Source organism: Phalacrocorax carbo, chromosome 1 (genome assembly GCF_963921805.1).
Source record: "Phalacrocorax carbo chromosome 1, bPhaCar2.1, whole genome shotgun sequence".
NCBI classification, from domain to species: domain Eukaryota; kingdom Metazoa; phylum Chordata; class Aves; order Suliformes; family Phalacrocoracidae; genus Phalacrocorax; species Phalacrocorax carbo.
In genome coordinates, this window is record NC_087513.1 from 17,918,277 (window position 1) to 17,985,948 (window position 67,672).

At 39.7% G+C, this 67,672-nt stretch overlaps 1 protein-coding gene and 1 long non-coding RNA gene across 4 annotated transcripts; one reads left to right on the plus strand and one right to left on the minus strand.

The window, feature by feature from the left end:
- Positions 1-12,029: 12,029 nt before the first annotated feature.
- CERK (ceramide kinase) lies at positions 12,030-55,066 on the minus strand. 3 transcript variants are annotated; one of them, XM_064445520.1, is made up of 13 exons: positions 54,810-55,066; positions 45,386-45,499; positions 44,018-44,140; positions 41,916-42,041; positions 41,300-41,363; positions 37,380-37,525; positions 28,240-28,314; positions 26,335-26,487; positions 25,424-25,529; positions 22,673-22,743; positions 18,107-18,312; positions 15,649-15,857; positions 12,030-14,721 (listed from the first exon to the last, which is right to left on the minus strand). In XM_064445520.1, the coding sequence occupies exons 1-13, from the start codon at positions 54,946-54,948 to the stop codon at positions 14,622-14,624; spliced, it is 1,632 nt and encodes a 543-aa protein (XP_064301590.1). In that variant the 5' UTR covers positions 54,949-55,066; the 3' UTR covers positions 12,030-14,621. The 3 variants fall into 3 exon arrangements, with proteins under 3 accessions (XP_064301590.1, XP_064301599.1, XP_064301606.1); XM_064445529.1 differs by lacking the exon at positions 54,810-55,066 and adding an exon at positions 53,418-53,543 and having other exon boundaries at positions 45,386-45,495; XM_064445536.1 differs by lacking the exon at positions 54,810-55,066 and adding an exon at positions 50,453-50,598.
- Positions 55,067-55,131: 65 nt separating this feature from the next.
- On the plus strand, positions 55,132-59,281 carry LOC135312418 (uncharacterized). The gene is made up of 3 exons (XR_010371924.1): positions 55,132-55,476; positions 57,235-57,346; positions 57,486-59,281. It is a non-coding gene; the product is annotated as an uncharacterized LOC135312418 (long non-coding RNA).
- The last annotated feature ends 8,391 nt before the right edge of the window (positions 59,282-67,672 follow it).

A 67,672-nucleotide genomic window follows, 5' to 3' on the forward strand; every position in this document is an offset into this window, starting at 1 on the left:
AGGGGCAGGTAGGGAGATGATCAGACAGCCCTGTGCATTAATCTTAAATGTAAAAAAAAAAAAGAAAAACAAACCTCATCTCCTTTGTTGTTTCCGTATTTCTAAAGGCAAAATTAAGATGAGGGAAGCAGAAAAATGAAGTAGGCTGATCACTTAGTGCCATGCATTAAATGATATCATTCAAGAGTATTGTACACAGAAGACAGCAAATATTGTAGATCTGTCAGGGATGATTCAATGTAACTGAAATAACTCGAGAACATAAGCTCTCCTTCACCACTGACAGAATAGCTAGACGTGTTTGATTTAGTTCATGCTGCTGTGCTGTGTCGCTCTGCTATGTAAGTCTGCACTTTTTCTGTTAACTCCTCAATTTAACCTTACAATTGGGAATTCAGAAAACACAGCCCTTTGCTTCTGATCTTAGTTGAATACCAATGCCATAATTTTATGCTTCCTTGCTTTCTCTACTCCCTGACCTTTCATGTTTCTTGAGGGACATCTCATTTCCTCTAGCTTTCAAACACCTTAACACTTATTTCTTCATATTGGTGATACAATTAAGTACACATCCTTAATTGAGTTACAAGCAAATACATAGAATAATAACAGGGTGTTTATCTTTGTCAACCCTAGACAGGTAATTAAGAAGTCTCCTTCACACTCTTCTAGGCAAACAGAACCCTTTAAACTGATATGCCACCTTTACATAATGTCAATAGACAGTCTTCTCTCCTTTGTTTAGATGGGCTTGTGTATTCAGCAGAAAATGCAAATTTGCCTTACTTGACACCCATCTGGAAATGAACCTAGGGCTCCTATTACACTAGTTTCTTGGGTTCATAGTGTATTGAAGTAGAATAAAAAGTTACTTTGCTAGAGTTGATGGAACACAATTCCAGAGGTCACACCATCGATGCAAAGCCTGTTCATAATTTTGGTGTAATACTTCCTGATATGTGCTTGGATTAAGCACGTATATCAGCTAAGCAGAGCAGCAGATCCTCACTTATGGTAAACTGATGTGGCTCTATTAGAAATCAAAGGAAGTGATTTCCATCAGCTGAGGATGTAGCTGACTTGCCACCCATGTCTTGTCCCTTTGCCTTTCAGAAGAGGAGGAAACCTTCTGGTGTTTAGCATAGTACTTACTTCCAAAGGCTCTGTTGAGGAACAGCTGAATTTCAGAACCTTTATGTAAGGCTGATGAAGAGGAATGGCAACATGCCAAAGGCTCCACAGTGCAGTCAGTTTGGATTTTGCAATCAACATGCTACTGGCTGAGCCTTCAGTACGACCTGGGATACACAAACACACAGAGGTCTGGCTTCGATGTGTGCTTTTCTCTGCTCTGTATCATTCCCTTACTGCTTCTGCCCCAGGCAGAGGGATTGGTACTTCTCCCACTACCTTTTTGATAGTGTTGTGTTCTCTCTCAGCATTTTCCACTATAGGCCCCAGGGATCTTAATACTCCTGCATTTAAGATGTCCACAAGCAACACAGGCTACACAGCCCTTTTGGCCATAGGAACAGTCGTTTTCCTTTTTACAGCTTATGGTTTCTGATGAAATCCAGTTACAAACATTAGGATGCACTTCAATCAAGTGTTGTGTGGATTAGGAATCCCATTGTAAACAAGGCAGTTCATAGCAATATATGCTGGGAACATTTGCACTGAAATCACTCTATCCCATTTTCTGCAAAATTGCTTTTACACATATATCATTGCTCTGCTATACAGAAAAATACATAGAGCATAAATACTGACATCTATATTGTCCATACTTGTACATGCTAAAGAAATCATTATTTTTTTAAAGGCTTTCAATAAAGATGGCTATTGGAAGGTTAAGAGAGGGAACAAACATCTTAGCAGCGCCACTCAGTACTTCTGTTTCCTTGGAGATTCTTTTTAATGTAGAAATAAGTAAGAAAAGCTCACTGTTTAGAGCAACGTGCTTTTTTTTAGCCCTGTCTTTTAGACAGAAAAGAAGTATGAATATGGCAGTGCCTTACCCTGATGGGGAAGTTACGTAGCCTCATGTCAGTGATACTCAGCACTTAAATGCTCCCTTGGAGAATATGCACTTATTTGTAATTGAATTCCACAAAATGAAAAATATTTTCCTATTATTATTGTCATTCATTTATTATACATCAATATTTCCCCTCGATAAAAGGAGCTTTGGAGAATTTTCAAATACTCAGGTAGAAAAACACTCACAAAGCCAAAAACCCAAAGATGATCAGTATGGCTTGGATATATCATAACGTAAAACACTTGGGTGCCCAAGGATGTGTCCAGATGCCAAACATCTCTTCTCAGAGATGTATAAGTAAATCCCTTGTTTCAGATGTAAGTCTGCATCCTAAAATCAAGCAGAAAAGTTCCAGAAAAGAAATAACATAGAGGAGACCTTGATAGCCCACATGCTGGAGCCATAGGCAGCCAGACCAAGGGAGTGTCAAAGGTGGAGCAAAGGAGATCAAAGGAACAGAGAGAAGTGTCATCAGGCCAGTACTACAGGTACCGTACTTGAACTCCAGAAGGAGTCAGTAAAAGAAAGCAATGGGAATAGTAAGAAGTCAGGATAGCAATGAGGAAGGGAGGGAGAGAATAACTGGCAGTGCTGAGGGCGTGTGCCTGGGTATGCTGGCTAAGCAAGGGGAAATGCTGGCGGAGAAGAGGAGCAATCAGAAAGGTGCTATGGCATAAGAGGAGCAAATGGGGCTGAGTCCAAGAGCCAGGAGCTGGCAGGGAGAGGAAAAGCAACACCAGATTGAGTCAGGTTTGCCCCAGCCTCCCATACTCCACATGGCACTGACTGAAAATGATACGTGACATGGTCTGTCCTTGCCAGCTATCAGCTTAACAGATGTGGAAGCTTATTTTCTTCACTTATGACATTCTTCCACTCTTGTGCAGGGCAGAGCAGAGTGAACTCTTGCTCACTGAGAACTAGAGCTGCTTGAGATCTGGTGGAAACAAATATTTAAGCCACCTTTTCTAGTGTGCCCAACACGCTTGCAGCACAGGCAAGTTCTCCTGAGCTGAGGAAGTTTGTACCTGAACAGGAATCTAAGGGTCCCAGGTGCTAAAATGTACAATTATACTTTTCCCTTATTTGATCTATGTTTTCGTCCTTTTTTAATGAAGACTTTTTTCAAATCATTCAGTTGTTTGGGACAAAAAATAACTGTGCAGCATCTATCACTGTTTGATCACAGCCAATCCTGTAAAGAAAATTAAAATTAGAAATTACCAGCATGAAGTAACACGTAATGTAAACTGAAGCATGTTACTGCAGATCTCATCAGTAGGGAACCATAGGAAATGGATTTGCCAGACTACCTTAAAAATGAATGCCATATTCTGAAATGTAGAGTTATTTTCAAGAGAAATAACTTTCAGTAGAGGGAGCTGCAGGACCAAGTCAGCCTTAAAACACTGAATAGCAGTTACTGCAGAGAGGTAGATAAAAAAGTATTTACATTAACGTGCAGAATTATTAAACAGTGTACCAGAGAGTTTATTATCATAAAATGATTTAAACTTTAGAACCCTCCACTGCAGCTTAGGGTGTGGAGAAAACAAGTGACGTGTATATAATCCATGTAAAGGCATTGTTCGACATTTTACTGAAAAATAATCTTCTCTTCTTCTGGATTATAGGCATTGATTTGTGATACAAAGGCTCCAAAACCAAAACAAAGCTATATTTCTTTCCTTATTGAAAGTTAGTGGCAATATTTTCAATGTGGTAACTGTAGACCGCAGGTTGAGAGATTTAATCAACGTGCACCTCATTGAGCAGGCGGCAGAGTTCCGTGCTGTCTCCGTCCTGTTGCATTTGTATGCAAAATCTGCTTCTACCCAAAGGCAAATCTCATGCGTGTGCAATTCTCTCTAGACGAGTCATTTTCAAGTGTTATCCTTTAGACTCAACATGCACTTTTTTCTCTCTCAACACTGCTCTACCAATACAGGCCAGTTAGTGACATTTGAAACAGCGTCGTTTGGCGTCACTCACTGTTAGTGAGCCTTCTCTGTACTGACACCACTGGGTCAGCAGTGTCAGCCAAGATTGAAAAACAAGACCTTGACAGGTGCCTGAACAGAAAAAAATGAGGTTACAACAAAATATCCAATGTTATTTACAGGTCTCAGACTACATCCAAGAATGGGCCTGAAGTTTTTATTTCAAGTTGAGCATCTCCCCCCACCAGACCTTCATGAAAAGACCTTGAAAATCCACCTTTGTCACAATTATTTCATCATTTCAAATTGCTCCCAAATACTCAGTCACAAATGTGCTGTAACACTGGGGCAGCAGCAGGGCGGCTCTTTAGTCACTCCTGATGGCTGCTTCACAGCAGTGGGCACCTCCATGACACATCCATGCCACATGGCACGTGACACAAAACCGAAGGACAAGACTCTGCTCCTCCATCTGAACTCTTCTGCACCACATAGACCCTGATGCCCTGTATAAAAGGTCCCAATGCAGTAACCTCTCAGTGTCAATATTCTTCCGGCTCATTAGGAGGTTGTAACAGGCTGGTACTCATGTGAGGAGAGAAGGGCAGAAGAGCAAAGAGGAGGCGGGAGAGAGCTTTAGGTAGGAGAACCAGTACACCAAGTGTCCCAGTGCATCTCAGGAGTCATGCTGCCTTAGGCATTATTTAAACAAGGGAGGATGGCCAGGTTGCCAGAGGCCACTCATAAGATCAGCCTTGCTTTGTCTTAGAGATCCGGCACTTGCATCAGGACCTTTCAGCCTTCCTGGCAAAACGTAATCACCCACAAGTGGTTAATTTTTAGATCTTTGACCAAGACCTGCTGTAAGATCTGGCGTGCCAGTGCACTTATTTCCAGGCCCTCACCCTCAACTGAAAGGGCATTGCCTCTAGGGAGCTGGCTGTGCTCAGCCCCTGCAACGCTGTAACACAGCAGTTCACAGCCAGCAAGTTCATCATAGACACCATTAACACAATCTCTGTTATCTCCTCTATTTTGTATAACCTGTCCTGTCTGCTCCCTGCTGGTTGTTGCTCCCAGCGCATTCTGCATTCTGGAGGCAGAGCGTGACCTGCGTCAGCGCCATCAATGAGATGCACATCCTAACCTGAGGTCCTTTGCGAGGCATACTCCACATCAGCACTCCTGGTGACTGCAGGTCACTCCTGCTCATCAGTAGTGGCTACGCAGCCATGGAGGATACCACAACTTTTTCCTGGTACAGGACACCCTGGCAGTGTGGACAGCAATGGCCTTCAGTCCCAAAACCAGAGCAATTTACACAGGTGCAGTGCAATGTTTTGCCGACTGGGAGGGTGAGTTTGGACTGCTCAGTCTGCACAGACACAGATCTTTTGATATTCCTGCTCACCTCTTCCCTCTTCTGCACTAGTCCATCCAGAGGAAGTGTTACTGCCTGCTGTTCCCACCGTAACAGCCTCAGGATGGACTCCTCTGAGTGCAGATGGCAGCAGGCCTGTGCTTCCTCCCTGCCTCACTGTCCTCCATCAAGTCTGTAAACCCATTTATGCAGGGAAAAATACAAATTCTTCTGTTCACTCAAAGCTTTGCCTACGCACAGAGAAGAACAAACAACACAGTCTGCTGCTCTGGTGAGAGAATACGTCTATGTTTACTCTTTCCTGATCCTGCTACCAATGTGTTGAGGATTTTCTGAAAGCCTTTACTAGGAAATTGCAACCACAGCAATGCCCAGGCATCCAAGTTTTGCCTGGTTTCCGTAGAAAATTCCAGCATTATGAGACAAAATGGAAATGGGAGGTTCTGACCACCTGAGAGCTACTTATTCTATTGCGTTGATTCTTCTTGGGCTAAGGGCAGGGCAGCGTCTAGCAGCAGCATAACCCTCAGAGTATTTATTGATCTGATAGGTATTGCTGAGGGGAGATATCTATTGTAAATGCACCCATCAAAGCTTCAGACAGCATTCTGTGAAAACATGATATTTAGGAACTAACAGTATCTAATTTGATGGAAGACTTTATGTAGATACTCGTTCCTTTGTTGGAGCAACCCTGCCAATATCAGCTCTCTTTCTATAGAGTCCCTTCTTCGGTGGTAAACAGAAATCATCTTCAAGCATTTTTTCTTGATATCAATATGTGCTTGAATATTGTGGGTTTTTCCTCCTCTGTCTGAATATGAATACTGTTTAGGCAAATAATGAAGACTGAAAGGGAACTCAACGGCATAGGTAGGAATTCCCCCAAAGGCAATGAGCTGTTCTTTGTTTCCCACTGAGGACAGAGCCAGAACACTTAAATACAGCAAGGGAGATTCAGTTGAGTAACCAAAGTTTTCTAACTATAAACATCTTTCAGCAATCTGTTCTGATGGCTAAACTGCTTTGCAGAACATACATCACTGAAAGCTCAGAAGAAGAGGTTACACAAACACTTACCAGGAGCGGCATAGGTATTTCTGTATGCAATCATTTTCTGCGGGAACTTCCCCTGGTGTTACAAGGCCTATGGGGCAGACCCTTACCCGGTGTGAGTTGTTATCCCATTAAAGTACTAACTCAGCATTTCTTCTTGCTGCCCAAGCTCCCCTTTCCTAAAATACAGCTGCTAAATATTAACATGAAAAATAAATATTTTGCAGATTAAATTGAACAGTCATTTCAGAATGCTGCACATTGCTACAGGAAGTCGCCTTTACAATTCTCCTTTAACGCCTCTTCTAGTGATGCTGTTATTTTGGTAAACTTTGCAAGGAGATACAAAACATGACCCGACATTTTAAAAGAAATATATCTTCACAATGGTGATAAAGCTTTTATTCTGTGTACCAGTTGTAAATAGGCAGACGTCTAGCAATCTACGCAAACTTTTAGTGCTGGTTTTACTGTGCAGTTAAAGTACACGCAGCTGGGCAATGCTTTATAGGAAAAGAAATTTTTTAAAAAAAAACTGTATTTTGTTTTCCTATTTCTTCTTATTATTATTTGTAAAATTTGTTTTGCAGTTGTTTTCTTCCATCCTTTTCAGAACTTGGTCTCCATGGATTTTTTAAATTTGCATCACTTCTGTTATTCTTTCAGTATTTTTCCTTTATGAATAATTATTTTTCCTTTTTTTTTTTCCTGTTCTACACTATCGAAGTCTACTCTACATGCAAAAAAAAAGAGAAAAAAACCGATTCATTTTATTTATGGCTGGAGAACTCCTACGAAATAAGGCTCAAAACTGTACTTTAGGTGAAATAGCTACCAACAGGAGCAAGTCACCCTTTCAGCTATGCAAGAGTCCTTAAAGGAGCAAACGTCTTTTGAAGACAACCTCTTGTTGGCAATTTTGGTAGGTCCGTATTAGGAATAATTTCTGCACAGTAGGAAATAGAATTAAAAAAAAGTTAATCCCCTCATTGCAGAGGATTTGAAGGGCATGACGGATTGCACAACGAACGCTCCACCCCCTTCTAATTAATGGGACTAGTGACACATTAATTAAGAACATGCAAAAACCTTTGCAAGATATACATCATGTGCATGTCAGTGGGTAAGACAGAAGTCTGGGGAGACTGTCACTTCATTACGGACAGAATTCATTTACTGTAACTTAAACACCAGTTAGAATCTATTAAATGTATTTCACTATCCTACTGAAAATTTGAAATAAGAACTATGTGACTAATGAGAATAAAACCCATGAATTTCAATTACTCATTTACTTCATAGGGATTAAGGCAGGAGTTCTGGGGAAAAAAAGATACTTGAATTGCAAGACAGAGATATTCAGAGAAATTTCTGATTCTACATACTGCCTTCCCATTCATCCTGGAAGACATCCCAGCAATCGTTGCCTTGTTGCGTAACTGCATGTGGTGGGTCGCCCTTGGCTGCTAGTCAGATGCTCACCCAGGCCCAGCCGCTCTGCTCCTCTCCCTCCTCAGCAGGGCAGGGGGAGAAAATACGGCAAAAAGCTCATGGGTCAGGATAAGGACAGGGAGATCACTCAGCAATTACAGTCAGGGGCAAAACAGACTTTACTTGGGGAAGATTAATTTATTGCCATTTAATAACAGATAGTCAGGAATAAAACCAAAACTAAACCCACCTTCTCCCCTCCTTCCGCCCAGCCTTCTTCCCAGGCCCAACTTCACTCCTGACTCTTCTACCTCCTTCTCCCACCTTGAGCAGCGCAAGTGGGGTGGGAAATCGGGGTTGTGGTCAGTTCGTAACACTTCACCTCTCCAGCTCCTGCACATGCTTCTCTCCATGTCTGCAGCTCTCGCCAGGAAACTTGCCGCAGCTTCTTCACACAAATGTTAGAAGTGCCAACCAGGAATGAGGCGCTGCTGGACTTGCTATTCACAAACCGAGAAAGCCTGCTTTGTAGTATCTCGGTTAGCGATAGCCTTGGCTGCAGTGGTCACAACATTGTGGAGTTCGGGATCCTGCTGAGTGTGCTGAAGGTCAGTTCTAAGACAAGGGTTCTGGATTTTAGAAGAGCAAACTTCAGTTCGCTCAGGGCTCAGTTGGGAGGGATTCGATGGGAAGCTTCCATGGAAGACAAAGGAGCTAGTGAGTGCTGGGAGTTCTTCAAGAACTCTCTATTGGAAGTACAAAACCAGTTTATCCCCTATAAAGGAAAGGGAAATAAGCAGAACAAGAGGCCCCCATGGCTCAACCATGACCTCCTGGGTCTACTCAGATCCAAAAGGGAAGCACACCAGAGTTGGAGAAGTGGAGGATTATCCGTTGCGAGCTGCAAGGGCACTACCAGAGCGTGCAGAGATGCAGTTAGAAAAGCAAAAACCCACCTCGAATTAAAACTGGCTGTAGATGTCAAGAATAACAAGAAAGGTTTCTTCGGGTATGTCAACCACAAGCAGAAACAGAAGGAAAACATTGGCCCACTGTTAAACAGAATAGGAGAGTCTGTCACCAACGATGCTGGAAAGGCAGAGGTCCTCAACACTTTCTTCACCTCGGTCTTTACCAGCACTATAGGGTCCCAGGCTTTGGGAACGAAATTCCCGGTTGATCCAAACACCAACCCACCATCAGTGAAGGAAGAGTTAGTACGTGAATTATTACAGGAGCTTGACTCCTACAAATCAATGGGCCCTGACGCCATCCACCCAAGGGTGTTGGGAGAGCTGGCTGACGTCATTGCAAGGCTGCTCTCCATAATCTTCAAGTTGTGGAGAACGGGGGATGTCCCAGAGGACTGGAGGAAGGCAAATGTTACCCCTATCTACAAGGGCTCGAGGGAGGATCTGGGTAATTCTAGGCCCATCAGCCTTACTTCAATCCCTGGGGAAGTTATGGCCCCTCCTGAGGGCCATCACAAGTCAATTGAAGCATGTGATTGGGTGTCGTGGTTTAGCAGCAGCTCAGCCCCACACAGCCGCTCGCTCATTCCCCCACCATGGAGATGGGGGAGAGAATCAGAAGGGTAACGCTCGTGGGTTGGGATAAGAACAGTTCAATAATTAAAATTAAAAGAAACAAAAACAAAAATGCAATGGAAAGGAGAACAATGAGAGGCGCAAAGCCCCGGGGGAGGGGGGAAGGGAGGGGAGAGGGGGAATGAACCACTGAAACAAACCGCACGCGCCGCAGCCGCTCGCCGCCCGCCGACCCGACGCCGCGCCGCCTCCCCGCTGCCACCGCCCCCCCTCAATATATTGGTCATGGTGTCACATGGTATGGAATGAACCTGCCATTGGCCAGTCGGGGTCAGCCGCCCCCACCATGGCCCCGCCCCTCCCAGCCCCCCCCGCCACGCGGCAGAGCCGGGAAGCTGGAGAGGTAGCCGACCCCCACGGTGAGGAGAATTAACCCCTTCTCAGCCAAAACCAGCACATTGGGAAAAGCCAATCTGGCTTCAGCAAGGGCAGATCGTGCTTGACAAACCTGGTGGCCTTCTATGACAAAGTGACTTGCCTGGCTGACATGGGGCGGGCAGTGGACATTGTCTACCTGGACTTCTCCAAGGCCTTTGATACAGTCACCCACAGTCTCCTCCTGGAAAAATTAATGCGTTATGGCCCAGACAAGTGGTCTGTGCAGTGGGTGGGGAACTGGCTGACAGGCTGCACCCAAAGGGTGGTGGTAAATAGCTCCTTTTCCAAGTGGCAACCTGTCACTAGTGGAGTCCCACAGGGATCAATATTGGGCCCAATGTTATTCAATATCTTTATAAGTGTTCTGGATAACAGCATCAAGTGTAGCCTGATGAAGTTTGCTGATGACACCAAGTTGAGTGGGGAAGTAGACACTCCAGAAGGGAGAGCTGCTCTGCAGGAAGATCTGGATCAGCTGGAAGAGTGGGCCAGCAAGAACCTTATGAAGTTCAACAAGGGCAAGTGTAAGGTCTTGCAGCTGGGAAAACATAATGTAGGAGTGCAGCACAGACTGGGATCCACCTGGCTGGAGAGCAGCTCTGTGGAAAGGGACCTGGGGGTCCTGGTGGACAGGAAGCTCAACATGAGGAAACAGGGTGCTGCTAAGGCCAAGAAGGCCAATAGGGTGCTGGGTTGCATCAAAAAGGGCATTGCCAGCAGAGAGAAAGAAGTCATTATCCTGCTCTACTCAGAGCTTGTCAGGCCACACCTGGAGTACTGCGTGCAGTTCTGGTCCCCAATACACAAAAAAGATGTGGACAGGCTGGAAGGGGGCCAGAGAAGGGCCACCAAGTCGGTCAAAGGACTGGGAAGCCGCCATATGAGGATAGGCTGGGAGAAATGGGTTTGTTCAGCCTTGAGAAAAGGAGGCTCAGACAGGATCTCATCACCATGTACCAGTACTTAAGGGGCAGTTACAAAGAAGATGGAGGCTCCCTTTTTACACAGAGTCCCATGGAGAGGACAAGGGGGAATGGACACAAGTTGCTTTTGGGGAGATTCCAATTGGACACAAGGGGGAAATTTTTCACAGTGAGGACAGTCAACCATTGGAATAATCTCCCCAGGGAAGTGGTTGACTTGGCCACGTTGGACACCTTCAAGAGTCACCTGGACAGGGTGCTGGGCCATCTTGTCTAGACTGTGCTTTTCCCAAAAAGGTTGGACTAGGTGATACCTGGGATTCTGTGATTTCTTCAGGACACATGCACCTGGCTTTGGCATGAGGCCCTCCACACAATGCAGGTGGATATCTGCTCCACTTCAACCTCCACAGGCTGCAGGGGAGCTGCATGGGACAGCCTGCCTCACCATGGTCTTCACCAGGGGCTGCAGGGGAATCTCTGCTCTGGTGCCTGGAGCACCTCCTCCCTTTCCTTCTTCACTGACCTTGGTGTCTGCAAGGTTGTTTCTTCATTTCCCCCCTCATTCCTTTCACATTCCTTTCACATTTTACCAATGTCACCGATGAGTTCAGCTTTGGCCGGGGGCTGGCCCTTCCTGGAGCTGGCTGGAACTGACTCTGTCCAACGTGGGGGGAGCTTCTCACAGAAGCCACCCCTGCAGCCCTGCCACTACCAAAACCTTGCTACATAAACCCACCACACTTGAAAAGCAGAAGTCTAGTGCTGAAAAGCATGTTCTCCTGTGTCTCCTGTTCGTCTACAATGAACGTGTTTTACTTATTAAAATATGTACTGCATCTGTAATAATTGCAGTGAAATTCTAGAAGACCCCATCTATACACTATATATAATACGATACATATTTCATGTTTCTTAGAACAGTAGTTTTCTTTCACTTTTTGCAGTTTAGAATTTTCCATAATAAATAACTCCAAGTACTTGCATTATAACTAAATTTCTTCTCCCTGTTTCAATCTTTTTACCATGGTAGAGTTGCTTAGTTTTAGCTTAAGTCCAGTTTCACCAGTCGCTTTCCTTCACGCTCAGTGTTTGTCTATACTCACACTTGCTACAAAGCTGCGGTCAACCCAAATGGAAGCTTGTGAATTGCTTCTCCACCGGGTTTCACCTGCTCACATTGGTTACACTGAGCACACTACTGCCGGATTTCTGCCCAACAAAGGAAGACAGTTTTTCAAATCACATCATGAAAAGAAGAAAACCACTGTATTGCTGTATGCCATAATTTTATTTTTCCAATGAAATGTCCTAACATCATAAAACAGAACATATTTTCTAATCTTGAAGCCAGCAAGATTGGGGGGGAGGGGGAATTTGAACTTGGTTTTCCTATACACAATTTCCATACTGAGACTACATTCAGGGAAAAAATAATCAGAATTAAAATGTAGGCAGACACCACACCTATGCAGCTCTCTTCTTGAAAATAAACTGGACACGTCATACAACTCACATATGGTGCTTTGCTAGTATAATATGCTACAAATAGAATTATTCAAATGCAACTATACAGCTTTTTCTATTACCTAAGACCTTTTCATTTTCTCTTGCAACACCTTCATTATTTACTTCACACTTCATTACCATGCCTCAGAATGATCTTTTCTCCTTCTTTTCCGGTGGCTCATTTCTCAGAAAGAGGGCCTTCACTGTGGCTGTCTCTGGAAACACCAAGCACTCAGTTTTAGATATAAAAAATACTCAAAGCATTTCAACAGACATTCGTAACTAGATTAAGCCTCCATTTTTCAAGTCATCAGGCAAGGGTCTCATGACTTGCTAGTAAATTAATGGAAAGAGCTGGTTAGGATTTACTCCTGTTCTCATTTATGAGAACGGGATCTGGACTGCTGTCACGCCTGATACATGCCCTCATCTGTTGGTGAGCTGAGTGTGCACCATCACACCCTGCACAAGAATTACAGTAATTTGAAGTCTGTGTACTCATGGATAGACCAAAATAACTGTAGAACTCTTTAAACAAACAACACTTTCAAAACGTATTTGCATTTGTAGAACTGCGTAATCTCATTTTCAATGAGATCTTCATGGTCAAAATACTATTTCACTTATTAAACATGTTTTTAAAATGTACACAAGTATATATGTCTGGAAAACATTGGATCAATCAACATTTCAACTCATTGCATTAGTATGGAAGGTAAACAGCAGCACTTTTGGAAAAGTATTCAAGTATTTCCCTGAAATACTATATAATGAAAAAGAAAACCTGTACTTTAAGTGCTTTTTGTCATATAGAGCAATATGAATAATACTCTGTAGCAAAGTTATAGCACACCATTTCAATATTACACAAAACTGGAATGTAAATAATTCCAATAGCAAAAAAATATCAGCCATTTATAACAATTTTCAAGTGCTTCAGTAATAAACTGACTAATCACCATGGCTTACACAGAGCAAATACATGAAAGACAAAACTAATACAAGCTGAATGACAGCAGTGTCAATAAATATCCACGAACAGAGAATCATTAGCTGTTCAGACACAAAAAAACCCTCTGATGCAATGAGTTTTAAGGAGAACTACAAACTTAAGAAAATATAGAAGAGAGCAGGGGCTAACTTCTGACGCTCAAACAGTAATAAATATGTACGAGAAAAGCAAAACTTAGCCCCAAGCCTACACACAGCATGTGTGTCACGATACACAAATCCATACACAACTTAAATAATCACTCCGTAGCTATATGTGATCGTCTAATGTTTTTTTACTATAAAAACAAATCAGCACAGTGAATTCGTGATTTATCAGATGCCAGTTTCTTTCCTTGACCTGACAAATCATTTTGTTTAGTTAAACATAATTTAAAAAGCTTTCAATCATCAGATCATATTTTTAAACTTCACATTCCAAAAATCTTACTTTGCAAAGACATTTTAATGTATGTAGTAGAACGTCCAAAGAATTGTGTACTGAAGAGGGAAGCTTTTCACATATTAATTTTAGGTATTTTAAAAAATTTAAAACATGCTGGTGTTCCAGAAGATACTTGTATTTTCCTTTGCCTGTGCCTTCCTGGTATTGTAAGTTTCCCCGCGAGTTGCTTGCAAGACATTTCAGTTGCTGTGTTGGGTATTTGGTATCATCCAAACAGTCATAAAACCATCTATAATCCCAAAAAGCATCATGCAAGGAAGCCTTTATAAATAGAATATATAGGTATGATCCGTATACAGATGTGCTTTTATTTTTCAAAGTTTCTCTAAACTCTTATTGATATTACTTAAAGCCAGGAATGTGTGTTTGAATTGCATTGATAAGTTGCAAGGTATAGTCAGAATTACAAAACGAAAAGTTTTACTAAAGAAGAAAAAAAAAAGATGAGAATGACAATATTGTTGTCCAGCATTTAAGCCACATGCAACTTCATAACACTCCCAGCAGAAAACGTCTCCTCAGACTAAAAATATCTTCTCTTGGTATCTTTGTTTGATGACAATGAGGAGTCCAATGTTTTATAACATTTAGATATTATTGCAACACAACTGCTAAATTAGCTCTCTAGAAAAGCACAGAGAATTTATCAGTCATCGAGAATACATATATATAGGCCAATCCTCTCTTTTCTAACATAACTTGGATTACATTGCTCCAAGACATATTTTAATGACTACGTTTAAAAAAAAACCACAATGCAGTAAGTTGCCTAAAATTATACTGAAGCCATAAAAAAAAAAATCTAAAGTTTTAAAATACTTGTCAATTTGACTAAAATGCATATTTACTCAATTTCCTTGAGCTTTTATTTTTTCTTCTCCCCATTGGAGGAACAATGTCTATAGTGATTCTTCAACACTACTCTGGCTGTAGGCAGCTTCATCTTTACAGTTTTCCTCGATTCCCCTTGCAAACAGTTTCATTAACTGGCAGTAAACCCTGAAAAATATGGAAATCAATTAATATGAAATATATGAGCACTACTACCTTAATTCTAACAATCCATGAATTTCAAGCAGTTGGACAGAATTCCTTGCTCCGGACTATAGAAACCGTGCGCTCATTTTTGATACAGTCCTCCCCTGCAAAGAAGGTTGGATGCTTTCATGTATCCATCACTCCTGTTACTCCTCTTTTCCACACAAAAAAGTTCTATGGGACACTTAGAATGAGATGATCTTATACAATATTTTTATAAATCACTTTGGACTGCTAAGTGATTATGTTTTAATGGAACACACTTGCATGTAAATATTTTATATTGTGGTTTTGGTTCCCTTTTTCTAAGGGAAACAACAAAGCAATCCACAAAAAAAAAAAACCAAACGAAAAAGAAAAAAGCCTTTCAAATGTCAAACCTCTATTCCCTCCTAATCTGATTATTTGCACAACTGCAAACTACTTTCTCCATATGCCAAGGCTGGAGATAAGACTCTGCTGTGTGCCAGAAAAAATGAAGTATGGGACATACTCAGTATTTCTGCAAGACAAAGATGCTTACTTAAGCTTAACAGGAAAAGCTACTGCTCAGAGTAATGAGATACTCTGCTCATTTAAAAAAAGAATCCTCCCAACACCACCTTCACTTTCAGCGCTTCATGCACGTAATATCCGTACCTAAGAAGTAAGTAGGACTTGAAAGGTAGGGCCATCCATATACCTCAGTCAGAGTGATCATTTACAATGCACATGGTTGGAATGTCCTCTGGAAAGGACTTGAAAAAGTAATAAAAAAAAGTTTATTATCAGAACACTCAGACTTGCTATGCAGAGGCACCTTTTTGGGATGTCTTTATGAGCTCCTTTACAACCAGTGAACATGCTTAATATGTTTTCTGATACGTGGCGAGAAAAATTGACACTTACCTCACTTCAATTGCTGAACCGTCCAGAGTTTCTCCGTCGCAATTCCAGGTGCTATTAGCAATATTACAGCAACAAGCTGGATGATCTCTGCAGAACTGGCCAAAACGTTTCTTTCCTATGTCCGTGACATTGCTTTCATTGTCTTCTGAAAGCTTTGATGTAAATTGAAAACTCTTCACCCGATAAACATCTACAAATGAGAAGTCAAACTACACAGAAAAAAAATAAATCAAGACAGACAATTAAAATTAGTTAAGTACATTTGATATGTAAAGCAACTCAGCATACAGCATTTTGCATTTAAGAAAGTCTGTCCATTCCAATTTTCTAGAGAAGCCTACCTGAGGCACAGAGTGATTTTTTTTTTTTTTTTACAAAAAAAAAAAACCAAACCTGCACAAGTCAGACACAACAAGACAAAAATGGAACCTTACTTTTCAATGGTGGTCTTCAAGTAGCTGCAGTACTACCACTTTTTAGATAATTGGTATCAGGTTCTGAGATGAGTAAATGAGGTATTAAAACTACTAAAAAAAACTATAAGAATGAATATAACATGGAATCAAAGTCAAAAAGGTTTGGATTGGACCTTTGTACCATCCTCAGAACCTGTTCAACTACAGACCTTAAGACAGATGGGCTTTTCTGAAAGCCTTCTGCTTCTGCATTTGGAACAATGCCCTGAAGGTGAGGATTCTACAGCAGTGTGATCACGTCACAGAGGTGGGCGTATAGGAAAATCAGAATGGAGGACAATATTATTACATGCCAACAAAATAAAAAGATCTTTTTAACTGGTTAATTCAGCTAGAAAAAGTAGGAAAATTAAGAGATTGCTCGTATTTTACACTACAATATTGTTGTACAAGTGCTTTAAAATAGGCTTTGTAAATGAAAGGAAAGCAACTTAACTGATATGGACTTAAATATTTAGTAAGCTGTAATAAATACAGACAAGTCATTTAGCAAAGACATCGGAGTATGTGTGTGTCTATGGGAAGGAGATGGCAAGTAAATAAAAGTAAACGAAGAAACCAGTCTGTATTCATGTCCAGTCACCCTTTTCTTCCTTTTTCTTTTCACGTTTTCTTAAGTTTTCAAACAGGGTTTCTCACCATTGAGGTAGACACTAGCCTGAAGTGAGGACATATGTACAATCCTGCTTTTAACCTACACTGCAAAACCAACACATCCCAGAGAGAAACAGTGGGGAAGCTCTGGAAGGGGAACGACCATAGTGGCAACCACAAAAAGCATCAGAGTTGAAGGGACCTCCTAAGTGTTAAGTTCCTTCGGCTTTTAACCATAAACGAACTGTGAGGTTGTCAAACTCCACACTTGGAAGCGGTGGCTCATGGCTACAAGGAGGCTCACTAAGCAGTGTACTAGTCGAAACAGCTTAGTTTCAAAAACCGGTATTCATGGCTGCACAGAGCCACCCACGAATGCTCTCCTGTCTCCAGTCTAAGCAGAACATAGCCTCTTGATAAATGTTGAAGCCAGTTTGAGAGGTAGCCAGGGAAGGCTTCAAATAACCAAAAATATCAAGGGAACAGTGAGAGTGAGTGGGAAGGAATGAGGGGAAGAAAAGGAGACTGAAGAGCAGGAAGGAGGAATACAGATACAAACACAATGTCCCAGGGAATGGTAATGAGGAAATAAAGGGAAGGGAATCTATACTAATTCTTCTACAGGGGAAGAAGAATAGCACCATAAACAAGTGAGATTTATTATTGCTTTTATAACTAGATATGACATTAGTCCATTGTTCAGATAATTTCCAGAACATGTTAATAGTATCAGGTTGTGACAAATATTAAATGTGTGTATTCACAGCCATAGCTCTGGTTTCAACAGATACTACAATCCAAAGCTGTGATGAATCCTCCCTTGTAGTTTATCCTGACAGCTACAACATATGCAAGGAATAATTTTGAAGCTGAATGCATAAAGCTCATATCCTGGTCACATATATATGTATTAAAATTCTGCCAAAAGCCTGCAGTTTACAAATCAAACTGCAGCTCTGGTTTTCTTTCTTTCTTCTAAATCACATTTTTATACAGTTTACAAAAAGTGATTTTATTCTTCTTCACTACCTCTTCTACCTCAGCTACATTATACTGCTGTGAGCAGTTTTTCATGATGAATACATGGGGGCACAGTTGTGATAAAATAACTTTCAGTATTGTCCAAACAGCAAATATATAGGAAATGCTATGAAACAAAATTCAGTTAGCAAAAGTGGAATTTTGTTAGAACCCTATGGCCAAAGACTTGACTTAAATAACACGATTTATTTTTAAAATGGTACACATGCTGAGATTATGTCAACCAAAACGTATAAACTCTTTTTCTTTTGAAAAACCTGCTTTGTAGATGGTGTTCTTGTCATATAAGAATATCAATATTTACAACGACTGACTCTGGAGAAATCACCGTCAAAGGGACTACACACCTGATCATCTTGGTTTTTATGTCTGACAAGATACCGTAGAAAATCAAATCTGGAGCATTTACGAACTAGAATGAGGTCAGCTGAACCGTCTGCCAAATGGGCTGCTGGTGAAAGACCTTTTGGACTTCGTGGACAGGCACAGCTCATATTTACTGCATTGATGGCTAGAAATTTCCCTTTAATCACCTTCCATTCTTCTTTGTCTTCTGAAACACATCAATAAAGGCATGGAAATAGGTTATTATTTGATCTACTCAAAAGAACACTAAAAAGCATCATTCTTGGCAACTTAAAAGTTTTTACTAGGCATATCCATGCACTGCCAATATATATCTAAAATAAACTGCACTTAAAAAAAAAAATCTATTTCTCTCTTGGTATATGGAAAAATTGTCTTCTCCCTTCACAGACTGTGATGATGTACTAGCACTGCTCACCATTTCTGACATACACATGCCAAATTCAGGATCAATGCTGTTCAGGTGAACCCACAAAGCCTTAGGCAGGGACAAGACCAACGCAAGTTACAATTCTTGTAGTGTGAACATTCAGGGGTTTTTTTAACTCCTTAATTTTATTTTTGCTCTTCAACATGTTAACCTTAAATAAACAATGATGCAAAGACAGTGGTTTAGTATTTGGTTTCTAAATCAATATTCCTCTTCTGTTTTGATGCCACAAATCATATTTGGAAAAAAAACAAAACAAAAAGGGAATAGACGACTCAGGGTTCAGCAATGACCAGCAGGCAGCACATCAGGAGTCTGTTTCCATCCCACCCCCAAACATCTAAAGATGAATACTACTAGCAGAGTTGAACTTTCCTGGGCATAAGTCTTCAGAGATTTCTGGAAAACAATATAAAAGTCTGGTTTCAACAACGTGAAACTGTTTTATTAGACATTAGACCTAGACTGAGCTTAAGGGTGTGGTGGCATCAATACTACCAAGAGCAGAGGAATTTTCTGGAACAGAGAAACACTGGCAGGCACTGCGCAGAGTTGTAATCTAAACTGTATTTTCTTAAGTATGGATAAAAATAGATTTAAAAATGCCTTTTAGGTTACACATATTCGCCTCTGTCACTACAAGAAGAGAAAGCCATAAAGCAGCCAGAACACTCCTTTTCTACTCCCAGTATAAGTGGACTCAGGTATTTCAAATTAACAACTCCACAGAGCAACGACTGCAGAACAGTCTATGGAGATACATGTGGTTCTAAGGCTGGAGTTCAGGAGTGAAGTGCCATTATTGATGATAGGGGTAAAATGAACAAAAAATGATAAAGCTTGTTTATAAAAACTTGTTAAAGTTTGATCATCAAATCACAGCAAAGCAGAGCTTTTGAGGTATATTAACTGGTACAGAGTTAGAAATCTAACATTATTCAGTTCCCCACATTTGGGATAACATAGTTATTTTCAAGGAGCTTCTTTAATGGGACTATAGATGGACATATATTATTTCATGTCCTGACATTTTGATATTCTTTGCTGTCTTAGTTTTAGGAACTTCACATTTACTTTAGAGAATCATTTTTACAATTGTCTAGGTAATTTTGGACCTAAAGTCTATGATGCATTCATTTCAAATTGACTTCTTCCAAGCTTTATACATGAGAAAAATAAGAAAAAAATAAGAAAAAAAATGTTTGGAAAGTATTCTGTAGTTATTCTTTGCTCTTTGAACTCTTCTTGCTTCCTTGAATTTTTATTAATTGGAACTTCTTACTCTCCACTCTTTAGAAACAGAACCAAGAAAAACAGAATTCCATGGAAAATACAGTAGGATTATAATCTGACAAAAGACTTAAAAGAAACTACGAACTTCATTCTTTTTTCCATCTAGACTATACTCTCTATCTCCTGATAAACACATGAATAATAACAAGAAAAAAATGCAGCTCTTAAATTCAACATTTTTTCATCATTTGCCAGAGTGGCTTTTGTATTGCTTGTTTTACTGCTGATCTTTTAATGTTGCTTTCAAACAGAACATTACAGAAAGAAATAATTTAAATCAGATTCAAAATGTGTATCTTAAAAGATGAGAAAGGCTTACATGACGAGGTCCTGCTCTGAGATGAAGATAACTGAACAGAACGTAAGAAACTGCTGGAACTGGAAACATCCATGGCCAGAATTATACAAGTGCTTATTTACAAAAAACCCAGGCATTTTCTGATATACCAACACAAAATGAAAACACCATCCTTTACTGATAAATGCTTTTGTTGTTTATCTGTTATTAATAATTTAGTCTATATATAGATATGTGTTAACTTTTGAAGTATGCTTACCATACCAAATAAGTCTCAAATTACTTAAGGTAGAATGTTTATATATGTTACTGTAATAGATTGTTTTCACCTCGTAGAGAAGTACCATTTAATATAAATTTCAGCATCTTACTCAAAAAAAGCTTCACTGTTCAAGTACAGAACAAAGTCAGGGTATTTATCAGATTTTAAATTACCAACTATTTTCATAACCATTCTGCACAGTGCATCGCTTAATAGCACAAATTATTTGCCAAAAATTTCTTTCATAAAACAGAGCAAGCAAAGCAGGGAGAGCATAAATGGCACTCATTTCAACTGTCTATTGTGTATATATACTGTAAGTTGCTGAAATCAGCAAAGTACCAACACTCAAAAGTTTACTCAGCACATGCACATAAGAATTCTGCATAATAAAAATATGTTCAGTGACAGTCAATGCAAGCATCTTCCTAAACCTAGCTGGATTGTACACAAGCCAAGTAGGCACAATGAAGGAGTCAGCCAATACGCTCTGCTGAGTAAAAAGCTTATCTGAGGTGACAATTTAAAATCCTTCTTGTTGCAAATCAAGGGTAGCTGACTGTTATTGTTTGCTTAGCAGTACTGCATGGAGAAGAGACTGGACTGCAAAGGCAGGCAGCTACCAGAAGTAAAACGGATTTAAGGAAACAATATCCTACATAATCTGCTGCTTAATGTCTTGGGCAACACTGACTAATGCAGTCTTGATTGCTCAGTAACCTGTAGCTTTCTTCTGCCTTTGCTCCCTTGCTGGATCAAAGCTAACAAAATGGCAGATAAAAAAAAGCAAAACCAAAACAAACCCAACAAAAAAAACCCCAATGAAACAAAAAAGACCCAGACAAAACACAAACCCGAAACAACCCCTGGGCCCCCAAAAAAGAGAACAAAAAACCCTCCCCAAAACCAGACCTAACCCCCTCCCCCAAATACCAAACAAAACCCTCCCACAAACAAAAGAAAAAAGCTTGGCAGTTTCTAGATACAGTTATTTCTCAAAAAGAGTTTTTTCTTATCATAAAACGTAATATCACATTTAGGTCCTAAGAAAATATTATGTAAAGCAATTTCTTTAGCTGAATCTGGGCATAAATTAAAACAACTCAAGAAATACTCCCATCGGCCATCTGCTGACTATACAAAAGATCTGAAAGCAGTAGCCGGCATGAAATCACTATATAAACATGTGTAACAGGAATTCAAGTTGGCATAGGAATCTATGCACAGTCTGTATGCTACCAATGAATCCCTATAGCATGATGGTATTCTTCGTGCTAAGAAATGGCTAGAACGTGGCACAGATACTGTGCAAAATAACTATAATTATAAGATAATCTAGGTCATAAGGACCAATGTTTGTGTCAAGAAAATTATGGTTTTGTGCACTGGGCTTTACAAGGGAAAAAAAAAAAGAGTAAAAGCAGAAGCAAGAACCCGTGGGACAGCTGCCTGCTGTTTAAGAGGGGTTTATCCGAGACAACGAACTGAGACTACATGGTCAATCTGCATATCTTACTACAGCAAGGCCACAAGTCTATCAGTATTAGTGCTTCCTTTTAGGACATAGTAGTCAAAGAGATACAGCTAGGAGGATGACTGCACAGAATCCAGTATATTAACAGTTGTTTTAACAAAAGGGAAAGTTATACCCATTAAAAAAAAAAATCCATGGATGTGTGTGCAGGGGTTGGAATGGGGGCAAAAAAGAGAATAAGGATAGCACAGCTAGAGAAATCTCATTTATCATTTATGCCGAGTGTTGGTCGTGTACTGTCTAGAAATATTTAAGTCCACCAGATCAGTTATCAATTGTCCCAGTTCACTGCCTCATATTTACTTAACAAACAGCTTTACATAGTGTGACTTCTGTGCCGAACAAATTTTTAATCCTGATCTATTCTAAAAGTTATCTTAATGAACTGCTTCCTCCTATACTACCTCACAGTTTATCAGTTAAGTCCTCACAAAAAAGGACAGAGTCCTAGCTCACAGAATATACCTTTCTTGAAGAAAAGAAATCCAACACATTGAGATATATAAGTAATTAGTATAATTTTCTCACAATTTTCTGAGGTTTGGGTGGAGGAGACACCTTACATATTTTTCACATATGTACATATATTTCTCTTAAAGAAACAATGGATTACCTAGAAACTCCCAATGTTAAAAAAAAACAACGAACAAAACGCACACACACTTGAACTGATAATTATTTTTAATAATTTGCAAAATACTATACCATGTTACTTTTGATGACAAATTACCTTCATGTTTTAATCCACATGCCTTGTGCTGTTCTGCCAGCTGTTGCTCACTTTTCTTGCAAATGTAACACCTGAAAACAAAAGTACCATTCAGTTCCTTAAAACACAACTATTATTCGTTCAACTTCTTGTTTTACCGAATCATTACAAGACCTTCCCCCGCCACAAGATGCAGCATGGCACTAACATCCCTGATGTGGCATGAATCGCGATAGCCCTGCAGGCCATATAGGTACTTAAGTACAATGCTGAAAATTACTGGATGTCAGAAGTAACAGCATCACAGAGCCTTAAGATCATGTAGGTTGGAAGGGACTTCTGATGTGGTCCAAAGCTCTGCTCAAAGCAGGTCTTACAGGATCAGGACATTCAGTGTCTTGCTCAATCAAGTTTTGAATGTCTGCAAGGGTAAAGTCCACAACACCTCTGTGCAACATGTCCCAATATTTGACTGCTGTAACAGTGAACGACACTGACATACTGGAGCCAGTCCTTCACCTCAGAAGTGCTGAGTACAGGGGAAGAATCACTTCTGACCTCTTGGCTTCTCTTTTGCACAGAAAGCCCAATATGTGGTTGGCCTTCCTTGTTGCAAGGACACACTGCTGACACAGGTACAGCTGTTGTCCACCAGGATCCCAAAGTTCTTTTCGGCAGAGCTGCCTTCCAGACAGTCAGTGCCCAGTCAGTACTGTTGCATGGGACTATTCCACACCAGATGCATGACATTTGCCTCTCCTGAACTTCAGGAGGTTCCTGTCAGCCATTTCTTCAGCCCACCAAGGTCCCTCTGAACAGCAACCCTGACTTTCAACATATAAAACACTCCTCCCAATCTTGTAACATCCATAAAACTGCTGATAGTGCACTCTGCCACCGTCTGAGTCATTAATAAAGGTGTTGCACAGTTTAGCCCCAGAACTGATCCCCGAGGGACACTATTAGTAATTGGCCGCCAGTTGGACTTGGTTCTCACAACCTTTCTAGGTAATATTCCCAGTTTTCCACCCATTCACTTATCTAGACCATACCTCATCAATCTGGTTTTAAGAATACTACAGGCCTTTAATAATACTACCAAAGGCCTTGCTAAAGTCAGGGTATGTAACACCTACTGTTTCCCCCTCATCCATGGGCTTGGGGGCAAACTACTTCAGTGAAAACTGGGGCAACAGAGTAATTTTCTAGCCTTTTCTGTATCTTTTATCACTAGGTTCCCTATACCACAAAGCGGCAGGCCCACCGTTCCTTTAGCCTTTTGTTATGACTGCTGTACTTCTATAACCCCTTACTAACACCCTTCACACCCCACACTGATTTCAACTCCACCTGAGCTTTGGCTTTCTCAGTCCTATCCCTTGTATGTTTAGGCAATGTCTCTGTGTTCTTCCACAGTAACCCATCCCACTTCTACCTCCGCTTTACTTCTCAGATCCTTGCTCATCCACGCTGGTTTTCTATCACGCTTACTCAAGTTTCTGCATATCAGAATGGACTATTTGCGTGCTTTGAGGAGGTACCAACCAACTCTCCTGGGCCTCTTTGTCCTCCAGGGCAGTCTCCCATGGAATCTTGCCAAGATCTGCTCTCCTCAAGTTCAGGCTTGCAATTTTACTTTTTGTCCTGCTTACTGCTTGCAGGATTTTAAACTCTGTACTCTTACAGTCACCACTGCCAAGGCTGCCTTCAACTGTCCCATCGCTCACTTTCCTTTTCTGTAAGACGACCAGCAAAGCATTTCTCCTAGTCAGCTTCTCAATCACCTGCGTGATCACTGTCACCACCACACTCCAGGATTCTCCTAAACTGCTTGTGTCCAGCCCTATTGCTCTTCCAGCAATTATCAGGATGTAGAAAACCCCCCATGAGGAACCAGGCACTCTTTACTCCCCGAGACCTGGATGACAGCTTTCTCCCTCTGGAGCTTCCCTGCATCAAGGCACCTGATGGATTAGGAGAGTTGCTCCAGCTAGTGCTGGAGACCACGATCTGTTGTATGTCACAGCACCAACACAGCACAGTCTCAACAAGTTCCATGTAGTTTCTGGCCAAAGCTTCTTGCTCCTCTGTATCCTGCTGTGCTGTTTGCTGCTGTGACAACTATTATATCTGATAACTACATTAATATATATAGAAAAATAATAAATACTAGTGCTTAACTTCAAGCAGGTGAAAGCAAAGTGAAAGGAAGGAAAGCTGGGAATTTAAGGTAGGCCCCCTGACTGGAGAAACAAGTCAAGAATATCACACAGAATTTATACAGTAGTAGTCTATAAAAAATGCTAAATAGGCTGATTCCTGAGAGGACCTATTCTCAGGACAAGCCATGCCAGCTGCTGTCATGGCACTAAAACAATCGCTAAAATTGCTAGATCTAATTACAATGTGAACATTTGAGAATTGAGTAATTATTTCCAATTGTAGAAGCTATGAGGCATCCAGACTTTTCATTTACTAGCAGCAACACAGCACAGTACCCTCAGCATATTGTAACTGGGTACTGTGCTGTTATCTTTTGCTTCATTTAAAATTGGGGGAGAGGGAGACCAGCTAAAAAAATTTTATTACATTTTTGTTTACTGACCTGATAAAATGAAGTGTTCCCTTTAATGAACCAATAAACTTTTCTTACAAGCTTGCCTCTTTCAGAGTAAGTGTTTTGATAGTAAAAATAACATTTCGGTAACCTCTGTTTACACACAGGCCTTTTCAAATAGTTCATGTCAAATACCCAGAGATAATGAAGCCTACCCTGTTCTGCAGCTATCTTTATCTCGTGGAGATCCCGATGTGTGTTTTGCTGGTTGAAAAGAAATTGTTCCTTCATAGTAATGATGAGAAAGGAAAGTCTTGAAGCCTACATAAAGAAGGTATTAAGCAGCATTAAGTAATTACAAACTCACATTGCAAACACCCCTGAGTACATCCCTTGATTGTTCCTCTCTCCTTCTCTAAGGACTGCAAAACAGTACTCTCCTCAAGCTCACAGCTCTTTGTTTTATGATGTTTTAGACTGTAAAGGACGAGGAAACACCTCCTTGCCCTCCCCCCCCCCCAACTTCTAACATTTGCCGATAGTGCCACTACTTTCCTTGACAAAAGCTAACTAAAAATTTTAGCTACATATCACTGCTGAACCTTAAAATTGACCTACATTACTTAACTTCTGCTTTTGCATCTTTTTTCCCCTAACATAAGACAAATCAAAGAAAGCAAAAAATACTTTCTAGTAGCACAGGATTTATCCAAGTATTAACTAACTAGGCTAAACCACTCATCTCTCCCTATAATCAGTGCTGGAAGAAGGACAAAATTAACAATTCATTCTATCAGCTGAATGTCCAAGACAGAGGAATGCCTATCTCTGACTGAAAAGAAAGCCAAAATGATTAGCACATAAGAGATACTACTTTCTAGGCAGCTGTCACTAGGTGACATGTATTCAACACAACTTTAATGAGCACACTGTTAATGTTATCCCCCAAGTTACAGAGCTTTACATAATGTGATCCAATGTACTTGGTACTACAAGAAATTTAAAATCAAGTTCAGTCTGTTTCTGATGTTTAAAAGCTTGAGAGAAGATTGGTTTGGAGAGAGCACATCAACTGCTCCAACATGTTTACATGCTGACAAGAGAATGTAATAATTACACAAGTTACCTGAGTAGTCATATCTCATCGGACCCATCCACCGCTTCTTTTCACTATCTTTTAATATATCTCCATAAAAACCATAACCCAGCAATGATACAGAGTACTTCAAAAATGTGTTGTTATGATGTACAGAAGAGACATCCAGAGGCTGACAGTCACCTATGAAGATTAGAAGTGCCAGGTTCTATTAAGGCTTATTTTGTTTGCAGCTGCAAACATGACAGTAGCTTTAATGTTACAGAATTTTAAATTTTTTTTTTAAAAAAAGTATGTATGTCAATATATACATCATATATCCATATATATTTCTTATACATGCAGAAAGGGAAAAATAATTTTTAATACTAATTTAATTTAATATTTAAAAAGCATTAAGCACTAAGTGAGAAAAAAGGTCAGTATGCTAAAAATAGATAATAATATAATATATAATACAAAATTTATACTAATTTACCATGTAGCAGTAGGCAGGGATATTACAGAAGAGATCAGTACAGTATCTGTACATCTACTGGATATTACTTAATCCTGTATGTCATGCTATCAGAGGATAATTCAAGCTGGAAGGGGACTCAGGAGGTTTCCTATTGAATCTCCCACTCAAAGTAGGTTCAGCTATGAGGTCAGATCAGGTCACTCAGGGCTTATCCAGTCAAGCCCTGAAAAATCCCTAAGAATGGAGAGTATACCACCTCTCTGATGTTCTCACAGTGTAAGCTTTGGAGTGGTGGTGGGTTTGGGGAGGTTTTGGAGGTGGTGGTGTTTCTTCACTTGTTTGTTGGGGTTTTTTGTTTGTTTGTTTTGGGTTTTTTCTTTTTTCTTCTATTTCACTTAATGCCCATTGTCTCTCATCCTTCCCACCACGGACTACTGTGAAGAACCCTTTATGTGAGAAACACTTTTTTTTTTTATATACACATTTAATAATCCAGCTAAAATACTATTATATATTAAGTCCATATCTCTCTAATCCTAGGCCAGCATCCTAAACTCTACATATACTGAACAGATTTAACCATAGGTTAGTAACAGAGAAGCACATGTACAAATCTCTACACCACCAGTTCCTAACTGCAACTGTTAAACACTCAATAACAAGTGATAATGAAATAATTGTCACTTGGAAATTCTATCCTTTATGCTTATGCAACATTGTTATAACTGAAGACAATCTTGCATAATTTTTCAAATTCAGTATTAAGAACTGGGTGACTATGTTTCTACAGCATATGGCAAGATAGGACAGAAAGCACAGATCGCAATGCACGGAATATGCCAAGCTATCTCCTTCAGCCCCTGTGGAGTTCAGGGACTCCGTTACTAGAGGACTTTGAGAAGTGGTAACATCAGTGCTCCTACGGATGACAACATATCAAAAAGCATTTATTGAAGAGTAGTTGTTTTCCTCCCTAGCTCCTCCTCAAATATATGACTTACAGATGGTAAAAATGAGGAATTATCAGCTAATTCCAGTCCAGCAGAAGCCATACTTCTAACTTGGCATGAAAGCATTGAATTGCACAGGACAACTGGACAACTAGTACAAAATACTATTCAAGTACACATGCACTTGTCATAGCTTTTTCAGAGACACACTGAGAGAGAGTCCAACAATTTACACTGCTTATTGTATTTTACTGCTATTTTCAAAAGCACGCCAGAATGCATGAAAACTTAAGCACCAGATATAAAATTTCAAAACATTATGATCCCCTGAAAACAATGAATTACAGTAGAGAAAGCAATTCTGTATTTCAAATCAAGAGACTTAAATCCCAGACAAGACCTTCATATTTCAACTTGGCCATTATGTTCAAATTATATTTCACAAGCATAAAGAACTAAATGGAATTTTTATTTTTGGCTATTTTAACCATTTTCATAACAAAACAGCGAACTGTGGCCACCCACCTACAATAATATGAAGAGCTGATGTTACTGGATCAGAAATGCCAACAGTAGAATAGCATATGCAATCTGTTGATCCTGAAAAATAAAAAAAACTAGAGATTAATTCATATCTTTTCAAAACAAGGGTATTGGCATGGTCCAATTTATATTTATATTTTATGGAACAATGTAAACATAAGGATACAAATATTATTATTTAAATTGTAACATTTTCTCCCCCAGTGAGTAGAACTTATTTCTCTCCATACAAAGGACAAAGATTTTCACTATATAAGCAAGATATACATAGCAGTTAGTGAAGGGAAATAAGTTAATTCACATGAAAAATTTCAGGATTACATTACAGCTTTTATATCAGTTAATGATGGAGGGGAAAGGAAGGCATACCCCAACTTTCTCCTTTGCTTAAGATTTCTTTCTTATTGAGATCTCAAGAAAAGAAGTTGACTGGTCTCCTGTTTTTTAGGGGAGTCATCGAAATTCCAGACTGTCAACAACAGCCCCTCCTCCTCCAGCTGGCGCTTAAACCAGAAACTCCTGCTTAGTTCTATTATTTAAAAATTAGTAAATACTGCCTTTCAGGAATTATTTTATAGATAGGGGAGCAAAGTGAATAGAGGTGTGCCTTTACAGTCTTGAGCAAAATACCTACAGGAAAAAAGGGGGGAAGCTTTAGGTGTCGCCTATATTCTTTGTTACCAGCTACCACCAGGCCACCCCTCACTCAGTATGTCCACTCTGTATTTTAGGTGTTGTTTAGAGACAGGCAATTCTCCCTGATTCCCATAAAAAACTAAGAGCCTAGTGCAGGGTTCTGAATCCTATTCTGCAGCAGGGATTTGAAGGGCAGGGTGAGATGTACCGAAGCATTTTTGTTGCAGCATCTAACTCCAAATTTATCTTGTAGTTTCTCCCCTCCCTTCCCTGAAACTGAACTCCTTTAAAGTCAAGCCTGGATATATGAAAACAAAAACTTACTTTGTCCACATATATGTTTTCAGATTCGCTACTGATACACTAGATGTAGAGTAGCTCAGATACAGAGTACTTCATTTCTGAGGCCTAATCAAATTGAAATAGAAAACTGAAAACAGAGGAATGAGATATCACTATTTAAAATCCACTTTTGGTTCTTTCTCACTTTGAAAACAGTCAGGGCATACACAGCTATCAATAGGATCAAAGAACAGTCCTTTCCCCTTCAACTCGCTTCTCAGGAAATGGACACCACTTCCCCTACCAGTGAAGGGCATGAGAGAAGCTTCCGTCAAGTAAATGTTACACAGAGTCCTGCCACAGTGAACAAGCAGCAGCTCCAGGAGCCAATTAAAGAGAATATAAATATAACAGAACTGCAGAACAAAAGAAACAGTGTGACTAAAGAGATCTCTCTGTACAAGGCTGAGGTTCAGGATGGTGCAAAGGTACCATTACCTTTATATATGCCATCGCACGGGAAAAGGGACTCCAATTTCTCACAGCATTTTAACAGACGAGGTACACAGATAATGTTACCATGCCACATTTGGAGTTTTACAGCACAAAATATTAAGCAGAGTTCTGATATTGAAGCTATGCTTTATAACAAGTTTTTTTTCAGTTTCATTTTGCCTCCTACGCTCATGAATTTCCGTTAAGTAGAAAATTCTCAGTACTTTTGAAGAAAAAGAAAAAAAAACAAACAAAAAATTAGCTACTAAAAGTAGCCACTAAAAGATCAGACCTGAATTTTTACTGCTGAATGTACAAGCCTAACATTTCATCCAACCTTTGTTTCTTCAAGATCTGTTTCCATTCTGCTAATAGCATACCCTTAGTCATGTTTGTCTTGACGCAAACAGAGCTTCCAAGTAGTCTTACACTATAGGTGGGAAGAGGGGAATTCAAGCTTCTGGTGTTAAAAAGTAGCTTGCATATCTCCCTATATTCTTCTGCAGTCAATTAAAAAAAGCTGATCTACCTGTCAGGCAATTTTATGTAACTTATTTTCACTTATATTTGTTAGTAGCAAGGGAAGGCTAAAAGTAGATCTGAAGTCTGAAATTAATTCTGAGATGCTGAAATGGGAGACTGGGGAAGATACCAACAGTGTCTAACCAACTGTCACATCATCCCTTTTTCTCTGACATGCCAGTGGAGTACCAACTACAAACAGTGCAATATCATTGTGTTTTTTCTCTCAGAGCCAGTAGCATGGAGCAACAAAACTGGCATCATTCCTTATATACATTCCAAGAGAATATAACTGTAACACCACACCAAGCAGGAACCTAACAGTACTAGTTTAAAGGTCACAAAACTGTTGATGATGACTAAGAATTTGAACCCTTCTGAATATTTCATAACCAAACAGGAATTCTAGAATTGGGTATTCAAGGGGGTCTTGAATAGATTTGGAATCTACTACTGCTGAAACAGCACTCTGAGTAGATGCACATACAAACCCCACCAAATCTGGCTTATTTCATCAGTATAAATCTGATACGGAAAGGAGGATTAGAACGTAAATATAGCTTGACACATATCCCTTAATTAATAGCTTCGGATTGCCAGAGCACTCAACTTGGGCAAGAAGCTTTCATAGAGCATGGCTCTTGACTAATGTTAGGTAGGGGATGTTGGTTGTTCTGGTTAAACCAACAGAAAAATTATATACATAGTCTGCCAGATTTTCTTTGGGGATTTTTTTAAGGGCAACAGCATAACTGAGTGAAGGAAAATAAAACAGGTTTTTACGGGCTACACAGAACTTCATGCAAATGTGAAGAAAGTAGTTTGACTGCCTGTTAACTGAGCCCTAATTCATTAATAAAGTAAGATCTTCAGTGCAGGAACTAATTTTTGCATTGGTGTGCTAAAGAAAATCAGTATGCAAGGGAATGATTAAGTATCAGGTTAAGACACTTAGAAGTAGCTACGTGTGCACATGTAACACTACAGGCAGGCTATGTCAAAGCTTCCATTCTGGTCAAGAAGATCTTGGCAGGAATGCTGACAGCAGCTTGAGCTTGATTTAAGGTACTCACACACAGGCCTTGGGAAACAAGACGTCTGCACAAGACAGGCAGATGCAACACAAGATCTACAGTCTCTACTGACCATATTGACCAGATGCCCCCCAGCTAAGACATGAGTTTAGATGCCCACCTCACCTGCAGACACCTAAATGTAAGCATGAAAATTTGAGTATCAATTTCAAATTGAACTCACCCTAAGGAGAGTAACTATTACCTAAAATGACACCAACCACCAGCATTCAAGTGCTGCAGATTACTCTGCTTGGCTTCCAACCGCTACTCTAGTACAATAGTTGTCTTCCATAGGGCTAGTACATCTCAGTGATGGTGGCACCATACCACCGTATGTAGATAGCTGAATCCCAAACTAAATGTCTGAAATCTCCCAGCTGAAGACAGCTCTCATCCCAGATGTTTTCATATTACAAGCCTACAGAAAATATCAAGTGTGTAGAGGGCACGTCAACTAGTTTTTGTTAAAATAAGTATAGTTACTTTGAATCTTTACCATACATTATGTACACTAGAGCTTTGTTTTATTACCCAGTTTCCCCAAAGTCTGTCTGTTGTTAGGAGGTATCATATAGCCACATAGTTATTATATAGGCAATTTCTTCTACATTTTTTCCCCTCCCCAAGTTTAAACACTGATTTTAAAAATAAATTTAATTGTTTAAAAGTTAAAGGAAATTCTCCCTTTTAATTAAACACAAGGAGAAACAATATGTATTTAAAATGTTAGAGTATGTATTCCCCATAAAACATTTTTACTAAAGCAAGATTAAAGAAACCAAAGTGATGGACTACCCTACATAGAATACAATACAGCTAAATCACCAGATTTCCCCTTTGCATGCAAATATTGCTGGATATTTGTGAGGAGACAAATCATGCAGACAGGTTCTCAGACACCACCCTCACAAGCTTTAAATTGGTCAGAGAACAACCAAAGTGATAAGCAAAACATGATAATTTACTGGTTATATGGAAAGTTCATGCCATTGGTTCTGTGGCCCCAGAAAAAAAATATCAAAGTGCTAGAATTCATAATCTGAAAAATTATTAGACTACTAACTTATAACTAAGTTTTCTTAAACCAAAACACATGCATGCTGTAGGCTATAAGTATTCATTTTTGTGCTTTCATTGATGGAAAACTAAACAAATTCCAAAGAACTGGAAGTACTAAACTAAGCAGATGACAGAAGCAACAGTCAGTGAGATGTTGATCCTACAGAAAAGAGTGAATTTAATACAGAAATAGAAATACTTTTTGTGCTCATGAGCATTGGTCCATGTGAGATACCCTTGACAGCGGCAGGTGCTCCCACAGCGCACAAAGAATCCTTAGAGACAAATGAGTACAGCAACAGGATTCTGTACTGCAAACAGGTAGAATAACAACTTCAGCGCGGGTCCCGTACATCTGTAGTGTTTTTGTGAAGTCACAATCACTGCAGCCACCTCATAGATGAAATATCAGGTGAGCCATGCTAATGACAAAGTAACCCCTTCCATAGCCTTCCCTTCCAACCTAAGCCATCCTATGATTCTAACTACATGCTCTTGGTGAAGCAGCATTTACTATTTTGCAAAATCTAGATGGTGACTTTTCTGGGAAGTGGTTGTCAAATGGCAAGGATCTGACACATTCAGAAGTAAGGGGAGAAGCTACTGTTACAGGAAGAGATGAGTGGCCTGGGCACATAGTCATGTTCCTACCAAAAGTTTTATACATCTTCCTTTCTGCATCTGGAAACCACAAAATCAAGTTTAACATCTGCAGAATGACAGACTGGTTTAAAAAGGAACAGTTCAGGAGGACTTGGGTCTGTGTTTTGTTGGTAATCACTCCAGCAGAGAAGTTCAACACCACAGTACAACAAAAACGGATTAATACAATAGTGGCAAACTTAAGAGATGAAATCAACATCACAGGGAAAAGTAATCTTGCCTTAGTTTTATTCATAGCAGCCTCACCATATTAAATGCAGTATTTAGCTCTAAGACTGTCATTTCCAGAAGCATAACGGATTTAAAATGCTGAAGGAGGAACACAAAACACTGCACTTCCAATTTCAAACTGGACATACTGAACCTTGAAATGAGATGCTAACTAAACCGCAAAGATCATTAAATATTACAAATGTTCTAACAGAGAAGGCTGTGGACACATCACTTGGAGTAATTAAAAAAAAAAAAAAGAATTAGATAGGTTTTTATGCTATGCTTTAACACATTTTCAAAGAGAAATTTTACAGCCTCTGTGACAGTAGTATAAGAGTCCAGTCACGCCTCATGATTTTATTTGCATCTGGTTTTTAAGTTTGTGAATAAATCTTACACCATTTTTCTATTCTACCTTCACGTAACAAGCTTGTGCTGTCTTCAGCATTCTTAACTCCTACAACTACACATCAACATGCGGATTATAATTATACTGCATGCTTCAGTCCTAGACATTACAGAGCTCATGCCTTGACCACAACAAAAGTAAGAGGGATATGGATACACCAGAAGCCTAAATCACTATAGCAATTAACACTTCGTATCTACACTTTACTCAATCTTCCCTAGTACTTGGAAGATTTTTCCCCTAGCCCCAGGGTAGGCTGGCAGACTTGGGTTTTGGGAAGAATGAATGCATTAATATTATGCCACAGCACAAAGTGAACCAGGTTGGTTTTTTTTTCCTCCCTGCTGAGATCATGAGAGTATTTGATCTCACCTGTTCTCCTTTAGTAAAGATTCCTCTGACAGCAGTTGACAAGTTTGTACCCCTATTCTATGCCAGGTTTAGTAAGAACAAATTACTTTGGCTTACTCCAGAAGATACCATTTTAGTACTAAAACATGTGGATGAAGCCTCAGTGCCACATGTCATAAGAGAAACGATTCTCTGTTTTGAAGTTCCATGGAGGCATACTACTGCTCTGAATACGGTGAGAAACCATGGCTGAACGTGCTTTTAAGGCTACATGGCACTAGGAGGAAGCAATAGCTAAGCAGAAGTTTTTTGTAGGTGTGCTGACTTAGCAGTACAAAACTGTCAGGTTGCTACAACCTCTAAGTACTCCTAACAACAAATTTGTTTACAACAGCAATCAGTCAATTTATACTGGCAGATCTGAAGAATGGCTGCAACTAAGAGAAATTCAGAAGTTAAACCTGCCATTTGAGTAGAAGCCTTTATTCATGTGAACAAAAACACAAGTTATTTCATAAAAATGTACCATAAAGCATACGAATAAATTATATTTTTTAAGCAGAAGACACACTAAGGAAAGAAACCGTGTCTGGAAAGGCACATTTATTCAAACAAACAAAACCAAAAAAACCCCAAACAAAACAAAAAAACCAAAGAGCCAAGCAGGGGCTTGCTCCAGAAAGTTAGAATCATGATTTACAAGTAGCCTCCAACGTTTTTTAAAAAAAAAAAAAAAGCCTGCACAATGGAATTCTGCCTATGAAATTAAGGTAATTACTCAAAAATGGTCATTAGATGAGTGCTTTAGCATTAAATCTCTTTAGTTTGTATTTTCAAACTTTTGTACAATCAAATTGACTGTTTCTGAGCAAAGATTAAGTCTGCTGAATCGAGTGTTAGTTTGAATAATGACACTGTTTATTCACAACCACAAATGACACCCCACCATGCTTCTGTTAACACAGCTTGACACTAGGAACTAAATGATAAAAAATGCAAAAATGCCAATTCAGTGTCACCTTACGCCAGGCTCCTGCCCTCACTGAGTAAACCGTCTCCACATATCAGAAGACACGCAGAGCTTTAGAACTTAATCTCTAAACTATGGGTAGTGCTCGTTTTCAGTGTCTGCTAATGAGTTCTTACTATTTTAAGAAAAAGATTGTTTATAAAGAACTCAAAAGAGCACCATGGATGGAGTTTTTTTAGATGCATGATTTATATTTCATTTTTCCTTTTGACTTGATGTGTTTTAGTTTAAAAGTCTTTTTAAGGATCTCACTTATTTTGGAACAGATTTCTTCCACTAGTCTGGGAACTAGGGGATCTGCTGGGGTTAATACATGGTCAGAGCTCCATTACATCAAGCAAAGAACAGCTGAACAGAGAACAGCTTCATCAAGGGCTGGAAAAAAACCACCCTAAACTGTTGCTGCTTCCTGACCACCCTGTGATGCACGGGTTTGGCTATTTCATACACAGTTTAAGGTCCCCATAACGGCTAGATGTGTGGAAAAAGGGTTGAGATTTGTTCAGTGATTTGACTCTTTTCCAGTAAATAAGCACTTTCCCATATTTTCAGTAATGGATTATTTTAAGTATTACATAATATACTTCCAAAAACTGAATTAACAGAACTTTAATGGCTGGTTTCCTTACACACCATTATAAATAATTTTTGAGGGATCTGAAAAATGACTTGGCAAAAAGATATTTGAATCATACATAGCACTGATTACAAGGCTGTACCTTCTGTTACTTCAAGGGACAGAGCATGCAGTATATATTCAAACAGCAAACAGCTACAATGGACAAAACAAAGTATGTAAGAGAAGAAAGTGACTTGACCCATGTTAGCAATATTAAAATACCAGTGAAGATCACTTTTTGGTTGCAATTGGAAAAAATGCATTAAGAAATGTTGAAAAAGCAACGCTAACCTTTCAATTTTAACATGCTTATAGTTAGTTTCCTGTGGACAAAGAAATAGCTCTTAATATTGAGGTTCTGGTTTTTAAATTTTATCTTCTTATGGTCACTAACATCACCAGTAGGCAAAATCTTCTAAAACCAACCATGCAAGTAAAAACCTTTAATCCAAGAAATATTCTCAAATAAAGGAAACAAAGGGGAGAGCGCTTCAAATTCTATTCTTATTACACAAACTGATTTTAATACAAGGCTTTAAAAAATAAATTCAGAATACACTTAAATACAGTGAGTCTGTTATATAGAACCCTTAATGTGCTTGCTAACAAGCGGAATGAAAAACCATAAGGGGATATTCACATCACAACTTTTAGATATTTAACCCTTAAGGTACTGTAAGCAGAAAGGCTTAAACTTCTTCCAAGCAGAAATGCAGACCATTTGGGTTTGAATACATTCTCCACAAAGATATAGGTAGAAAATTAGTGACCTAAAGCCTGAGGGTACAGATATACTGTTTCACTTGGGGTATTTTTATAACCTGTGCTCAATTTTCTCATAAAGTCTGTGTTTTAGTTTAGTCACGAGCTCATAATGTTTGTTTTATATCCCAGTTCTTTAATTCAAATCTCAAGCATCTGACAAGAAAAAGAGAACAGTGTAGAAAAGACACTGAACCATCCATTTGTCTTGCCACAGAGTCCTCAAAATTGCAGATGCTACTGAAGAGTTGCAACACCGAATCCAGTCCTGGAAGAGTGATCTTTTAAGTCCACTTTTGAAGGGGTCTTGGGGACCAACTGGGCAGGGTGAGGTAACATCTGGGACACTAAATTTATCACCAAAGACCTGAACGCCAAGAATGAGTTCTCTCAAATGCTTCTCAGTGACAGCAGTCAGGACTGCCTGAAAAAGTGGCTGACACAGAGAACTGAAGGCATAGCACCTCTAAAAAGGGGCAGAAAGTGCAACTTGGTCTGGAACCTGAGGACTGTTCCTCAGCTGTAGTTGCCTTATTCTTTCTGTGATGGTAACTGAAGGGGAAAAAAACATATAAAAGGAAGACATTTTAGCATTTGTTTGGAGTTTGCCAGACCAGTGGAAGGATTTAATTACAATGTGGGGCATTTGGAACTGGAAAAATATTTATCAGGTAAGTCTCTGTTCAGTAAATTTCACTCATGTGTACAGATGGGCAAAGGTATTACTGTCAACATCTTATCTTGTATTAACCCACAAAATTTTTTTTTAAAAAGAGCAGTAATTAAATTCTGAAGTTGCACGTTAAGATTTGATTTCCTTTCTAAGGTACCCTTCCCAAGCAAAATTGTATGTGATCAATAATTATACCAGGTTAGAAACAGCTTGAGTTAGGTGTCTTTATGGAATATCGTTGCTCGTATCTTACACTTAAGCCTAAATTCAATAAGTTAGGAATAAGAAATGTCAAGAATAAATTAATAAACTGAAAGTTAACCGTTTCTTACCAGCAGGGATTATGCCAATCCTTATATTGCACTGGACTAATGGTGCTTTGGGATTATTTTGGTCTATGCCAGAGTCCTTCTGCGTTCTTCCAATGAGACCATGCATCACTTCACTGAATGTGCCGTCCCCGCCAACACAAACAACACTGCCAGGAAACACAAATTAGAATGCACACTAACAGTCAATAAACAACATGGCAAGTGTTCTACTCAAGGCATGCACTGAGCACATCAAAAATAGCTGTTCTATTCTCTTCCTCCATTTTCACAGAATATAGTAGTCCACAGTCAACTTGGCAGTTAACAAAAAAAACCAGAAAAAAAAATTCAAGCTGTACAACTGCAAATGCACCTAGACGTGCCTCTAATGTTAGGAAAAAATGTTGATGCGCAACCTAAAGAAAAAGTCTTTAACCTCTATTGCTGTGTGCCGACAGACATCAGTGGAAATGCACTATACAAGGAAAGCACTGAACAGGACTGTACATACAGCTTTCTAATGAAACAAAATGTAAATAGAGTACCTTTACTAAAAAGGGAAAAGTTAGTTAATATTTGTGGCTTCAGGCAGAAGTATATTTTACACTACTGATTTAATAGCGATATACATTATATGAAAGTCAAAAAACAAAAGTGCATGCTTGCGTGCTCTTTTGAACATGCTGAGAGCCCATCAAACAGACAGAAGTCATGTATATCTACATAACCATTCATAGAGAAACAGAGTTCTAAATGTTACCAGATGCAAAACTTTGTTTTGCAAACTTAATTCAGGTCAGAGCTGGTGCAGCAGCTACACAGATCCTCAATATGTTAAAGCTCAGCAGAGAGTCCACAGCCAAGCAAATACTAGGAAGTAAAAGACTATTTTACAGCAGTATACTTTTCATGCAAAATCATCAAATGCACTCCCTGAACTCTAAAAGCATAAACATTCTTTAACTGAAAAAGAGATTCAAATACACTTTAAAGGAACACATGACAAATCCAGGAAGTTATGCGTTTAGTCCCCAGCATACATGTTTAGGAATGTCTACTGTTACCTACAGCAATCTTCTCCAATGCATAAACTAATACTTTTCCCACAGTCAGCAATAGATAATGCTGAATGAGCACCTATTTCACAGGACGAGTTACTTTATTTAACTTTTAAGTATTGATGATTTATATTTGCTTATTATTGTATTTTCAGCAGAAGGAAAGCTTGAAAAAACCCAGCCATTTTTTCATGAATGGAGTGGGTAGTCTTAAAAAATATATACTGCCCAACTCGAAGTCAAGACCTAAGAGACTGGGAGAGAAGGGAAAAGAAGGATGTTTGTTTTTAATTTTAAAAATTAATTTCTCTTCTCATAGCTTAACTATTTCTCAACTTTAGCCTGTCTCATCTTTCTGTGCAGACTCTAAGGAGGAGGTTAAGTGGACAAAAATTTCCATGTCAGTTCAAGGTCAATGTTGTCTCAGTGGTGTTCTATTTATAACAAGTACTATATCAAGGCTCAGAGATGACAACAATATGAACACCTATACCTATCAAGGGTAAATACTGGCAAAGAAGTTCACATACACAATATCAGCATGACCAGATTAATTGCAAACATCAGATGACCAATGGGCAGGTGACATGTGTGAAGAGCCCTAGTGAAGAACTACTGTAAGACAGATCATTTTAGAGTGATTCCTACATTTTGGGCTTATTTTTCTAATGGACTAGCGTTTCACTCCTTAGACAAATGGTAACAGTAAACTACATATGCTAAATGACTTCCAAAGAATCAAGTCCACAAGACACTGAGTTTTAAAAGAACTATGGTCCCTTCTAGTATCAACCTGTGAACTAATTCAGTAACTAGGAAAAAAAACAATCTGAAACAGTTTTACAAAGGCATGTGCAACAGGCATACGGATAAGGAAGCACAGCAATTCATATGTGCCAGACTTATTCTAAACGTGGTTGTTACCTGCACAATATTACAGAATGCTCTAGTTGTTCTGCACAACAATGAACAAAAACCTGCCATATGGTAACGCAACATTTTAAGTAACTGTTTTCAAAGAGAAGCTGTTATATCACTGAGCTATTAGATTAGTATAGTCACCATACGAAATTCATATAAGGGGAAATGGGAAGAACAAACAGGAACCACACACAAAAGGTTTAAATAAGCTGTCTCAAGTAAATCTACTTGGAAGGCAGTGAAGGGGTTTTCGTTAAGAATCCTATATCTAGTTCCAAAATTATAGGCATGGCTTTGCCAAACAGGGAATCTGGAGATGAAATGAGGAATGAAGGGAAATCACTGAATGAAGGGAAAGACATTTGTCAGAACCAATTTAAGAGAATGGGTAATCACAACTAGGTGAAGGAATCTAAAGAAGCTTTTCTTCTATGTGAGAAGTATCAACCAAACTTCAAGAAACACATGCATTTATGTGGCTCAACCATTTTTAAAATCTTCCATAAAACCATGTGATCTGTTATTTAAAAAGTAGTATTAGTAGAAGAACTCCTACCTAACAACACTGTTCACCACAGCAACAGACTTGTACGTGATGGATAAAAATCAGGCTCAGAAAGACGTGTTGCAGTTCCCAGGCTAACTGCCATTAAGGCCAAGCCTGGGCACAGAAGAATCATGAGATTCTTAGAAGATGCAGTTCTCTGGCCAACTGTTTCTCTCAGTCATGTTAGATGGGGGGAAGGGGGAAACACACACACACACACACACAAAAATTCTCCAGTAACAGACTGTTTGAATCTGCCAAAAACACTTCAGGTACCATTACAATTGGTCACTGCCACTTGTAAAAAACAATTTACTAGAAGTGGACATGGGCTCACTTGCTTCCCTTTTCTGCTCTGTACTGGAATTTCACCAACTGTCAGTATTATCTATTTCAAATCACTTAAGTCAAATGAGAAGAAAAATCTTAAACTAGGTTTTCCTATGATCCCAGTTTCCCTTCCTTGCACTTCTGCAAAATTAAGAAAAATCCCAGTATAGTCAAAACTGCTTATTTAAAGTCAACTGATTTTAAAGCAGCTGAAGTCTAGGAATTCAACCTATGAATGTAGTTTCTTCCTACCACAGTTTGCCAACATCATGCCCTCACTCGATTTATATAACGCATATAGATCTGCTCCCCTAGCAAAAGTACTCTGAAGAGATAACGTTTTATTTTTGCAACTTACCAGTTAAATGTACCTGTCTACAAATGCAAGGTATTATTTTAAAATACTGTAATTATGAGAGTTCATATGCATAGGTTCTGCATACATTTTCATGATCTTCCAGTCATCTAACTTGTTTCATGTCATGAACCAGAAACTGGAATGACTAGCTTATGTATTAAAATATTCTGCTTCTACAGCAGATTTAATAAGGGAATGCAACTGCACCATTCAATTAGGTCTTCTTTTAAAACAGTAATTCCACAACAGAACACAAATAAAGCCAAATGATGTGACCATTATTTGAACAGTCCTACATAGGAAGAGGAACTATCTGTAACACTTCTAAACAGCTCATGGTTTTTACACACAGGCTGAATGCTACTGATGCCGTGTTCTGGACTCATGTATGTGTCAAGATCACCTATACCACAAAACACTTCAGGGTAGCTTTCAAGCTATCACAGAATGCTCTACTTCTGGACAAACAGAAGTATCTTACATTTATCTTTTGAACACAAATCTCATGCAAACATTGTTATACTACACTTGAATATATTGTTACTGAAACAGTTTAGTTTTCCTGTGATAATCCTAAATGTGGATCTCCTATCAAAAGGAATATGCCCCAGAACTTGCAGCTGTTGTAATGAACATATCGGCAATGAAGACTACTATTTTAAATTAAAAACCTGACAGATTACAGAATGTATCAGCTAGAAAAGGAAAAGCAAATGAAGTTACTTACCCATCATATTTATTAATATTGACTTCAAATAAATTGTCCTTAGCATGGTTAGCATGTTCAGTTACTATGAAGAAATAAACACATGAAAAATTACTATTATAAAATACTCTTATAAAATGGTATATAATATAAAATTATAAAAATGTTATTAATTCATTAATAACCATACTTCTATTACCAATGTCACCAAAAATCAGCCTGCCCTTAAAATGTGTTTCAAAAGATTTTATACCAAGGAAAGAATTGAGAGAGGCATGCACTGTACTCGACATGAAAGAATATTTCACTAAAAATTGTGCAAGTGAATAGTTGGGTTTAACAGTAAAGCTGAAAAAGATGAGACACTATCTTATACATGAAGAGCTCAAATACCTCAGAAATACCAGACGTTTTAATTTAGTAAGCAGAAAATTGATAAAAGGTGGTAATTTCTCTGGCTACCTATATATATTTTTTTATATATATACACCTTTAATTAGAAACCATCCTTTCTCTACCACTCAGTTTCATTTCCTTAGTAAGAAAAGGTAAGTAACAGAAAGAATTTAAGCTACTTAGAGATGCGTTAAAGAATTCATATTGTGTTTATTAAGAAATTAAAATATTTATTACTCACTAACAACATCAGTGGAGATAGAAGCCAGACTGAAGAGTGGAGCAACTTTCTGTTCATAAATCCTCTTCCCTTGACGTTTTCCTCCACATGGATTAATATACACAAGCAACTGCTTTGGTCTAGACTCTGCAGTATGGAAAATACTATAGTACACTGATTTTGCACCAAACAAAAGCTTAACAAGCTATACAAAACCAAACCTGTAAATATCGAAGTGAACACTGTATACAAACCTTTTAGCTCTTATAACTCTATAACTCTATCAAAGAGCTACAAAAACCTGCTTCCTCTATCCTCTTTATTATACTGAGTATACTGACAGTACTGAACAAGTTGGTAGTAAGACAGCAGGTGAAATTCAGAATCATTTCATCTGACTCCATGTCATGTCATATTCTCACAGTACCTTCCCACTAAATGACATCAGCATCACAGCATACAAGACAAAAGACAAACCAAGGGCAGCAACAGGAAAGACACTTCTCAGTGAAGCATACATAGAAATACTTTTATTTATTTAAACAACATTCTTGCTTTATAACCTAGTTAAAATGCATTTCCTTTAAGTGATAAAGACACAGTAAGAATACCTCCCAACTACATGCTGCACAGCAAGTGCTTGCCCTTTACTGTAACCCCTTCCCTTTAGAAAACACCTTTGATATTACTATCTCAAATTTCTTTGAGTAGTTATGGATTTACATTTACTAGCAGACACAGAAAACGGTAATGCTTGATGCACCCAGAGAACCTTCCTTTTTTGTATAGAACAAAGACCTGTTACAATATTCACACTTCCTCGGATGGCATTCTAAATTATTATTTTAAAAGAAAAAATAAACCGAGTTATTAGATCGCCACACTTGCATAATAAATCCACCCAAGCTAGACTGTTTGAATGGTTTAAAGCTGCCACACACCAAAGCACCGTTTACCCTCTCTGAGGAGCTCCTACCTTTTCTGAAATAGCTTGTTAGCAATAGAATGGACACCTGCACTCAAATGGGGATGACTGCCCAGGCCACATCTCTCATAGGTGTACTGAATGCCACACGAACCCTATTTCTTAAGAGATTTTATTTGAAGCCAGATACCTCATGTGTAATGTATACAAAACAAAAACATTATTAAGATGCAGGCTTCCAATGCCTGTTCAGAAGAGCATTTTTTTATTAAACATCCATTTTCATTCTCTGAGCCTTAAGTACTTGCTCAAGTCAAATTGTAGGTGTACTTGTCTCCAGTCCCTTCTCTGGCTCCATCTCTCAGACGCACCTCAGACCTACACTGCAAGTAGCTGATTTCCACCTCTGCCTCCAGCCCTATCTCCTGCTGCTCCTGTCTGGCCTCCTTGGATGGATCTGATTACTTTATCTCATCTGGACTGTAAATGGGACCTGCTGCTAACCCCATCCCTGCTCTGCCCACCCTGCTCAGATACAGCGGGACCTCACCCTGGTCAGTGAGGGCACTGCCTGTGCTATGGTCATCCTTGACCCCCTTTAGTCACGGAGTTGATCTGCTCCTGCTGCTGCTCCCTGACATCTATCAAGGTATCTCTTTCAGGAATAACTCCTGCAAAACTACTTTTAGCCTTCCAAGAAGTAGATGTCCAAGAGTCCCAGAAATGATTGGTGGTAATTCTCACTACATAAGGCACACTGTTGATGAGACTGGAAAGGTGAGACAGACACACAAAAAGCTACCCATAAATCTTACGGTCGCTACAATCCTTGTAATCTCAGAGATTTGAGGTGCTCTCAAGATCTGAGGACATTTTTCACCCTTTACTTTCTCCAAAGTTAGTCATTTAAAGCCTCTGCTAAGCTTTTAATAATGTCCCTATTTTGTGAAAATAAGTTACATCTGGGCAAAATTATGAGACGCCTATAGTTCTAACTGATAAAACACTCAATACAACTTAATGAATACGAGATGCAAAAATAGTGATAAGAAGAATGAGACACTTAACTCCCAGCTCCCTCAACTCTTGAGTATAAGCTTCCCTTAAGATTTCAAAAAAAAGCAGATGTATGAAAACAATATTGACATACATGCCTATAAAATGATTCTGCAAACATTAGTAGTTTAGTCAAACTTACTCTGCCTTTCAAGTAATTCTTTCAGTGCCTGTATCCACTGATTACACAAGTGCTCATCAATACACCAAAACGTCACATCACTGCACCGCCAGCGGTGATTTCGTGCTTTCTTCACGTAATACACTATTTAAATTAAAAAACAAAAACAAAACCATAAACAACAAAAAACCCAAAACATACACACACAAAGAGGCACAATGAGACAGTTCTGTGAAATGACAAATGCATTTCAGACAGATCTCCAAATATCTACCTTTAGAAAATAGTAATTAACCCCAACTACACATTTATGCAAATGACAGAAGCATTCAGAGTGTGAACAAGACATCTATAGAAAGTCAAAATGAAAACATAAATGAAAACACTTGCTCTAGGCCATTAGCTTATAGCAGATACCCAAACATAAACTTATTTTTAAACCAAATAAAATCCATTTTCCATAAACTGATTATAGACATACTTATACAAAAGTTCACTGAGCTTATATATTATTTTATCCGTATTAAAGTCTGCAATGTCTACATAATACAAAATGCCGTGAGCTAAGAGGATAAGCCAAACCCTCACATCAGCCCCCATGTAACTAACAGGGTGAATTTCATTTCATAAAGCTGAAGTTTGAGAAAAAATATTTACAGTCTTCTTGCGCATTAAGAACTAAGCTTACCTTTCCATCCACAGTATCACCAATCATTATTACTGAAGGACTAAATATGAGGCAAGTACTCCACAACATAGAACTGTGGCATGGGAGCAGTCACATTTGCCTCAGCTTCGCAGCACAGAAATCACCACTCTTTCCCCAACACAAACAGAAATTTGTTTCTGGAACTTTGTTTTAAGAATGTAGTCAATGATACAAAGAACCTTTACACACATGCATTCTGATGGTTATGGATAGTTTTAAAAAAGCCCCAAACATTCAAGACTCATGTTCCCAGACTCCCTTGATTTTCTAGTTAAGTAGTAGAAAGCAAGTGTCCTGCCGCAGTCATTCAGCAGCAGAAAGGTAAGACATTAGTTAGGACTACTTCACTAAATAACCAAACATAGCACATGTTCTTAAAGAAAGGGTTTTATTTTACAAAATAAGGCTCTCTTAAATGTAACCTGGCATTTTTTTTTTTTTTTGGGGGGTGGGGGGGTGGGTGTTTAATTTGTTTGTTTGTTTTCCTGGTTTTTTTTTGTTTGTTGGTTTTGGGGTTGTTTGTTTTGGTTGGGGGTTTTTTTGGTGGTGGTGGAGTTTGTTTTGATTTTTTTAAATGCCCCATTTCTGTTAAAAAAATTCTGAAGATTCGTTCTGAGTCTGCCCTTTATACCTCCAACTAAGTAATTAGCACAAGCATCCTGCGAGTATACTTGCCTTACCTGTGAAAGCATATGGCTTTGTCATTTTTTGCCATTTGCCAGCATTACGCTGTTTCTTGTTAAGTTCAGTTTCTTCTACAGCAATGATCTCAGAGGTTGGTACGGAACAGCTTTCTGTATAAACACAAGATCTTACACATTAGTATCTTCAAAAAACAGCACCAGAATTATTATTTCTACACGTAATGATATAGACATACAATTAGAGTAGCTGCTTAATAAGCACGACCAAGAGCATAAGTAGAAATTTGCTGATTATTTTCAATTTTCTTTTGCCTTTAGTCAAAGCACATGATCCATAACCACCTATGAACTACTCCAAATGTTTTAAATGTCTACGATTTCTCAGAAAAATAGGTATTGAGTATAAAAACATTTTTGCATGAAGCCAAAATCCAGCAACACTGATTTCAGAGTAATTAAATTGCCCCTTCAATGACACTTAGTCCAGATATTTGACAGTGAAAAGCACAAGTTATTTCAGAGAATCTGCAACTAAATCTAGTCCAGAGAGACTACAGAGGCCATTTGTTATTCTCAAGTAAGTAGTTGGCTTATGAAAGAAGGGCATTCATATGAATGCTTAAGACTTTAAATCTCACTAAGCTTTTAAACTTCAGGATCTCTGAAGCAGCAAATTCTAGATGTTATATGTACTGTTAAATATATTTCCCTTGTATCAACTTCAGAACTATTGTTTTTCAGAATAACAGGCCTCTTGCTCCTACACTATGAAAGAATTTTCCTCCACCCTTGCCCTTTTTTCTGTTATAGTTCCTCAAAACTTTCTCAGTCTTCTTAACTCCTGTCAAATTGAGGCTTTTGTCTCACATCACTGATTTCAAAATTTCTTTGCTTTTACTTTATCTCAAAAAAAAAATCCCACATGCTTTTTATTCATGTACAAGCAAGCACTCTGTGTATACATACACAAAAAACAATTACATGAGATATATTATAATATAATCTCTTATATAATAACAATATACTTGTTTCTCTCATATATAGGGTTTCTCTCATATATAGGTAGATATCTAGACTGATATAGAGATACAAAGAGATATTAAACACACAAAAATGTTGTTACTGGGTTTTATCCTACATTTCATGTTCCTCACGATTTTGCAGAAGTACCATGGCAGTGGTGAGGAATGTAAAATAAGCAAACAATTTTCCTCAGCTCTTCACAGCAGCGACTACAATTCATTTGTCACTAGTTCAATTTTTTTCCCCCATCTTATTTGTTTTAGTCAGAGTTGTTACCCATTGTCATGTCTACTGACATGTGTTTTTTTCCTTTATGGGTGTTTCAGGTGCTTTATATTCCTTTAAAGATTTTATCTTACCAGAGGTTTTTAGCTTGGTTCCAAAGAAATGTAGCTTCCAAACTTCACGCTGAGGCCTTTTAGGAATCTGGTTGTATTTGAAAGTTTTAACTACTTAGAAAACATATTTAGCTTTTTTTTTTTTTGCATTTACTATATTTAAGGCATGATGGGGAAATGCAGCAGTCACAGAATGTCTTTATTATAAAGATCCAACAGCAGAGATGAACTCACTAGAAACACGATATAGTTTTACATGTGTATGTATATGATATAGATATCTATACACAAGTATCAAGTATTCAATACTCAATAGTAACAGTTAATTGGTCTTCCTAACATTCAGAGAAAAGATCTGCTATGGGATCTCAACATGCTTATCCACCTATCCATTTAGCCAAGAAAAAAAAATACAGAACAGAGATGCAACAATGAATTAAGATAAGGGAACATGTTCTTTAACCTTTCTTTCTCAGAACTGCTTTTAGTTGTCATTTTTCTACTGGCCATGCCACCTTTCCAGATGTTCAAATACAAAAAAAGCTTGTTACATTTATAAAGACTGCATACTTAAGTGGTAACTGCTTTTGAGGTTGCTCACAGATACGCTAAAACACTTGACAAACTACATTTAGATCAAAATTGAAATGACAATGCTCTAATGAACATTTTGGGAAATAGTTCTACATACTGGATACTTATTAGCATGTACACTAGGAGCAGCAACAGAAGTCACTGTTTTATTAGGAATTTTCTAGATACTGAAGCTGTCCAGCTGTACAGATAGCAAACAGATTAAAAAGCACTTCCAAATCTGTATCACTGAAAGCATTCCTTTGGAGTATATATTTTAGCACATATTACACAGCTTATATTAACAACCCTAGACCTTGCAACCACTTCCACTAAGTTCGCCTAATTCTTCAGATGTGTTCTCCCTCTGACAGTTGCACGATTGCTTTTCTAGCAAATGTCTTCACAGATGTGGCAAAAAAAAGCAAAGAGTAAATACTTTAGTTATAGGTATGCTTTTTTTAATCTTAAGCCACAAGAAAAAAACAGATTTGGAGGGGTGGGGAAGGAACAAAACAAAAGCAAGGAACAGAATAGAGTGATCCCACTTTCCCTCTGTAAATCTTTGCATTTGATAAAAGTCTGAGAAGTATCTACTCAATGAATACCAGCTATGCTGACTGTGGCCCTCGGTTCTACGTGGCACCGTACAGGCACCAAGCAGCTCCATTGCCCTGATAGCATACTCCAATCTTAAGGCAGTCAAAACCACACACTACCTAATACAGTAATTGCAGAGGGCCAGAAAGATGCAAAGCTGCTCAGATACAAACATGTTATTCAGAACATTCCCTACAGCTTACAAAAACAAATCTGAATGCATTTGTGTTTGAACAGAGCTCAAGAATTTCTATCAGTCCAAATACAACTCTATCACTATTCAACGTAGTGTTATACAGTATATTGCTTTATCAGAAAGCAAATCAATTACTTAGTCCCACCCTCACCCCTTTTTCCCCAAAATGGGGACGTTTCCATTGTGAAGAGAAATCAAACGACCTTCAATACAAGCAGCACAATCATGGTCCTATAAACACAAACCCCTCATCTGCCATTTAATCATCAAAACCTACCCCATAAAAATAAGCAGGACTATCCTGCCCTCTTTTGAGGGGTCAACAAGGTTCACATATGTACTAATTATACTCCTTTCCCACACCTCTTTCACTGATTTAGCATACAGCTGTTCACTCATAAAGGCCTTCACCTTTATGAGTTTCTCCCAAAACATGGAAAATCTTATTGCCATGTTAACAAAAAGAAAAAAAAATGGTACTTACACCAGCACTACTAGATCAACATTGATAAAAAAGTTGAACTACAGGCTCAGACCATACCAAACAATTTGACTTGGCTCAGTACAGTGTGCTCAACTAAGTAGCACAGAACAGTTCCTTGACAAAATACCACGCAAAATACCACGTCTTTTTCAACATACACATCTAGACGCAAGAGACTGAATTTTGAGTTCAGAAATACTAAAGTACATATCAATTTTCTCAAGCTTAATCTCAAAGATCTTCAGACATCTATGTTTCCATGTCTCACCTTGTTGAATGTCTAGCACACATGATACATGTCCATCCAGAGCAGCTGGATGAAGGGGCATGGCAAAAAAACAACAACAAAAAAACCCAACCCACAAACAAAACACACAATGGACAGGTGACAGTCCTCGCAGCACACTGGCTGTGCCAGTCATCACTCATTCTGGGTCACCGTGCTCTTACCATCTTGACAGACACTCTTCTTGAAGCGCAAACTGACAAAACAGCAAAATACTGTATTACATGCATACTACTTTTCCCCACATTAAGCAAGGAGAAAAGAAAAAAAGCACACGAACAGTGGGCCTTTTTTTTGTGAAAAACATAGCCAGCAGTTGCGATGTGTGTTCTTCTGTGTAAAGAAAGGCTTTTTGGTGTGTCATCACTGTCTGCCGCTCCCACAGAACACTTCCCAAGTTTGCTTAAACTCACTCAGAGCCCCAGTCAAGATTTGTTCATTCATCACTGCCAGCTACGTATCCTACAGGCCAAATTCCTCCCTCACAAATGTGTTAGCTCAAAGCAACACAGACGTGCAAAAGCATAAAAACATCACTGATCACAGCACTTGATTTATTCTTAAAATTCAGTTCAGGCCCATGGATGCAGTAACATTCATAACTAATTTGAATTATTAGTATACTCTTGTGACTCTAACAACTTTATCTTGTGATATTAACAACAAAAAAGCTGGAGCACAGATTCAAAGAAAAAGTATTTTTTCAGTCACTTTGAAAACTAGTTTACTATTACAGACCACATGAACCATAAGTTACCTTGTCCTAAGTTTGCCTTCACCTAAAAGCAAGGAAACAAGCTTTGTATCAGAAGGTACACTGCATTATACTGATGATGCACTACAGAAAGCTGTGTCTAATAAAGACCAAAATAAGTGAAGATGGGGGATAAGGATATAAAGCAGAATAACAGAGAACCCTGGGAGAAGGGGAAGAAAAAAGATGCCATGACTAAATTATTTAATTCAGAACTGTGGAAGAGTCACAGAAACATCCAAAGGCCACGATCTCACAATATACAGCTGTGTAAAGTGAAACTTTTTTTTTTTTTTTAAGGTAAATCTTCAAGTACTTAGTAAACCAGTAGACAATAGATCAGTTCCTAATATGATCAGACACACAGTTGCTACTTCATATCACATATCTCAATTTGAAACAAATCACAGCAATTTGAACTTTGATCAATTTGCATATTTAAATCATATTGTTGAATGTTTTCCCATTTTAAATTTCCAAATTTAAAAAAATTTTCAACTCAACTATGAATATTTCAATGGTAAAGCAAGAAATAAGATGCACTTCTTCACCTAAAGGGGGGGGAAAATAAAACCACCGCCACAAAAGAGCTGTGTCCTGAAAAGCATGTATTGTTTAATGCAGTATGCATCTATATTTGAATAATGTATCTTCCAGAAGACATGTTACAAAGAAACAACGCCTTCTAGAGCTATTATTTCCCACATCTTACTGGTTCAATGCAGTCAGTGGACCTGCCTAGAGAAAAACACGGTTCAGATTCCTATGTGTGCCCATCACCAGTTGGGAACGACTGATGAAAAATGACTGACTAAGGATGCGCCAACACACCGCAGGTGCTGGACTGACCTTGTCTCCAAGCAGGCCCACCTCTGCTGTCTTGGTGCTGTGTTTATCAAACTGAGCATTCTTTAGAATCCACAACACCAGAATGGCATCAGTCTTGTGAACACTAGTACTGAGGCTTCCTCAAGTGGTTGTTTTGGGGGGAAAGCTGGAAAAGGCACGCTAAGGGAGAAAGAGAAAGGTTAAAGGAAAGTGCACACAATAAATGAAGGCATACAGTCCAGTGTCTAGTTCGGTCACCCGCTTCATACTTGTACTTCACAGTTAAAAAACCAGAAAAATGTCACGAGAATCTCATTCTGTGTTTGCAACCTCTTCGTACTAGGCATGATACAATCTTAGCCAACACTTCTAAAACACCCATAAATACATACATACAATACATATAATCTGCTATGAAATTTGGTACACAATTTTTATCAGGTTACTTGAGAAAAACTTCACTGTGCCATCAACAGGAGGAAATAATAAAACAATTATTCTGCCCCACTTTGCAGGTCAACTAAATCTCATGGTAAAGTATTACAAGGATGAAAAATAATTTTCTTCAGAATATTTGAAGATGAAGGCATGCCTAGGAAAAAAAGGTGTTTCTCAGTTACTTTTAGCTATGCACATGAAAAATTTCAGATAAAACTTGCTCCTCTAAGTTCAAACAAGTTTAATGAACCAAAGAACAGGAAATGGGAACCTCATTACACTGAGGACAGAACTTGAAAATATGATGCTGTTAAACAAGGTCTAACGATAGGAAGGTAAGTAAACAGCATTTAGGATTTAAGGTTTTCAAAACATACCATGCCTTGAACAAACACCTCGGTTTTGTTACTCTTCGTATGTTCTCAAATAGCATAAAAAATAATTCTCCTGAATTAATGCTTTTTTTAGTCACAAAATGCATTTTGACAGAAGGGGTTTTAAATATCTATGTATTCCAATATAATTGTACAAAGATGAGAAAACACAAGAGTCTCCCCATATTATGCAAAACCATATTTTCCTGGACAATAGGGCAAAGTCTCTGTTGTTTCCTATCTGCTCCTGAATTTGGATGCAACAGGGAGAGGTAGATATTTCAACACTTCTACAATACGATAGCTCTAGTTCCTTACCTGTCAAAGTCTGCAAACCTTGACAAAACACATACCGAACCATTTTTATTTTTGTAGCTAAATCCAGGACAGTAATAAATACTCAGAAAATAAGCAGCCGTCACTGACTTTTTTCAGTTTCAAGACAACTGTTTCACTGTAACAACTACCTATTAAACAAAAAATATAGCATTTTTATACAGCATAATTAAGTCTGTATTTAGGCATAATGCACAGTAGTCACATAGTCAAAGGCTAAATGGTAGAAAGATACCAATCTTGGTCAAGCAACTCCTCTGAAATTATGTGCTTCCAGCTAACCATCTTCCATATTATAAAGTTTATTTATATACTGTCATGTATGCTGCTCGTATTTCCAAAATAATTGTAGCAAACATGATGAGCCATCCCAGGTCTTAAAAGAGCCTAAAGGCAACAGGGCAGCAATAAGATAAAACTGTGATGGTATTAAAGCACAAGTGTAGGAAATACATTAATTAATCAGGGTGTTGAGTAGAGGAGGTACCTCATCTATTGTATTGATCTTTACTTACATCATACCTGTGCCTCCAGAACACTTAAGCATTTCTTTTTCTTCTCCCACTCTCCCCTTTCTCTTTTGATTCATGTGATATTTTCCAAAATCCTGTAAACAGCTATTACAGGGCAGCAGCCACACTCAGTAACCAGACTTGCCTCCTAAGGAATCTCCAACTGGGTACTTCAGAAACTGCCTCAAAAAAAGTCTAGTTTACTATGTCCCACCCTCCTCCCACCATTCTGACACTCACCCTGGAACAGGCTTCAGGACAGGTTCACACTCGCTCTGGCCCACCAGGAGTAAGCTGAGCAAACTTACAAGTTAAAAAGTTGTAAAACGTACAAGCGTAAGCAGTTACAAACTTTAGAGTGCTAGTAAGAGAGCTAGAGCTAGTGTGATGTTGTTAACACTCTTGGCATGGTCTAAAGGAAGTAATGGACACAAATTTCTCTTGGGGAGATTCCGAATGGACACAAAGAAAATTTTTCACAGTGAGGACAGTCACCATTGGAATAATCTCCCAGGGAAGTGGTTGACTCGGCCACGTTGGACACCTTCAAGAGTCGTCTGGACAGGGTGCTGGGCCATCTTGTCTAGACTGTGCTCTTCCTAGAAAGGTTGGACTAGATGATCCCTGAGGTCCCTTCCAGCCTGGGATTCTGGGATTCTGTGTGATTCATCATGCAGTAGAATGGAGCTCCCACTGAATTTGCTCTAGCCTACAGATCAGTCAACTGGTAATTTTGCAAAGGCATTTTTAGAAGGATTATACACAATTTTACAAAATTCTCTTGAAAGCAGAGGCTACTTTACCTAGTGGGAGCAATTGTCCCAAATGGCTCTGAAAGGTTATGTTTTAAATGTAAGATCCAGAAACTTTTCTCTAGACTAGTTATATTTCATTTTGAAGAATACGGATCTTATTTTTCACACCTATATAGGCAGGCTCGGCAGAATTAAAGAACTAATTTGTCTTCAAAGTCTTACGCTCATTTAGCTGTGCATCTGAAGTAAGTTCAGAAATTTTAAAATACTTTTTTCAGCAGTACTGCTGATAAAAACTATATTATGTCAAACTCTATTCACACAATAGCAGTGGCAGGATAACGAACTCTTTTTATGTTCTCATGAATAAGAAGAGATATACTTAAAACTTGACCAGTTCTCAGTTATGTAAGCTACGACACCAAGTTCCTACAATTCCGAGTCCTCCTTTTCCCTCCCCTTTTTTCAGAAAGCCTCAGGCCAATAAGATATTATGATAAAATCAGGAAAATATTTAAGAAAGGTACATGGTAAGAAGGGAAGAACTATTTAACTATTTAAGTTTGGCAACTTGCCTGAGACTGGAGACATCTATATTCAACCTTTCTCAGATAAACTTCTAGTCAACCTTTCTATTATTTATTTCCATCTCAGTTCCTCCAACCTCTAAAATGAGGATGACAGCAGTTTTCCACTCTACAGCTGCTGCTGTGAAAAGAAGGACATTACACATTTTCAGATGTTCACATACCATGCTAATAAGGCTATATTAAATATGGGAATAATTACTATGTAAAATCCCCAAGGTCAAAGAATCTGATAAAGTACCACCTAAAGCGTACTAGAAAACCTGATATACAGTATGTACAGGCGTTTTTAGAAGTTATCTAGAAATTCTGCCAGGTACTTTCAGCAGTAACATCTCGCACTCACAGTTTTATAAGTTGGCGTTATTCTAATTGCACAAAAGGGAACTATAAACAGCTTTTTGCCCCATTACAAGTTACATTAAATATTTCCAAAACAGTGAGTCGCAGAAGTTAAACTTCCTTTGGAAATTTCCAAGGAGCTTTTCAAAAAGCGAATAGCTTAAAAAAAAACAACCAAAGCCCCCCCCCCCCCCCCCAAAAAAAACATTTGAAGAAAGTTATTGCCCGAAACGCTACCTCAGTATAAAAGTGTTTTCTAACCACAACTAAGTCGAGTAACTGAAGATAAAAAAAGTTGCTTTTGAAGTCCTACAAGCCTGTTACATCCTGCTACGTTCATGTGAACGCAACATCACAAGCCACACGCTGCTGCCTACTCACAGCGCCCGGCGGGGTCCGGCGGCACAGACCCGCGCCTCGCCCGCCCGCCCGCCCGCCCGCCGCGGGGGCCGGCTTCCCGCCTCGGCCGCCGCAGGCGCGCCCCGAGCGGCTGCTGCAGCTGCCCCCGCGCACCCCGCGGAGCGCCCCGGGAGCGCCCCACCGGCCGGCGGACCGGCCGTCCCGCCCAGCACAGCCGGCTGGCCGCCGCTGCCCCTCCCGCCGCCGCTCCCGGGTGCTCCCGCACCGCCCGGCCCGGGCCTGCCTGTCGCTGAGCCACCCTCCGTCCTTCAGCGCCGGACTCTGAACCCCGGCGGCGACAGCCGCCCTTCCCGCGTAGGGCGAAAAGGCACCCGGGTACAGGAAACAACCAGGGCCAACAGGACGCTCGGAACGCTCAGCGCCCTCTTAGCCGACACCCGGCCGCCGCCGCCCCGAGAGCCGGCTCTGCGGCGCCCCGGCGGGCGTTGGGCCGTCCCCGGCGTCCCCGGCGTCCGGAGCGGCCCCGCGCGCCGCCCGGGAGGCTGCGAGCGCCCTGCCCCCGCCGGTGAGGAGAAGCGGCCCCTCCGGCGGCCCCGGCCCGCCGCGGCCCCGCGGCAGGTGCGCTGCCGCCCGCCCGCCCGCCACAGCCCGCCACAGCCCGCCGTGCCACTCACCGCCGCCGCGGCGCGGCAGGCGGGGGTCGCGCCAGGCCAGCTGCCCCCGCTCCTCGTCTAAGGTGACCTCCGAGGAGCGCTGCCCCAGCCTCAGCAAGGAAACCAGGCGGAGCCGCCGCCCGCCGGGCGGCTGCTCCATGGCGGCCGAGAGTCCGCAGCCCCGCTACCGCATGGCCCGGCGGAGGGAGCGGGCGCCCGCAGCGGGGCGAGGCGAGGCCAGGCCGGCAGCTAACGGCGCCCCTCTCCCGCCGCTAGCCGGCCTGGCCCCCGGGCGGGGCGCGGCGTCAGCGCCTACGCCAGCGCCGCCGGGGCGGGGCCTGCGGGGGCCCGGGCTCCCCGGCGGGGCGCCGGCCTCGGCGGAGCGGGGCGGGGAGCGACGGGGGTCGCGGAGGCCCGGGGCGGGGCGGCGACGCGACTAGCTCCGCCGGCCCCCCGCGGGCAGCCTGCCCGGGCTTGGGGCGCAGAGATCTGGCGAGACCGCGGGGGTGGCTCGCCCGGCCCGGCCGGGCCCGCGGGAACGGCCAGCACTGGGGGCACCCCAGGGCCGCGGGCGTGGGCGGCTTCGCTCGGGGAAGCTGGGGCTTGCAGCCCGACGTGCTGTGTGCGGGTTGTTCCGTGCTTTTGGGGGAGGAACTTTCAGAAGTACCTGAGAGGAGGTCGTAGCGAGGTGGGTGTCGGTCTCTTCTCCCAAGTCACTAGTGATAGGATGAGAGGAAACAGCCTCAAGCTATGTCAGGGAAGGTTTAGATTGGATATTAGGGAAAATTTCTTTGCTGAAATAATATGCAGTAGTCAGGCATTGGAACAGGCTGCCCAGAGAGGTGGTGGAGGCACCATCCCTGGAGGTGTTAAAAAACGCTGTAGATGGGGCACTTCAGGGCATGGTTTAGGAGGCCATGGTGGTGGGCTGACAAGTGGACTTGTTGATCCTAGAGCTCTTTTCCAACCTTAATGATTCTATGATTCTAGGATCAAGCACCCATCACGGTGACAACGCTTCCCTTACCAAGACAGTGAAAATGTAATGAATATATCTACCTGGGTACTACCACAAACCTCTCCATCTACCCTTGCCTTCTTTTCCATAAAAAACATTCTGAGTTTGCCTTAAAGATGCTGACAATTCACTGTGACTAAATTCTTCACTCTTTGCCGGATTTCTTCCATGGTGTCCCTGAACCTTACCACTATAACCATCAGCATCCGGCCCAAAATACAGGCCAGAGTGAGCAGCAGTTGCTCTGCCTCTGACCTTGCTCCAAACCTACTGGTTCTGAGTATTTCTTACAGAGGTTAGAGAAAAATGGCACTGGTCTGTTCCTACGTGGGGACAGCCTGGGGCCCGCCTTCTGCTTCATAAGAATGACACAGACAAGCCAGTTGGCTTTGCTCAGAGCCAGTGCAAGGCTAGAAAGCTTCAGCTCTGCTCCGAACCTTATAATGTACTCACATTTTCTGAAAACAGATGAGCTAGGTGGTGTCATCCAAGTTATGTGTTCAAGATAGTCTTCCTGTGCCACGAATACTTGTCATCTACTTTGATCATTGCAACATCCTTTCCACCGGCCTTGAAAGACATGATGTTGCCACCTTTACTGTTGAAAATACCTGGGTATGCCACACTTTCACATTTTCAAGGAACACTTTGTTTCTGTCAGTTGTATTGCCTTTGCATTTTTTGAATCCTTCCCTCTGCAAACACCTGTAAAGCTCTTTATATTGAGGCTTAAGGTAAAGTTTGTTGCAAAAGTCAGCTGTGAACATTAGTCGCAGCCAAATCCACTGCTGAGCAGTCATTAGCGTCTCACTGGTTCTTTGCATTTTGCAAATGCAAATGCATTTTGCATTTTACATCATCTGCTATCATCCCTTTAACACTTGAGCACCAACACATGCTTCTGTCCCTAGAAAGTAAAGGTCAAATTTGAGCGAACACAATATTTTTTTCAGTCGGTTTTACTACTTTATGATTTTCTTCCCTGACTCTAACAAAGAAAGAATTTCTAAAGGATGGCTGACTTGGTAAGCTAAAGCACAAACATGGCAATTATTGGTTTACTGCTTATTACATAAGCCTTTAATTACCATCGAGGAGACAGAACTGCAGATGCAGTGATGCCAGTAAACTGCAGGATTTATAGCCTAAAATCTTGGTGCTAAAGACAGCTGATCACAGGGCTCCACCCTGAGAAATGGCATGGTGTAAAAGCACCTCACTTTGTTCACAGGTCCACAGAGGCCACAGGCAGGGTTGCAATTGTAGTTAACTTGGGAACAATAATACGTTGTATAACACGTACAGTTCACAGTGTCACATGGTAAGAATGCAGGAAGGTTTATCTCTATGACCCATTTATTATCTATCTAGCAAACAATATAACTTTTAAAGCCAACTTTCTCTCCCCCGTGTCTGATTTTATAATAGGTCATTCATCCTGAATGACACTGAGCCAAGTGGTGTGGCTGATACTCTTGAGGGAAGGTATGAGGAGTGGGCCCAGGCAAACTTCATGAAGTTCAACAAGGCCAAGTGCAAGGTCCTGCACATCACTCAGGGCAATTCCCAGTATCAATACAGGCTGGGGGATGAGGGGATTCAGAGCAGTCCTGTGGAGAAGGACTTGGGGGTACTGGTAGATGAACAATTGTACACAAGCTGGCAACATGTATTTGCAGGCCAGAAAGCCAACCGAATCCTGGGCTGCATCACAAGAAGCGTGGCCAGCAGGTCAAGGGAGGTGATTCTGCCCCTCTGCTCCACTCTGGTGAGACCCCACCTGCAGTGCTGCGTCCAGGTTTGGGGCCCTCAGCACAGGAAAGACATGGACCTGTTGGAGCAGGTCCAGAGGAGGCCACAAAAATGATCACAGGGATTTAGCACCTCTCCTATGAGGACAGGCTGAGAGAGTTGGGATTGTTCAGCCTGGAGAAGAGAAGGCTGCAGGGAGACCTTATTGCAGCCTTTCCATTTAAAGGGGACTTATAAGAAAGGTAGAGAGAGATTTTTTTACCAGGGCCTGTAGTGATAGGACAAGGGGCCATGGTTTTAAACATTATGAGGGTAGGTTTAGATTGGAGATAAGGAAGAAATTTTTTACTATGAGGGTGGTGAGGCACTGGAACAGGGTGCCCAGAGAAGTTGTGGATGCCCCATCCCTGCAAATGTTCATGGCCAGGTTGGATGGGCTTTGAGCAACCTGGTGGTTGTGGAAGATGTCCCTGCCCATGGCAGAGGAGTTGGACTAGATGATCTTTTAATGTTCCTTCCAACCCAAACCATTCTATGATTCTATGTTATCTATAAAAAGTACTTACTCCTAGCAACTTCATGTTGTACTGAACAGGATCATTACATGATAATGTAGGCTATCAGTTAAGGAACACTTCTAAGTACGTACATCTTTTTAACCAACAGGAACAGACAGGTATTCTTCAGCATGATCTACATTACCAAAATATTGATTTAAATCATTACAAACTTGAGCTCTCTTACAAATCTTTTGGAGGTGTACTTCTTCATTAGGATCCTGTGACTAATTTTTTCCACAGTGAAAATCAAACATGCCCTTGTAGTACCCTGACAGAAGTAGAAAGTACTGTGTATCCAACCTTATGTGAGAGAGTGGAAGGCCTGAAATGAAAAAATATAAAATATCTTAACAAAGTGAAAGCTGGATAATACCCACATAAGTGTGCCAGAAATCAAAGAAGAATCGTATTCCACAATATTTTTGCCACTCTACTCAGTTCTGTGTTGCAAGTAAGAGGGAATTGCAGATTTTTACCAAGAACTCCAGAAGAGACAGCGTGGGATATCTGGAAAGCCAAGGACACGTAGTGAACAATCCAGACTCAGACTGTGTAAACAAGAAGGCCTCAAGGATGTCGCAAAGGTTGACTGCGGTTTTAAAGGCACGAAGCAAGCAGGAAAAAGGGGAAGGAACCACCGACTTAGCGGAACTAAAAGCAGGATATGGGCAGATCAGGCTGTGCATGTGGATTAAGAGTATAAACGAATCAGAATATAACTAACACCGCATGGCCAAACACAGCTGACCAATTAACAATAGACTTGTGCGTGATAAGTTGGTTAAAGAGCTATATTAACCGTGCTGTGTCTGCAATACACTGACATCTGCTTGATCCTATTGATCGTGTGCTGTGTCCGTGACTTCCGCGTCAGCAAGACAGCTTGTCACAGACGTGTGATGGAGTTCTTCAGCTGCTGTGTCCTGTGCTCCAGGCTCAAGGACTCCTCCATGTCACAAGGAACATCTGCAATGGTGCTCAGCCCCACTGAGGGAAGAGAAGAAAGTTCAAGATTAGTGAAGATGTTCCTACTATGGTCCTTTGTACATGAGAGCCAGCTGTGGTCTTCTCCAAATGATGTCTAGTACAGAACAGAAACTTTAATCTCATTGCTCAGGAGTTCAAAACTGAAACCAAAATCAATAAAGTTTTTGCTTTGTGTATATTTTGCTGCCCATTGATAACTATGAAATATTTATTTTCTTCCACAGAGAAAACACCCCAAGAAAGTTTTTAGACAGCTGCTTGGGAATTTATCCAAAGTTTTTATCTCAGTGCATCGCAGGCAAATTGAACTACTTACATGTGAATCAAATTATTTTTTCAAGTACACACAAGCAAGTTCTATTAGAACAGCGTAAATACAAACAAAGGTCAAATTTGGCAATTGAAGTACATTTGGAAAATGGAAATTAACCAACAAAGGTAATAGAAGAGAGGAAAATAATTTATTTTAAATATCAAAATACTGATTAATGTTCTAATTTCTTTCTACTTATCATCTGACAAAGACTAAAGCATGAGTGGAATATTCTTGCTGCTGATAGAAAGAATGACATCACTTTCTCCAGAAAAATACCTGGACTATTTTAAAGCACTTCTATGCTTTTATCATAAAAGTTTAAATTACAGTTATTATTGTAAATGATCTGGAAAAAGGCAGCTTTAAAGCCTTGTCAAAAAGGATGATTGCAGCCCTGTATTCACTTGAGCCAAAAGGTAGTTGAGAAGAAGTTGTTGATATACTGGAGGGTGTGGGAATGGATCCAGAGATACTTCGTTTTCTTGTGAAGGGAAATGTTGCATATTGTTCCTGAACCACAAAAAGTTTACAGAATCCTTCCCTTCATCCAAAGCTCCAACCTACCTCCATGTTCTCTGCATCAGCTATGTATTACTGTGAAAAATACTAAATATGATTTGTTTCAGGCTGTTATAGCTGTGGCTCTCACCTACAGATAAACACAGATATACACAGATTTATGTTTCTTTGTTTGGATCCTTATTCCTATTTTTATTATTAGCCTCAACTGGAGTCCCTCAGGAGCTGTGAGACTTCCCTCTCATCCAACTGCATCCTTTTAAGAAACAATGAAATTAAAAGTTTCCTCTCTGACAGAATGATAATGCTCTCTGGCAGTGTGCAACTTTGGTCTGAAGTTGATAGATTATTGTAATTAGTTGAAAAGGCCAGGAACCACTGCTCGTTCTTCTGTTTTAAAGAGACCAATACAGGAATCTGAGATTTGCCGTCTTCCTGACGGCCTTGAGCGGTATGGGATATGTAGTGGGGTATATAAGAAATGTTTGCTCTGCTCTGGTAAAAGTCTTGAATAGGCCTTTCCCTGCAGTGCATGTAGGCAGAACTGCTGGTAACATCCAAAGGGTTCTCTCTTCTGTCCACCCCTCAACTACATCAGTTGTTCCGATTAAAGAGTACATTTCTCACTGCAAGCTCTGCTTTGCCAATATTTACAGCCCCTCAAAGCTGCAGAAAAACTGCTCTTTACCAGGCCCATGCAGACCTTGCCTGGAGCACGCCTATGTGCTGGTTTACAAAACCATGCATATGGACCCGTTCTCAAGAAAAGCTCTAAGGGATGCTAACCCAGGCAGGCAATTTTTTATAGTTCAGGTATCAAACTATTATCAGACTATGTATCATGTTCAATAGTAACCTCCATCATATATACTAACTTTTACACTTACTGAATGTAAGAACAGTAAGATTTTTTTAAGGTTTATAACTGCCTGGAGAGTTTTTTACACAATTACAGTGTACGTGTGTGCTACCATCATGACTCTGTTGACAAATTTCAAGTGTGGTCTCCAATCTATGCAATAAAAGAGCTTCAGGACGAAAGAGTTGTTAACATAAAAATTTCTACCATCAGTGCAGCATCTTTCCTCCTAACTCATTTTTAGACCATAGTTGAGCCATTTTAACTGGACCTTTTATTCCCAGAGTGCTTCTCTAAATGCTCTGCTTCTGCAGGGAGGGTTCTAACCCATATCAGGGCTCTTGGAGCTTATACAAGACAGTGTGGCCTTCATAAACTAAAGAATAAAGTAAGATTATTTTTCCATTTAAGATGGAGAGACATACTTTTATGCTACTTTTAGAAGAACACACTGTAAAACTACTAATCAACACTGCAGGTAAAAGAATAGGAAAGCACGGAGGGAAAAATATCATACAGACTATGGAGGCAGTAGAAACAGTACCCTTCTGAGGAGACTGTAAAACAAACCAGAAGCAAGATTCTCTGAAAAAGAAGAGGAAAATCTGCAGATTATAAGACTTGAAGTAATCAATTAATGAAATAATTCGAAAATAAACAATCTCAGTATAGAAACCATTACACTGAAAAATACTATTTACTTCCTTCAGTTCTGGATATCCTTATTAACAACACAGGAAGTAAGGAAAAATGCAGGTAAACAGATTATCGCCACAAATAAGCACATATGAGAAGCACAGCCCCATTATTTATCATGACACTCCAGACCAGCTGTTACCTGGGATATTCTTAGTTGGACTAATTAACCTAGCACATAAAAACAGATTAAGTACCTAGTATTTAGACAACCAGGGAAGCATTTCTGTAAGCACCACCTATGGTCTTTATGATCTTAATAAAACAAAATAAAATAAAAATAAAATAAAACAGAAATTATCTGAACAGTGTTGTCAGCCAAGAAACTCAAATCACTTCTTCATTTCCAAGAATCAGTGGACATATCTGTAGCCTCCCATTGTTAGTAACTTGAAAAACCATAAACAACACAGAAATCAGAATGTATGTGTGAAGAGTCTACATTCTTTTAAAAAGTATTTGACTCTCTATGGCTGCCAGGATTAAAACTCTAGCTGATACACACTGAATCAGATCAAACATAAACCTAATTCATATTATTATTTTGAATGATTTTCAGTTTTCTTCTTCTTATCATTGATGTGTCATTTCTGACTAAAAAGGCAGGTAACCATGCCTGTGATCACAGGCACACTCACACAGCTCACTCAGAAGCTAGTGAAATGCCTAATCACCACTTAACCAAAAAGTCCTCCTGCTTCCTTGACATTTGGCAGGTTCTTCAACACTTGAAAAAATTTCTGCCTTTAGGAACCTATCAAATGTACACTGAAACACAAACATTCACACCAGTCTTCTTGAAAGACATCTACTTTTGATGTGGTATTCACAAGCTTATGCTTTTTCAGTACCTCTCCAAGACTACAAATAATTTCAGTTAAAGATGGATCTTGAGGTCCATCTTCTTACAAAAGCAGGAGATGCTCTGCAACATGGCCAGTATTTACAAGATAGCAGAGTTACCATATGAGGAAGCAGGATGCCCAGAAGGGCAAAGACATTTAGCTAAACTGACCAAAAAAAAAAAAAAAAAAAAAAAAAAAAAGAAAGATAGATATTAAACTCTCTCTTTCTTGTGAATACTGTCATTTTGAAGTCAAGTAGCACGAGATCACAGATTTGACTTTCCTGAAAGTCCATGTTGCAAATTCATGACTTATACTCAAGATTGAGTTTCATATTTTCATTCAAATTATCCCACCATTTCAGTTTCAGCAGAAAAAAACAATCGTACACAATACCTTTATCAGAACAAAATTAATTCAGAAAAGCTAGGGATATATGAAAGAAAAAAAATATAGGTTTTTTTCAATCTTATCAGTCTTTGGACACAGTCTCATTAGTCTTGTTATTGATTCATTATATAATTGGAAAGTTCATAGATGCAAAAGTTCATATTTTTGTAACATCTACCTTTGCAAAGACAAAGATCCTGACTATAGGTTCTTTTAAAGTTATGTCTGTGGATTTAAAGTAGAAGAAGGGGTTTTTTGTCTTTAAATGCCAGTGAATTGTCTCCTTGAAACTGGTTTAATTAATTCATGTGATTTAATTAACAATGTCACTTTCTGTAGTTAGTACTATATTTTAAAAGTACAATATAAACCTAAAGTAAATGCTTAGAAACGCAGGTGAAATTCGTTTTCACAGACTGAGATTCTGAATGATCAGATCAAAGATGGATTGAAGCAGTTTGTCTGAATAGAGTAATTTTCACTTTGATTGTTTTTCAGCTGACTACTGTAGTAGAGATGATGACAGCTGGCATGAAGTTGTCTGAATCAGTGATACTAGAACGCAAATACATGCTAATACTTTGCATAAAATCTGCAAAGCAGAGCTATTTCTGCACTATGCCTTTTGACATCTCAGCACGCATGTTGACTTAAATTGGCGTCCTCTCTTTTTGATTTTCTAGTATCAAAATAAAATGGAAAACTAAGAACAGAATATAAAATCAGATGCAGCTACCCAAAAAAGAGGGCAATGGTGAACAAAGAGGATCTTTTAATAACTGAAGTTAAATATTTAATTCCAGCAAACAATTATATTTAATGAATATAGTTGTTCAAATGGATGTCAGTTATCCTGTGTATAGTTCTCAATATACTGAATTGAAAATTCAAAGACTAAGGAGTAACCTGATAGACAATGGTAATCTGTTTGCCTTGCCAGGTGACAATGGCCAACTAATTTGGAGTGCACCATTTTATTGGATGCATATTTAGAGTTGACTAGTCTACATGGCATTCTAAATACAATTTGTAGAAATTGTAGATTTTGATGAAAGTGATACATTTTCAAAAGATTGAACAGGGTTTTAGTCAAACAGCTCATTTAGTCAGAAGTATGAATCACACTTCACTGCAATGCTTTGAAAAATCAACCACCACCAAACTATCTCCAGACAGTTTTATGTGAATAGTTTTGTGAAAATCATGACTCTGAAAGACATAATTCTAAATCACTGTGGCTAAGAAATGACAATTAGGAGTAATTAATGTTTTGAAAAAGAACCTGAGTGCAAAGGAACCATTCAAACCAATTGCTTTTATGGTTGTACTTATAAGAGCAAGTCAGCAGGAAAAGAGATTACAATGTTAACAGCAGATTCTTTGCCTCGATTAGAAAAGGAAATGCAGTAATGAGACTTGAACTAATAAAACATTCATACTAGATTTAGCTGTGAGAAACTTCCTCCTCTGTCACAGTAGGATGGGTGTAAAATAAACCTATGAAGGGCTGGGACAGCAACTATAATAGAAACCATGGAAGAACTATTGAGTTGAAATAAATAGTCAGCTTGAAATGGACTTGTACAACATTTCATTCGTCTTGCTTTTTAGCAAATTTTGAGACTGACTAGAATTCTTAGGACAGAAGCTAATATAATGCTCTGTGTGTCTTTCACAGTCAGCAACCACTGGCTACTGAGAAAACGTGTGACTTTACCATATGGTTGATAATCTCAACATCACATGTTCTGGGTTTGGAAGGAAGTTTTTGAAACCCTGTGTGATAGAACAAGTGGGGAGAGAGAAATAAAGAAGTGTGCTATGGACTGTATCTGTAAAAAACAGAAATGCAACTATAGCTGACCAGAATCTGACAGTGCCCAACTACAAACAGGACAAGACCAGGAGGAGATAAAACCCTACATCTTCCCTTTTTTTACCAGCACAAAACCTCATACTCACAATTCACTGTTTCAGAAGACAAGCAATGTTGCCTGTGGTTGATTAGAGAAACATGCATAGAAGGGTCAACAGCAACATAGCTTGAAGTTGGGTTAAAACACACAAACTGTTCCTGCGTAACTGAATCAATGGTAACATGGCTCTCTGAAAACTATCAAATAAAAAGCAACATAACTAACAACAAAATAAAACTGAAGAAAGACATTAATTCCTCTCACTCTCTGAAGACCCTATGACTATGCGGTGTATGGGTATGCGTGCAGGGACGCATGTAAAGCCAGGTGAAAACACATTTACCTGAATCTCCCAATTCACTGGGTAATAATGATGTTAACACCTCACTCACTGCTTTATGCCTCAGAGTAATGAAAGTATAATGAAGCTAGACTTCTTTACCTTTGAAACTTGATTTGCTAATCCTAAAAATCTTGAAGTTTCTTCTTCCCGTGTTCTCTCTGGTAATCCATTTAGCTGTACAGAGTATGATATATGAGAATAAATAATGCTTGCTTCACAGAAAATGAGATACAGCCTAATGAGAGTGTTAGCGTATTGCCTTCTAAAATTAGTTTCAGATGTATGAATAAGTAGCTTGCCCTTTGGAAAGGCATAAACATCTGTGGGTAAAGCAGACTTAAAATGAAAGTCCACACCATCACTCCCTTTCCCTGTCCCACTTTCTGGACAGACACCAAAATGCTGTGTCTAGACCCAAGCTATGGAAACCATTGGATTTCTAACCTGGTCTGATTTGTGGAGTTCATTGTTCAAAGTTCTAGATTGCTTCTGAGATTTTTTTGTTTAGCGCACACCTGAGTGCTGAACCCAATTGTTATCTACTTTGCTGAAACCAAAGTACCTAGAGACAACTGAGAGGCCTCTGGGCAGCCAAGATGTCTCTCTGGGACAGGCAGATATGACACAGGGCCTCAGAAAAGACTCACAGCCTCTGAAGCAGCAGCTGCTCTACATCTAAAATAGCTCTAAATGGTTTGGGCAATTGAATGTCACTCCCCGTGTCTGATAACACTCTCTAGCAGAGAGACCTCAAGAGTTTTGTCACCTAAATCTTGGGATTAATGTCTTAACCAAGGGAACTTCTAATCATTTAGACACATTTTGTCCCGTACTAGAAGTGCAATCAGCAGATCAAAGTGCGTGGTGCTAAGGCTCCTTACATCTCCCTTGTATGAGGCTCAGGAGGCTCACCCAGATTTACATGTTGGCTAGTTTCCTGGGCTAAACATCTCCACTACACAGGTGATTTCAGTGCTCAGGGAAAAGTGATAGGCACAGACTGGAAGACCTTTTGGGGGTATACTCCACAAGTAAGTTAGGAACCTATTGTCCCTGAAGAGCACTGCAGCACTTCTGAAGCAACATTTCTGATTTAGATTCCTTCCTTCCAATTTGTTTCATGGGTACACAACTGTCCTCAGAACTGAACTAATACACAATAAATTGAGACAATTAAGAGATTTGCTTCAAAACCGCATTGCTGCTTTGAACCAAGCTGCTAATGTAGACTCGGTTACACTGTATGTTCAAACCTTACATTTGGCCCAGGGCCACTAGGACAGACCACTTTGTAGTTTTATCAGCTTCACTGCTTGGTGAAATAACTTCCATGGTTTAGAAAGCATTATCTTTAAAAAAAATCAGCAACTCTCCTGCCTTTACTTGCCTTTGTACATCACCTGGGGAATTTTGAGGCTCCAAACCACCATGGGAAACTGGCAAAAGATACCTCCTTTGTATCAAGGGGGTTAGAGCAACTCAGAGTTGATGGACACTACCTGATTTTTAATAGTTTCATGACTGCATTTCAAGTTTCTTTCTACAGTACTAATATTCAAAAAACCAAACAGGTTTTAAGCAAAATGGTGGCTGAATGATAATGGCCTTAAGTTGATATAGATATATCTCAGTACCTTCAAGAGACAGCAGCTAATGTGGAAAACTTTTGTTAACCACCTGTGATGGTTTAACCCAGCCACCAGCTAAGCCCCACACAAATGCTCAGTCACTCACCCCTAGCGGGATGGGGAAGAGTGAGAAAACTCGTGGGTTGAGATAAAGACAGTTTAATAAGTAAAACAAAAGCCGCACATGCAAGCAAAGCGAAGCAAGGAATTAATTCACTGCTTCCCATGGGCAGGCAGGTGTTCAGCCATCTCCAGGACTAAGCAGGGCTCCATCACACGTAACGGTGACTTGGGAAGACAAATGCCACACTCCAAATGTCCTCCCCCTTCCTTCTTCTTCCCCAGCTTTATATGCTGAGCATGACGTCATATGGTGTGGGGTATCCCTTGGGTCAGTTGGGGTCAGCTGTCCCGGCTGTGTTCCCTCCCAGCTCCTTGTGTACCCCCAGCCCACTCGCTGGTGGGGTGGGGTGAGGAGCAGAAAGGGCCTTGACTCTGTGTAAGCCCCGCTCAGCAGTAACAAAAACATCCCTGAATTATCAACACTGTTTTTGGCACAAACGCAAAACACAGCCCCATACGAGCTCTATGAAGAAAATTAACTCTATCCCAGCCAAAACCAGCACACCAACCAATTAAAATATCCTGGTTCTTAAGAGTTTCGCAATGCTAAAGCTATTATCATGCCTAAGCAAACATGATATTCACCCACCTGTGGTTAAATCTACAGAGACACCCTCTACGGCATCAGTATTTGGATGTGTAACTTATCTCATGTTTTGTTCTTCCCTGATCCACCAATAATGCAACATATACTGCTTATATATCCACTTCTACAAATGGTCTTCTGCAGTACCTTATATAAAGTGTATAGAATCTCTGATACCTTTCATACCTGTTTTTATTGAAAGACTAGTGAAATGGCAGTTCTGTGAAATGATGTTCATCATTATCATGATCTCAAAGATGCCATTGCCATAAGGAGGTAGGTGCTAACATGCTACACCTGCGCCTACTTTTAACCCTGTGCAGAAGACTCTTCTTTTTGGTTTAGG

Excerpts from the sequence above, each read along its gene's own strand:
- CERK (XM_064445520.1), bottom strand. The coding sequence starts at position 54,948 with ATGGAGCAGCCGCCCGGCGGGCGGCGGCTCCGCCTGGTTTCCTTGCTG. Across the intron at positions 44,141-45,385 it reads AAAGCCATATGCTTTCACAG|TGTATTACGTGAAGAAAGCA; the intron begins GTAAGGCAAGTA and ends TAATTTAAATAG. Across the intron at positions 41,364-41,915 it reads TATCTCCACTGATGTTGTTA|TAACTGAACATGCTAACCAT; the intron begins GTGAGTAATAAA and ends ATTTCTTCATAG.